Source organism: Cornus florida, unplaced genomic scaffold (assembly GCF_030987335.1).
Source record: "Cornus florida cultivar Cherokee Brave unplaced genomic scaffold, ASM3098733v1 CherokeeBrave_3.0.0_Hap2_Chr03, whole genome shotgun sequence".
Lineage (NCBI taxonomy): Eukaryota > Viridiplantae > Streptophyta > Magnoliopsida > Cornales > Cornaceae > Cornus > Cornus florida.
This window is the reverse complement of record NW_026775573.1, coordinates 85,572,474-85,644,562: the sequence shown is the minus strand read 5'-3', so window position 1 is coordinate 85,644,562 and position 72,089 is coordinate 85,572,474. Positions and strand designations below refer to the sequence as shown.

General features: G+C 38.2%; 1 long non-coding RNA gene across 1 annotated transcript; it reads left to right on the top strand.

Annotated features, from left to right (window-relative positions):
- The first annotated feature begins 19,268 nt into the window (after positions 1 to 19,268).
- Positions 19,269 to 26,460, top strand: LOC132298852 (uncharacterized). Its single transcript, XR_009479977.1, has 3 exons — positions 19,269 to 19,465; positions 20,236 to 20,327; positions 26,237 to 26,460. It is a non-coding gene; the product is annotated as an uncharacterized LOC132298852 (long non-coding RNA).
- The last annotated feature ends 45,629 nt before the right edge of the window (positions 26,461 to 72,089 follow it).

The window sequence follows — 72,089 nt, the reverse complement described above, 5'->3', positions numbered from 1 at the left end:
CATTTTCCGAATTCAAATGGGATTTTGAGGGCTTAAATGACATTTTTTAGCAAAAAGTTGTGAACAAACCCCCCCCCCCCCCACCCCAAAATCATATTTTCTACATGATCATGTCAAGAGAAGATTTTATTTTACAAGTGAAATACCAGAAATGCCCCTTAGATCAGCACTTTTTCGGGAAAAAAACTGGAACGACCAGATTTTCCAGATCTGCGAGTTGTTTTTGGCATCAAGATGATTTTTTTTTATAAAAACATGAAGAAGAAACCCCCCCTAAAATCACATTTTCTACCCGGATAACGGACGAAAACGAAAAAGAAACACTATGAAGTACCCAGAATGCCCCTAGATCAAGAAAAGGGCAAGAAGTTAAAAAAAAAGTTGCTATAGCATAGCAGAAAAACCGAACTTTGCATGGGATTTCCGGTACCAAGACGACATTTTCTGGAAAAACACGAAGAAGAAACCCCCCCTAAAATCACGTTTTCTAAGTGACAATGTCAAGAACCGAAAGGGCCCCCCCGGGTCCGAAAAGTGGATTTTGAGCAAACGCGCTCCAACGGCAAAACTCTGTGAACAAAAAAGATTTAAAATAAGAAAATATAAACAACAGAAGAAACGGCGTCTAAAACTGAGTCCCGAACAGAAAGTTATGTCCCAAACAAGTTCGGCGGCAACCGGGTCTAGAAACTCTGAAACTGGAGAAAAACGACCAGAACGGAATTCTATGAATTTACAAGTCAGTAAAAAGTGAAAATGAATCCCATACAAGGATCCAGGCTCCAGACGAGATATTTTTGTAATAACTTTCGTTAATTGCACAATGGCCCCTACAAAAAGGGTTAACTGCGAAATCGTCCTAGAATTAAAATATCTTCCAAAAGATATTTTCTTAGATGCCCCTGAAATAAAATATCTTCAAAAGATATTTACGAGAAACGCTCCAAGAAATGAAAAAGATTCTGAAGAATTGTGCATCTATGCCCCTGTGAACACCGGGAGCAACCAAAGTACTTTCTTACAAAAGTAAAAATACGTATTTCGAGGAAATGTAATGACCCGGTCATTTTTCTTCCTTTTCTTTTTCTCAGATTTTAACGGATATTTTTTTTCCGTTGTCTTTTCCTTTTTGGATTTGGTTTTTCATCACTTGATGTCGCCTTGAGTGCTCTGGAATGATTTCCGAAACTCTTTTTCTTAGATTGACAACTTCCTTTGGGGATTGTGTCATTTCCATAATTTATTTTTCCGAACACTATTTACATTTTGTCTTTTTCTCGTTTATCCTTTTTCCTTGCACAACCTCACTTTTTGTGCTCGGATTTGATTCCGGTTTTTGCATGCATTCATGATATTTGACTTCCATGATAGTGCTATTTTTACTTTTCTAGAAAAGCATGTTGATTGCTTACTTCTTTCATAAAGGGGAATTAATGCATACTTTAGTGTAATTATTCTTAACTTGTGGGGTTTTAGTGTAATTAAATAAAGTAATTATTTTTCATCTTGGAGACCATTTTGCAATTAAATTTGGAAGATATTTTCAAAAAGGACATTTTTGTAATTTTTAAAAAGTGTGACAAGTGTCACACTCTCATTGGTCCACTTGTTGACATTTGTGTGGAAACACTTTAATGCATTGGATGATGACATTTGGAGGGTGATGATTCACCCACTTGTTAGCCTAGGATTGGTGCACTTGTTGGCTTGGATGGTTGACAAGTGTAGGTGTAGGATTAAGCCTAAGAAGGAGTCATGGATTGGTGACAAGTGTAGGTTCACAATTTAGTCCTGCAAATATCTTTGGGCCACTTTGGGATTATGGTTTTAAAAGAGGGTTTTTGTGCAATTGACCATAGATGTGTGAGTTGATCATGGTGTAAGAGCACATAGTGAGTGGAGGATTTCTATTTCCTCCACTCACACTTAATCACATTATTTCATTCTCTTCCTTACAAGCTAGCCTCCATGGATGGAGCTTGAAGCCTTAGGTATTGACCTTGATCTTTGAGGCCCTTCCACTTACTTTAGACCATAAAGCTTCGAATACTTTTTGTTCCCCTCATCCTCCTCTTCAAAACCCTTAAAGGATCTAGCCTAACTCCTAGTTTTGCTTTGGTATCTAGAGATTCAATTCTCTAGTGAGGTATTGATCTATTATTTTGAAGTATTTTTATGTCATTATTGAGTGTTTTACATGCATGGAAGAGAAGGACTTGTATTTTGCCCTTAAATTGTTTTAACTTGAAATTAATCTTATCAAATTAAATATAGAATATGAAAATATACTCAATTAGCTTTCATTTAGTTTTGGTTTCATGTAATTTGGATTTAAAATGAATTAGTTATGAATTTTTGAAGTTGCAAGCTTGTTGCTGGAAATTTAAAGCTTTTCCTTTTTGGTCCGGAAATGAATTTTTATATGGAGCTGTGGTACTTCAATTATCTTGAAATTTTTACTGGAACTTCCCCCATGCGTTTTACACTACTCAAAATTTTTTCACGATTTTAGAACATTTCTAAATTTTTTAAAAATCCGAAACTATCTGCGGTCCATGTTTTTATTGCAGCTGGAAAACATATTTTTAGATGTTTTATTTCACTAATCTTATGACATTGGATCATGACTTAAATTTTCAGTTTTACACTCTCATATGTTTACTTCTAAAATAAATTAGGTTTGCCCAATTTGAATGTCAAATGAATTTTTCATGAATTTTCAAAGTTGTAAGCTACAGGTTGAAAATGTGTTTTCTGGGCAGAATTTTTTCAAAGTTGTGGGTCAAAACTGTTTCAATTGGGAAAATATTTTGTTAAACTAAATTGATATTATCAAATTACAGTGTTTAAGCTTTCATTGGGCTCTGGATTCATTCAATTTGGTTTAGAATTGAATTTTTTATGAATTTACAAGTTGAAGGTAGCAAGTTGAAAAATCTGTTTTGCGGACCGAAAATTTGGGGCGATTTCATTTCGGTGGTAATTGGGATATTCATTCCAATAGAGGTAGGAAATGTTTTAGGATTATTTGTGTGTTGTATTGTGTGTTTGCCATAATTATACAACATATATGTATGCTTTGTATCAAATCTAGAAAGTTAGTAATTTTTATTTCTTTGTATAAGATTTAAAATTTGTGATGATGTATAACTTTGATTTGAATTGTAACATGCTAGGAAATTATGGTTAGATATGTTGGACATATATTAAATTTGGATCATTTGATTAAGAATTACAATTTTTATTTAATATTTATCTTTAGTGAAAGTTTAATTCACATAGTTGTATCAAGCATTAAATCAAGTTGTAATGTAGTATTTAAATAGGCCTTGGCATGTCCTCTAACTTAGGTTAAATTGAGGGCATTTGGAATTGTTTAAAAATCTAGAGGAAATTAATTAATTAGCTTGATTAATTTTGTTTTAAGTGTTTTAATCACTTAACTTGTCATTTGATGTTATATATATGATGACCATGACATGTCTTTCAATATATATTAAATTGAGGTTATTTGGATTAACTTGGAATTTAGAGAATTTAACTATTTATGTTTAATTAAATTCTACTTTATTATTCCATGGATTTAATTGCATTTTGGAAATTGTTTCTATATTTAAATCATGGATTTGGATTTGATGTATGTTCACTTGATTACTTTTGAGCATTGGATAATATAGTTGTTACTTTTATATTTATGAGAATATGTTTTTCCTTATTGAATATATTGTTGTTATGTGTAAGGAATTGCACACTTTGTATTTGACATCTTACTTGCCATAGTAGTTGTGAATTTTGAGCATGTATTGTATAAGTTTCCAAAATTTGGATTGTGCTTGGTAAATAGTTGATATCTTGTATATACATGTTGATATATATACGTTGTTGCACAACTTGTTGATTTTGGAAACTTGGGGATGTCGTTGTTTGGTTACGGCTAGGACTTGGTTCTAGTACGAGGGATTGTCCCTCTATACAGTCTAGTGCGCACATAGGGAGGTTACCCTTGGGCTAGTAACCCTAAAGTAACTATGTTGTCGGTCTGATCCGGCGTGACGTCCGAGTATTCACTTTGTTTGATTTCGTATTTCATTTCAAGTTGATAACTAGATGATATCGTAACTTGTTGTTCCTTATTTGATTTCCTATTTTGAGCTTAAGATGTAGCTTTGTGAAAGCATGCTTCATGCGTTGTATTGGAAGTTCCATTGTTGGTTAAATTGCATCGATATCATAATTTGTGTTTTGATGTTCAAATGTAGTTTAGGAATGACCTTATAGATTCATTTTAAACATAGACGTTAGGTGGCATGACCCGCACTTGTTATTTTCGTATTTTGGATTTCAAGTCGAAGACTTTGAGAATCTATATCTTGTTGCCTTGTATAACATGTTTCCATATTGTTTGAATTGCATGAACAATGTGATTATGATAGAAATGATCTAGGTAGCTTAGGATGCTCCCTGAGTCTCATCTTGACATAGACGCTAGGTGGCATGAGCCCCTGTAACATGTTTCACCATAAGGTGATAAAATTGTAAAATGCTAGGTCGATGCATGCTCATCTCCTACGAGTAGCTTTATGTTACTCACCCCTACGATACTGGGGCATATTTCAGGTACAGGACTCAGGATTTGAAGATTCCATTGCTCAGTGGATGGCTTACAGTTTCTAAGTTTCTATTTTATGCAAGTGTTAGCATAAGATGCCTCTTTGTAGCCTTATTTGTTTAAACTTGTATTCGTTGATTCGTATATGTAAAGTGTACGTAAGTGCACTCTTTTCAATGTATTTAACATGTATGAGATGAGGCCAGAGGCCAATAACATGTATCTCATTTTCTATGCACTTTTGTTTTCAAAGTTTGTTATGAAAATATTAGAAAATGTTAAGTCATTGCTTCATAACTTTCGCATCGGATGTTGGAATTTCATATCTTTTCTGCCCAGACTCAGAATCAGACGATTCTTGAGTTTAATTTTGTTCATTTTTCGTTGTCCTTCCAATGGTGTGCACGGTGGCACCCTTTTTAGTGAGAAATGACCATTTTGCCCTTAGTTCATCTCTTTTCAGGTTAGGCATTCTTGTTTCATTTGCTTGGCTCATTTGAGTTCCATGGCTTCATGGAGAGTCATTTTGGGGCCTTAGGGATGACGTACATCTCTTGAGGTCATTTGGTTTCTTTCGCTTCCGTATTTCGGGTCCGTTATTGGATCAACTTCCGGTTTATCACTAAAGCACCGGGTTGAGAAATCTGGGTCGTTACAGGTGGTATCAGAGCTCTTAGGTTTGAATTCCTTAGACGACGGGTTTTGGGTGCATATCATGCTTATGTTTCCATACACTATGTGTTTATATGCTTCATGATAACATGTTTTGATTTGATAACATGTTTATGTGCTTACATGCTACATGTGGTATGCTGTTTGTTTAGCATGATTTAATTATGTAAAGAGCATGACATATGATGTATTCTAGTTCAGATTTGTATATGCATAACTGTGTTGCATATTTGGCATGGCACGAGATTAGTCATTGAGGCTCGAGTTGAGGTTGATGGTGATTGTAGTCACAGTTGTATTGTAGTTTAGGTTGTTGTTGACCTAGAGTTGGTTTTGAGGTAGGTGGAGAGACGCCTTTTGTTTAGGCTCTCGTGGGTTGAGCCATTAGGCACAATCGTAGTACTGGATTTGTTGATTTTAAGCCATGGTTAGGTTTTGGACCTTTTGTAATCCTTGGTTGTTTTGGAAGGTTCCTCTGAGATTGCAATTTTCGTGGGCTGGTACGTTGTGGGCGGGTGCATGGCACTGTCATGCTACCGTACTGGTAAGGTACGAGTGCAGTTTGGATGGAATCAGCGTTGGGTTTTGTTCCGACAGGTGTAGTCCTTTTAATCGATAATGATGATGGTTGTTTTAGGGATCAGTCGTAGTGATCGATTTGGTTGTCTGATTGTATGGCTAGAGTTGCCATTTTCTTTGAGTTCTCCTAGCGCGATGACGTTTTTGGGGTTAAGTCGATTGATAGATGTTTGGGGTAGAAAGAGCATTGCATTGTTAGTGTCACTTGTAGTGTCACCCTTAGATTCAGAGATGGATTGTAAGAGTCTTACCATTATGGTAAGGGCTCATGTTTGTTTTGAGATAAGTTGTTGTTGCATTGATTTTTGGAGTCAGTGTATGGCTAGGACTGGTCCTTCCTTTTTACCTAGGCACTATAGGACACGATGTCCATAGGGTTTATTGTTGCATCACTTTTGTTTTCTGCAGTTTCATTTACTACCATGTTAATAGTATGATTTATGATATTGTGATGCATGAGTAGGTGGAGGTCTATCCACGTTTACCTTCTTGTTGTGTGGCAATAGCATGCCTTTCTTATATGCTTCGAGATGCCATGTTGTTTCTGCGCTTTAATGACATGCTTTTGTGTTTATGTGGAGACGTGCTGTATGTGCTTTTGATTTTCATCTATGTAAGTAGATTTTCTTTCTAGTAGTTGCATTCCTTGTCATATGCATGACTTTTAAGTTTGGTTTTCCCATTCGTTTCCCTTGGTCGCACGTAGTCTGTATGCGGGTTTCCACAATGGTTTTGTGCTGGTTCATGTTAGGGACTTCACAAGGAGTGAGTCTCTTCCCTCCGTTGCGTTGTGCACTGTTTTGGGGTTGGTTGGTCCATGAGGATCATCGTTGTTGTCTTGAGTCCTTGGTGAGGATTTGATAGATTTTGGTCGACTTACTTCCATGTAGGGGGTGAAGTTGTTGACTTTGTTGTCTTTTATTTAAGAGATGGAGTCGTGGTGTTGTCCTTTTTAGGACTGGTGGTCCCCTTTCTTTCGTGTCTTACCTTGGGGAGTTCCTGCCGTGGTTATTGACGGTTGTGGTGCTCAAGTGAGTTGATTGGTGTGAGATCATTTTACGGAGACTTATGTCCATATCTTTGAGGATTATTTGATTCGTGAGGTGAGTTCGATACTCTTTTGAGAATATCTTTTGGAGACTTGTTCCAGTTTTGGAGGCCTGGATGTGGTTGACTCTTAGGAGGAGTTTTGGAGGATCGTTGTTGGATATGGCTTGCTTGTGGAGTTTTCTCGTCCTAGTTATGACTAGGCATGGCCTTGAGGAATTGTAGTTCCAGTGGTTGTTTATAGATAAATCGAAATTGAGGAATTTTGATTTAGCTTGGTGTTGTCAAGTATGATTTTGAGAGACTCGTTCTATGACCTTGGTTGTCAAGATTTTGATGTGTGTGCCACTTCGTGGACTTGTATTTCGAGGATCTAGTTATCCGTGATAGGGATTTTGATCCGATGGTTGATTACGATGAGTAGTTGTAATACCCCTAATTTTAAAAAGGATATTCCTGGTATTTAATGGTATTTAATTTATTATTTAAGTGCATTTTATTTGATTATGTGTCATTATTTTTTATTAGGTGCTTAATTGTTTTCTTTTGTGGTGATTTAATTTATTTAAATGATATTTATTTTTAGTTATTTGATTGGAATTACTTGTTAGTGTTTTAATTATTTAATTGGCATTAATGGTTTAAGTGTAATTGGTTTAGTTATTTGATTGGAATTACTTATTAGTGTTTTAATTATTTAATTGACATTAATGGTTTAAGTGTAATTGGTTTAATTATTCTATATGTGTCTTATTTTATGTGTGTCTTATTTGGTTTAATTGGGTTTACTAATTATTATTTTGTTCAATTAGATTATTTGTTAAGTATTTAATGGTGAATAGGGTAATTAGGTAAATACATCTAACTAGGGTTTTAATTACAGTATAAATTAGGGTTTTATATTATAGCCGTCGTAGGTTGCTACGTTAATTAGATGGGCCGGTTAGGATTGTGAGTTGGACTTAAATGAACCTAGGGTTTAGGAAAACTCTATAAGTATAAGGTAGACGTCTGTGTAGGGTTTTTTAAACAAAGCACACGTTTTGTGGAAGTGGAAAAGGAAAAACGCAGTTTTTCACATTCTGCCAAGGTTTGATCAAAGCTCCGATCCCATTTCGTCCGTGGTCCGATCGAGCTGAATTTTGGAGGAGAGGTTCACGACTCAGTGACGCACAATCTGAACGGTGGAGATCAGAGTTTGACCTCGGGAACAGTGATTCGTACTCGTGAATAGTAACTGGGTCACACAGGTTTTTTTTCCATTCTGCCCAGATTTCATCAAACATCCGATCCCGCTTCATCCGTCGTCCGATCGAGCTGAAATTTGGAGGATAGGTTCATGACTCAGTATTGCATAATCTGAACGGTTGAGATCAGATTTTGAGTTCGGGAATAGTGTTTCGTACCAGTGAACAGTAACCGGGTTTTGGAACTCGCCGGGATTTTTTAAGAAGATGACGTTGAAACTTTGAACAAAAGTTTCTGAGGCAAGATTCTATCCTTACTCTTTCCCTTATGCTTCATACTCTTTGTACTCTTAAATGATTCCAGGATTAATGAAGATTAAACCAAACAAAAATGATATCTGTTTTGCTATGAAACTGGTAGTTACAGTAGTGTTGTATGCTTGTTCAACCTAGACTAAGCATGTTTGTGGATGCATTGTGGTTCTGTGGTTCACGTTTTTCCTTACCACTGCTAGTATAAATTATTGGAAGGATGGGTCTAGATGATAGCTATCTTAACTTCTGTAATAGCAACTGTTGGAACTTAAATACTAGGAGGATTTGAGTTTAACACTAGATCGGTTTTGTGGAACACTATAATTTGAGCATGTCTACATACATACTGTGAATATTGTTTTGATGCTTACATTATCACAGTTAGTATCAACTGTGGAGGTTAGGATTTTGTGATACATACCCTACATATCTGTATGTCATTTGTAAGGTGTTAAATGGAAATTTTAATTAATTCTGTCTTTATATCAGACTAAAGGGAACAACTTAAATTGGGCATGTATATGTTGTTGTTGTGACCCTGTTTTTCAATGCTTATTTTATCACTGCTAACATTGAATGTTGGATGTTGGAATTTAGTTGATATATACTTGATTTATTGGTATTATTGACTACTGGAGGATTGGAAAGTAGGCACCGGTATGGGACGGTGGCATACTAAGGATGGGTTTGGTTTTTAAATCAATACCATTACCCACCTACTTGGAATAAGAATGGGATTAACTAAAAGTTAAGTCCCGTGGATTTGTATTGTCATGGCAACTACTTGTTGAGCGGCAATACCAGGGATTTTGGATGGATTTTATATATGTACTGTTATGGTGCCTCGGTATGAGCTTGTGCCTCAGGGCCGATAGCTAGGGAGCGTATATGTATCGGGATGTGTAGCTGGCTACGATGGTTAGAGGTGTACCATGTTTAGGTATAGGTACATATGCCCACTTCGTGTGCGTTTTAGCATGTTACCTCTATTCAGGTTGAGACCGGCCTGTAGTCCAGTGAGAGTCCTTTAGTGTGACTATATATATATTTACGGACTATTAGCTATTGTTGAATTGTTTATGATGTACATGCGTATCGGGCCTCTGTTTGGATTGTAGTAGTATAGAACTTGCGCGTGGGCCTGACCCACTTCTATTTTTCAGATACACGACAGTTTCAGGCTTAGACGTGTTCGTGCTGAGCAGAGGTCTCTATTCACTCTTCTGACGATGTAGGGCTCTCTCTATAGTTTTCTTTCTGGACGTTTATTACATTTGTTCTATCTTCCGTTTGGATGTTTAATAGGGTCCACTAGAGATGGATTCCCAAGTTGTAAACTAATGAAGTTTTGGAGTTTGGGTTTGATGGATTTTAATAATTATAATATTTTACGGATTCTATTTTTAGTTCCTTCCAGCTTTAATTTCATTTCTTAATTTATTTTGTATTCCGTATTCATTATAAAATATTAATTGTTTGATATTCCCTCGGGTTTGGGCCTGGGCCTGATCAACCCGTGTCTCGGATCCGAGGGGTATCACAGTTGGTATCAGAGCACTCCAGGTTCAAGTGTCTCTAGGATGTTTCGTATTAAGTCTTCCGCGTAGCATTTTCTCTTAAATAGAGCTTAAGTTAGGATTCATTGTATTCCTTATGGTTCGTATAGAAAGGGTACTGACGTTTGTCTTTTCGTGTTAACAGATGGTTAACGCTAGAAATGGACAGAACATGCAAGGAACTAGGAAGGAAAGGAGAACGGCACGTAGGCAACAATATCTCCTACGGCGTCAGCAAATGGAGGAAGAGCAGCAAAGGCTTGGGTTTCAAGATGACATGGATCAGTTTCAGGAGGAACAGGAGAATGTTCAACAGACTCTGGACCAGGTCAGAAATCCAGAGATTCTTCCTCACCTCAATGACCTCGTTGCTCGGGCTATAGAGGCTGGGGTTACAGCTGCGCTTCGGAATCAGCCTCAGGTACAGCCGGCACCTGTACCAGCACCAGTGGTTCAGACGGATTCTTGGGGAAAGGCTAGGAGCTCTTTCACAAAGGGGAGTCCACCTGTGTTCTCAGGCTCAACCGATGCGAGAGCAGCTCACCAGTGGAAATAGGACATTGAGCGTCATCTTTGTTTGGTTCAGTGCACGGAGGTTCAGAAGCAGATGCTTGCTACTTTCAAGCTAGTTGGGGATACACTACAGTGGTGGGAGTCAGTTACCACCTCAGAGGAGAGGATGACATTGTCTTATGATGAGTTCAGTGCTCGCTTTGATGAGAAATATTTTCCCTATGCAATCAGGGTAGCTATGAAGACCGAGTTTCTAAGTCTGCAGCAGGGAAACATGACAGTGGCGGAGTATGAGCAGCAGTTCACACGCTTGTCTCTCTTTGCACCGGAAGAGGTGGATACAGAGGAGAAGAAGCGCAACAGTATTGTCAAGGGACTGATGTGGTCTATCAAGAGAGCTATTACAGGTAGTCCAGCCTATACTACCTATGCTCAGGTGGTAGACGCCGCTCTACAACAGTATCAGTTGACTGTGGACATCAGACAGGCTCGTGGTGAGAAGCGGGGAGATAAAGACTCTACTAATCAGTCAGCTGAAAAGGGGAATGGCAATGGTCACCGGCAGAATGACAAAGGCAAGTTCCAAGGACAACAGCCTTGGAAGAAGCACAAAGGTGGTTCAGATGCTCACCGGAATGGGGCACCTATTCAGAGGCAATAGAATGGGGGACCACAGGCAGGACAGGGTCAGCCACAGGCTAACCGACAGAGGAGGCCATTGGTACTTTCCAGGGTAGTTGTTACACTTGTGGAGAGTATGGTCATACCACCAGGCAGTGTCCTAAAGCAGGACAAGGACAGGGACAGAGACAGTATGTGCAGCAGGGACAGAGGGCGCCAGTGCCTCTACCAGCTCCACAGGTTCCACGTATTCAGGGACAGACACATCTGGCTTTACCGGCACCGCCGCAGACTCAGGGACAGGCACCACAGCAGTTGCACTATGGCAGGGTATATAACCCCTTGCCACAGGCTGTTCAGGCACCTCAGACTATTGAGGGTAAGTTTCTTATTCATGGTTTGCATGGACGTGTTTTATTTGATACGGGTGCTACACACTCATTTGTAGCTAGGACTTTTGTTGCTTTGTCTGGGATGAGGACGAGGGTATGCACTAGACCTCAGGGTATTTCTACACCATTGGGTGATACAGCTATTATACATGAGAGTGATGGGCCTGTGACACTAGATATTGGCAGACTCAGATTTCTAGCTAATCTATTGGTCCTGGACATGCACACTTATGATGTGATACTTGGGATGGATTGGTTGTCTCACTACCATGCCCAAGTTGTTTGTTTTGATAGATCTATTATTTTTACCATCCCTGGTCAGGATATGTATGTAGTAGCTATGCCACATTCTAAAGGGGGCGGTAGCACCTATTTGTTCCATATGGAGGAAGAAAATGAGGAGGGAATTACTGTGTCATTGGATAACATACCGATTGTACAGGATTTCCCGGATGTATTTCAGGAGATTCCAGGGTTGCCACCTAGTCGCGAGATCAAATTTGTGATAGACTTAGCTCCAGGCACTGCGCCTATTGCTAGGGCACCCTATAGGATGGCACCGGTAGAGATGAAAGAGCTGAGGGATCAGATTCAGCAGTTACTCAGCCAGGGTTTTATTCGTAGGAGTACATCACCTTGGGGAGTACCGGTTCTGTTTGTAAAGAAGAAGGATGGTTCGCTTCGTCTGTGTATAGATTATAGGGAGTTGAACAAGGTTACGATTCGTAACAAGTATCCTTTGCCCATGATTGATGACTTGTTTGATCAGTTAAGGGGAGCCACATATTTCTCCAAGATTGATCTGTGTTCTGGGTATCATCAGCTGAGGGTCAGGGAGTAAGATGTTCCTAAGATAGCATTTCTCACGCGATATGGTTCTTATGAGTTTCGAGTTATGCCGTTTGGGACGGCTAATGCACCTGCAGTATTCATGGACTTAATGAATAGAGACTTCCAGGCTTATTTGGATCAGTTTGTTATTGTCTTTATTGATGACATCTTGATCTATTCTCGGTCGGAGGACGATCATGCTAGACATCTTCGCATAATCTTGCAGACGCTTCGTGAGCACCAGTTATATGCCAAGTTCGAGAAGTGTGAATTTTGGCAGCGGGAGGTGAAATTTCTGGGTCACGTGGTGTCAGAAAAGGGGATAGCAGTGGATTCGGCCAAGGTTTCAGCAGTGGTTGAGTAGGGACAGCCTACATCACCTACTGAGATTCGGAGTTTTCTCGGTCTGGCAGGATATTACAGGAGATTCATCCAGGGGTTCTCCAAGATAGCAGGACCATTCACTCATTTGACCAAGAAGGGTGTACAGTTCGTGTGGGATGAACACTGTCAGCGAGCTTTTGATGAGCTGAAAAGGAAGCTGACTTCTGCACCAGTTCTGGCTACTCCGCAGAGCAGGATATAGTATCTTATTTACACGGATGCTTCGTTGCAGGGTCTTGGATGTGTACTGATGCAGGAGGAGCGACCGATTTCTTATGGATCTCGGAAACTTAAGCCTCATGAGCTTAATTATCCAACACATGATTTGGAGTTGGCAGCAGTGGTCTTTGCCTTGCGTATTTGGAAGCATTATCTGTTAGGTGAGTCTTTCAGATTATTTAGTGATCACAAGAGTCTGCAGTACTTGTTCACTCAGCGGGAGCTAAATATGAGACAGCGCAGGTGGTTGGAGTTTGTAAAAGACTATCATTTTTCTATACAGTACCATCCAGGGAAAGCAAATGTAGTGGCGGATGCACTCAGTCGCCGACCTGTTGGTAGTCTTTCTGCTCTATTCACTATTGAGTGGAATGCTTTAAAGAGTGTGGATGAGTTATCGGATGCTTTTATGGCTTGCATGGTGGTTACACCTTCTATCATTCGCAAGGTTTTACAAGCACAACTCACCGATCAACAGTGTGTCGACAAGGTCGCAGAGATAGCTTCCGGAGAGGTTCCATTCTACTATGTTGGGGCTGATGGAGGTTTAAGGTACAAGGGACGGTTAGTGGTACCTTCTACTGATAATTTGAGGAAGGATGTGATGACTGAGACTCATCACTCTGAGTTCTCTATTCATCCAGGAGGCGATAAGATGTATCAAGATATGAAGCGGCAGTTTTGGTGGGCAGGTATGAAGAGGGATATTGCTCTTTTTGTTTCTCAATGTAATACTAGTCAGATGGTTAAGATTGATCATCAGAGGCCGCCAGGAGCTTTACAGCCACTACCAATTTCGGAGTGGAAATGAGAGAGCATATCTATGGATTTTGTGGAAGGGTTGCCAAATTCTTTCAAGGGGCATAATTCCATATGGGTCATTATGGATAGGTTGACCAAGTCAGCTCATTTCTTACCTATTTGCACTGACTACACTTCGGAGCAGTTGGCGAGGCTTTACATTTCAGAGATTGTGAAGCTACATGGCATTCCATTGTCTATTATATCGGACAGGGATTTGAGCTTTGTATCTGGATTTTGGAAGAGTTTTCAGCAGGCTTTAGGTACGGAGTTACACCTTAGTACTGCTTATCATCCTCAGACTGACGGACAGACTGAGAGGGTGAATCAGATTATGGAAGATATGCTTCGGTCGTGTGTTCTGGATTTCAAGGGCCACTGGGAGGAATATTTGCCACTTGTGGAGTTTGCTTATAACAATAGTTTCCAGAAGACTATTGGTATGGCACCATTTAAGGCATTATACGGTCGACCGTGTCGGTCACCTGTTTGTTGGATGGAGGTTGGAGAGAATCGATTCTTAGGTCCTGAGTTCATCAAGGATACCTCTGAAAAGATTGCTCTTATTCGAGATCGCATGCGTACTGCCCAAAGTAGGCAGAAGAGCTATGCTGATTGTCGTACTCGGGCTTTGGAGTTTCAGGTTAGGGATCAGGTTCCACTCAAAGTGTCTCCTATGAAGGGTGTTATGCGCTTTGGGAAGAAAGGGAAGTTGTCACCGCGATTTGTTGGTCCATTCATGATTACGGATCGCATTGGAGCTGTTGCTTATCGGTTGGCACTTCCGGATACTTTGGATCGCGTCCACAACGTGTTTCATGTTTCCATGTTGCGGAAATTTCTTCGAGATGAGGATCGGTATCAGCATATCGATGTTGGGGAGATTGCGTTGTAGCCGGATGCAACTTATTTAGAGCCACCGTGTCGTATTGTCGACCGACGAGATCAGATTCTTCGTAATAAGGTTATTCCTTTGGTTCGTGTTCAGTGGAGTCATCACAATGAGTCTGAGTCCACTTGGGAATGAGAGGATGTCATTCGCTCATGATTTCCTGAAATATTGGAAAAAGGTAAGAGTGAATTCCGAGGACGGAATTCCTTTTGTTAGGGGGGAAGAATGTAATACCCCTAATTTTAAAAAGGATATTCCTGGTATTTAATGGTATTTAATTTATTATTTAAGTGCATTTTATTTGATTATGTGTCATTATTTTTTATTAGGTGCTTAATTGTTTTCTTTTGTGGTGATTTAATTTATTTAAATGATATTTATTTTTAGTTATTTGATTGAAATTACTTGTTAGTGTTTTAATTATTTAATTGGCATTAATGGTTTAAGTGTAATTGGTTTAGTTATTTGATTGGAATTACTTGTTAGTGTTTTAATTATTTAATTGGCATTAATGGTTTAAGTGTAATTGGTTTAATTATTCTAAGTGTGTCTTATTTTATGTGTGTCTTATTTGGTTTAATTGGGTTTACTAATTATTATTTTGTTCAATTAGATTATTTGTTAAGTATTTAATGGTGAATAGGGTAATTAGGTAAATACATCTAACTAGGGTTTTAATTACAGTATAAATTAGGGTTTTATATTATAGCCGTCGTAGGTTTCTACGTTAATTGGATGGGCCGGTTAGGATTGTGAGTTGGACTTAAATGAACCTAGGGTTTAGGAAAACTCTATAAGTATAAGGTAGATGTCTGTGTAGGGTTTTTTAAACAAAGCACACGTTTTGTGGAAGTGGAGAAGGAAAAACGCAGTTTTTCACATTCTGCCAAGGTTTGATCAAAGTTCCGATCCCGTTTCGTCCGTGGTCCGATAGAGCTAAATTCTAGAGGAGAGGTTCACGACTCAGTAACGCCCAATCTGAGCGGTGGAGATCAGAGTTTGACCTCGGTAACAGTGATTCATACTCGTGAACAGTAACTGGGTCGCACATGTTTTTTTTCCATTTTGCCCAGATTTCATCAAACATCCGATCCCGCTTCGTCCGTGGTCCGATCGAGCTGAAATTTGGAGGATAGGTTCATGACTCAGTGTCGCATAATCTGAATGGTGAAGATCAGATTTTGAGCTCGGGAATAGTGTTTCGTACCCGTGAACAGTAACCGGGTTTTGGAACTCGCCGGGATTTTTTAAGAAGACGACGTTGAAACTTTGAACAAAAGTTTCTGAGGCAAGATTCTATCCTTACTTTTTCCCTTAGGCTTCATACTCTTTGCACTCTTAAATGATTCCAGGATTAATGAAGATTAAACCAAACTAAAATGATATCTGTTTTGCTATGAAACTGGTAGTTACAGTAGTGTTGTATGCTTGTTCAACCTAGACTAAGCATGTTTGTGGATGCATTGTGGTTCTGTGGTTCACGTTTTTCCTTACCACTGCTAGTATAAATTATTGGAAGGATGGGTCTAGATGATAGCTATCTTAACTTCTGTAATAGTAACTGTTGGAACTTAAATACTAGGAGGATTTGAGTTTAACACTAAATCGGTTTTGTGGAACACTATAATTTGAGCATGTTTACGTACATACTGTGAATATTGTTTTGATGCTTACATTATCACAGTTAGTATCAACTGTGGAGGTTAGGATTTTGTGATACATACCCTACATATCTGTATGTCATTTGTAAGGTGTTAAATGGAAGTTTTAATTAATTCTGTCTTTATATTAGACTAAAGGGAACAACTTAAATTGGGCATGTATATGTTGTTGTTGTGACCCTGTTTTTCAATGCTTATTTTATCACTGCTAACATTGAATATTGGATGTTGGAATTTAGTTGATTTATACTTGATTTATTGGTATTATTGACTGTTGGAGGATTGGAAAGTAGGCACCGGTATGGGACGGTGGCATACTAAGGATGGGTTTGGTTTTTAAATCAATACCATTACCCACCTACTTGGAATAAGAATGGGATTAACTAAAAGTTAAGTCCCGTGGATTTGTATTTTCATGGGAACTACTTGTTGAGCGGCAATACCAGGGATTTTGGATGGATTTTATATATGTACTGTTATGGTGCCTCGGTATGAGCTTGAGCCTCAGGACCGATGGCTAGGGAGCGTATATGCATCGGGATGAGTAGCTGGCTACGATGGTTAGAGGTGTACCCTGTTTAGGTATAGGTACATATGCCCACTTCGTGTGCGTTTTAGCATGTTACCTCTATTCAGGTTGAGACCGGCCTATAGTCCAGTGGAGTCCTTTAGTGTGACTATATATATATTTACGGACTATTAGCTATTGTTGAATTGTTTAGGATGTACATGCATATCGGGCCTCTGTTTGGATTGTAGTAGTATAGAACTTGCGCGTAGGCCTGACCCACTTCTATTTTTCAGGTACACGACAGTTCCAGGCTTAGACGTGTTTGTGCTGAGCAGAGGTCTCTATTCACTCTTCCGACGATGTAGGGCTCTCTCTATAGTTTTCTTTCTGGACGTTTATTACATTTGTTCTATCTTCCGTTTGGATGTTTAATAGGGGTCCACTAGAGATGGATTCCCAAGTTATAAATTAATGGAGTTTTAGAGTTTGGGTTTAATGGATTTTAATAATTATAATATTTTGCGGATTCTATTTTTAGTTCCTTCCAGCTTTAATTTCATTTCTTAATTTATTTTGTATTCCGTGTTCATTATAAAATATTAATTGTTTAATATTCCCTCGGGTTTGGGCCTAGGCCTGATCAACCCGTGTCTCGGATCTGAGGGGTATCACAGTAGTCTTATAGTATATTTATTTTAGGATGATATCTGGGATTTTGGAGATGTTGTTTTGCTTGTCAGACATTGGATTCGTAAATGATGTTGTTGATAATCGTGTTTTGAGATGTTAAAATTGTTGGTCTTTTTGTTTTGAGGATTTAAGGCCTGAAGCGTAGCGGTACCTATGGCATTGTTGTCAGAGTTTTGGGATTGGCCAGGATGGTCCGGCCGGACATCTTTGGACCATATCTCAACTCTCACAAAATGTTGGTTTCCGTAGTGCTTTTGGTAATGATCATTCTTGACATTAAGGTCATTTGTATCGAGAGGTTTCATGGGTGGACCTAGTGGGGGCAGGTTATGAATTGGTGCTTTATACTGTCATGCTACCGTACAAGTTGTGTGCTGTGGGCGGGTGCTAGTTGTTGTCGATGCTACCTTACTGACGAGTAAGTGTGGGCAGACACTAGGAATTGTCATTGCTACCACACATTTGAGTACGTCGTGGGTGGGTTCTGGTTGCTATTCGTACTGCCATGTCGTCTTTGTTTAGGACTTTGATTTGATTCATAGATATCTTGGACTTCTGTTGGTGGTTGTCTTTGCTTCCTTATGATGGTTCATCAGGAAGGGTGCTTTCGATTGTTGTCTTCCGTTCCCTCGTCTGGCCTTAAGTTCTATGTGTGAGTTTCGACTTATGGTGTGGCCATGTGATCACTTTTCTTTTGAGTGGTTGTCCTGTCATGAGCACATGGGTGCGAATGACATGGGGTTGTACGTTGTCTTCAGTTTTGGGATTGCTTTCGTAGCATGTTGTGAGGGATACGCGGAGATGTACTCCGTAGTTATCCTAGTTTTGCCTTTTTGTTTTGTTGGGGCAAGATTTCGAGGACGAAATCCCTTTAAGGTGGGAAGGTTGTAATGACGCGGTCATTTTTCTTCCTTTTCTTTTTCTCAGATTTTAACGGATATTTTTTTTCCGTTGTCTTTTCCTTTTTCGATTTGGTTTTTCATCACTTGATGTTGTCTCGAGTGCTTTGGAATGATTTCTGAGACTCTTTTCCTTAGATTGACAACTTCCTTTGGGGATTGTGTCATTTCCATATTTTATTTTTCCGAACACTATTTATATTTTGTCTTTTTCTCGTTTATCCTTTTTCCTTGCACAATCTCATTTTTTGTGCTCGGATTTGATTCTGGTTTTGCATACATTCATGATATTTGATTTCCATGATAGTGGTATTTTCACTTTTCTTGAAAAGCATGTTGATTGCTTATTTCTTTCATAAAGGGGCATTAATGCATACTTTAGTGTAATTATTCTTAACTTGTGGGGTTTTAGTGTAATTAAATAAAGTAATTATATTTCATCTTGGGGACCATTTTGTAATTAAATTTGGAAGATATTTTCAAAAAGGACCTTTTTGTAATTTTTGAAAAGTGTGACAACTGTCACACTCTCATTGGTCCACTTGTTGACATTTGTGTGGAAACACTTTAATGCATTGGATGATGACATTTGGAGGATGAGGATTCACCCACTTGTTGGCCTAGGATTAGTGCACTTGTTGGCTTGGATGGTTGACAAGTGTAGGTGGGATTAAGCCTAGGAAGGAGCCATGGATTGGTGACAAGTGTAGGTTCACAATTTAGTCTTACAAATATCTTTGGGCCACTTTGGGATTATGGTTTTAAAGGAGGGTTTTTGTGCAATTGACCATAGATGTGTGTGTTGACCATGGTGTAAGAGCACATAGTGAGTGGAGGATTTCTATTTCCTCCACTCACACTTAACCACATTATTTCATTCTCATCCTTACAAAAAAACCCTAGCCACCATGGATGGAGCTTGAAGCCTTAGGCATTGACCTTGATCTTTGAGGCCCTTCCACTTACTTTAGACCATAAAGCTTGGAATACTTTTTGTTCCCCTCATCCTCCTCTTCAAAACCCTTGAAGGATCGAGCCTAACTCCTAGTTTTGCTTTGGTATCTAGAGATTCAATTCTCTAGTGAGGTATTGATCTATTATTTTGAAGTATTTTTATGTCATTATTGAGTGTTTTACATGCATGGAAGAGAAGGACTTGTATTTTGTCATTAAACTGTTTTAAATTGAAATTAATCTTGTCAAATTAAATATAGAATATGAAAATATACTCAATTAGCTTCCATTTAGTTTTGGTTTCATGTAATTTGGATTTAAAATGAATTAGTTATGAATTTTTGAAGTTGCAAGCTAGTTGCTGGAAATTTGAAGCTTTTCCTTTTCGGTCCGGAAATGAATTTTTATATGGAGCTGTGGTACTTCAATTGCCTTGAAATTTTTACTGGAACTTTCCCCATGGGTTTTACACTACTTAGAATTTTTTCACAATTTTAGAGCATTTCTAATTTTTTTTTAAAAATCTGAAAATATCTGCTGTCCATTTTTTTATTGCAGCTGGAAAATATATTTTTAGATGATTTATTTCATTAATCTTTTGACATTGGATCATGGCTTAAATTCTCAGTTTTACACTCTCATATGTTTACTTCCAAAATAAATTAGGTTTGCCCAATTTGGATGTCAAATGAATTTTTCATGAATTTTCAAATTGGAAGCTACAAGCTGACAATGTGTTTTCTGGGCAGAATTTTTTCAAAGTTGTGGGTCAAAACTGTTTCAATTGGGAAAATATTTTGTTAAACTAAATTGATATTATCAAATTATAGTGTTTAAGCTTTCATTGGGCTTTGGATTCATTCAATTTGGTTTAGAATTGAATTTTTTATGAATTTTACAAGTTGAAGGTAGCAAGCTGAAAAATCTGTTTTGCGGACCGAAAATTTGGGGCAATTTCATTTCGGCGGTAATTGGGATTTTCATTCCAATAGAGGTAGGGAATGTTTTAGGATTATTTATGTGTTGTATTGTGTGTTTGCCATGATTATACAATATATATGTATGCCTTGTATCAAATCTAGAAAGTTAGTAATTTTTATTTCTTTGTATAAGATTTAAAATTTATGATGATGTATAACTTTGATTTGAATTGTAACATACTAGAAAATTATGTTTAGATATGTTGGTTAACATATATTAAATTTGGATCATTTAATTAAGAATTACAACTTTTATTTAATATTTATCTTTAGTGAAAGTTTAATTCACATGGTCAAGCATTAAATTAAGTTGTAATGTGGTATTTAAATAGGCATTGGCATGTTCTCTAACATAGATTAAATTGAGAGCATTTGGAATTGTTTAAAAATCTAGAGGAAATTAATTAATTAGCTTGATTAATTTTGTTTTAAGTGTTTTAATCACTTAACTTGTCATTTGATGTTATATATATGATGACCATGACATGTCTTTCAATATATATTAAATTGAGGTTATTTGGATTAACTTAGAATTTAGATAATTTAACTATTTATGTTTAATTAAATTCTACTTTATTACTCCATGGATTTAATTGCATTTTGGAAGTTGTTTCTATATTTAAATCATGGATTTGGATTTGATGTATGTTCACTTGATTACTTTTGAGTATTGGATAACATAGTTGTTACTTTTATATTCATGAAAATATGTTTTTCCTTATTGAATATATTGTTGCTATGTGTAAGGAATTGCACACTTTGTATTTGACATCTTACATGCCATAGTAGTTGTGAATTTTGAGCATGTATTGTATAAGTTACCAAAATTTGGATTGTGCTTGGTAAATAGTTGATATCTTGTATATACATGTTGATATATATACGTTGTTGCACAATTTGTTGATTTTGGAAACTTGGGGATGTCGTTGTTTGGCTACGGCTCGGACTTGGTTCTAGTATGGGGGATTGTCCCTCTATACAGTCTAGTTCGCACATATGGAGGTTACCCATGGGCTAGTAACCCTAAAGTAACTATATTATCGGTTTGATCCGGCGTGACGTCCGAGTATCCACTTTGTTTGATTTCGTATTTCATTTCAAGTTGATAACTAGATGATATCGTAACTTATTGTTCCTTATTTGATTTCCTATTTTGAGCTTAAGATGTAGCTTTGTGAAAGCATGCTTCATGCGTTGTATTGGAAGTTCCATTGTTGGTTAAATTGCATCGATATCATAATTTGTGTTTTGATGTTCAAATGTAGTTTAGGAATGACCTTATAGATTCATTTTGAACATAGACGTTAGGTGGCATGACCCACACTTGTTATTTTCGTATTTTGGATTTCAAGTTGAAGACTTTGAGAATCTATATCTTGTTGCCTTGTATAACATGTTTCCATGTTGTTTGAATTGCATGAACAATGTGATTATGATATAAATAATCTAGGTAGCTTAGAATGCTCCCTGGGTCTCATCTTGACATAGACGTTAGGTGGCATGAGCCCCTTTAACATGTTTCACCATAAGGTGATAAAATTGTAAAATGCTAGGTCAATGCATGCTCATCTCCTATGAGTAGCTTTATGTTACTCACCCCACGATACTAGGGCATATTTCAGGTACTGGACTCAGGATTTGACGATTCCATTGATGGCTTACAGTTTCTAAGTTTCTATTTTATGCAAGTGTTAGCATAAGATGTCTCTTTGTAGCCTTATTTGTTTAAACTTGTATTCGTTGATTCGTATATGTAAAGTGTACGTAAGTGCACTCTTTTCAATGTATTTAATATGTATGAGATGAGGCCGGAGGCCAATGACATGTATCTCATTTTCTATGCACTTTTGTTTTCAAAGTTTATTATGAAAATATTGGAAAATGTTAAGTCATTGCTTCATAACTTTCGCATCGGGTGTTGGAATATCATATCTTTTCTGCCCGGACTCAGAATCAGACGATTCTTGAGTTTGTTCATTTTTCGTTGTCCTTCCAATGGTGTGCACGGTGGTACCCTTTTCAGTGAGAAATAACCATTTTGCCCTTAGTTCATCTCTTTTCAGGTTAGGCATTCTTGCTTTATTTGCTTGGCTCATTTGAGTTCCGTGGCTTCATGGAGAGTCATTTTGGGGCCTTAGGGATGATGTACATCTCTTGAGGTCATTTGGCTTCTTTCGCTTCCACATTTTGGGTCCGTTATCGGGTCAACTTTCGGTTCATCACTAACGTACTGGGTTGAGAAATCCGGGTCGTTACAGGAAACCACTCAAGATGAAGGCACCTGAAGTCAAAAATCAACTCCGAGCATGAGAAGTGAGGTTGTACCAAAAACTGACAAACGGAGATAAGATGAAATAGGGAAAAGACGAAATAGCGTATACTGTCCGAAAAACGAAAAATGCGAAAATGACTCGGTCCTCAAAGGAAGTTGTCAATTCACATGAAAGAGTCTCAGAAACCAATTCCGAGCACTCGAGATGACACTAAGCGACACGAAACAGAGCTCTTTCATGTGAATTGACAACTTCCTTTGAGGACCGAGTCATTTTCGCATTTTTCGTTTTTCGGACACTATGCGCTATTTCGTCTTTTCCCTATTATGTCATTTTACCTATTTCGTCTTATCTCCGTTTGTCAGTTTTTGGCACAACCTCACTTCTCTTGCTCGGAGTTGGTTTTTGACTTCACGTGCCTTCCTCTTGAGTGGTTTCCTCGAAATACGTATCTTTACTTTTGCAAGAAAGTACTCTGGTTGCTCCCGGTGTCCATAGGGGCATAGATGTACAATTCTTTAGAATCTTTTTCATTTCTTGGAGTGTTATTCGTAAATATCTTTTGAAGATATTTTATTTCAGGGGTATCTAAGAAAATATCTTTTGGAAGATATTTTCATTCTGGGGCAGTTTCGCAGTTAACCCTTTTTGTAGGGGTCATTGTGCGATTAACGAAAGTTATTGCAAAATGTCTCGTCTGGAGCCTAGATCATCATACGGGATTCATTTTCACATTTCGTCGAGTCGTGGACTCTTAGAATTTCGTTCTGGTCATTTTTCTCCAATTTCAGAGTTTCTGGACCCGGTTGCTTCCGAACTTGTTCGAGGCATAATTTTCTGTTCGGGACTCAGTTTTCAACGCTGTTTCTTCCGTTGTTCATATTTTCTCATTTTAAATCTTTTTTATTCACAGAGTTTTGCCGTTTGAGCGCGTTTGCCCAAAATCCATTTTTCCGGACTTGGCTGGGCCCTTTCGGGGCACTTTTTGAGATTTCTATAAATAGGTTGCCCTAATCCTTAAAATCAGATTTTCAGCCTCCTTCTTCCTCTTTGGCCGGCAGCCATTGGAGCACCTTGAGCTGCCACTTTCTCTCTCCTCCTTTGGTCCACTTTTCCTTGGTAGAAATCCTTTGGCCTTACCATTTATTGCTTCCTTCGACATGCTCTACCTTTTGCCCTTATTAGAAATCATTTCCGACCATTTCTTGAGTTTGGTGTTGAGGTCAAGGTGTGATTTTCATGGGGCTTCTTGGAGATTTATGTAGATCGTGTTGTCCCCGACAAAACCTAGGAGTTTCGTCGGATTCGGAGCTGTTTCAATTCGGTGGGGATTTGAGATTTTCATCTCAAATTGAGGTAGGGGGTGTTTTAGGTTATATTCTTGCTATCTTGTATGCTATTGATGTTTATATAACCCATACGCTCACTTTTGGTTCAAGATCTAGAAATTGATTTAAATGTGATTTAAATTCTACTTAATTGTACCATGCTTGTTTTCCAATTTTGACTTGATATATGGCATGACTATGACTTAATCCTTGATATATATTAATTTGAGATCATTTGAATAACCTTTGAAATCTAGAGATTTAGTAAATTTTAAATTAATTAAATTATACATGACGATAGCTTGCTCACTTTGTGAAATTGATATGATATTTGCAATGACCATGAAATGGACATTCACATATATTATTTTGAGAATTTTTGGACATCTTTGATTTCTAGAGAAATTAATTAATTAGCTTAATTAATTTCTACTTAGTATTCTAAAGAATTAGACTTGTATTGTGTTCTTAAATCAAGCTATGACATGTTGTATAACATATATTAAATTGGGATTAATTGCATGAGAATTGTAACTTTTAGTTTATATTTAAGTTTAGTGAAAGTTTAATTCACATGGTCTTAAATTGAATGAAATAAATTTGTAATGTGATATTAAATTAGTTCTTGGCATGTTTTCCAACATAGGTTAATTTGAGAGCATTTGGTTAATTTTGAAAATCAAGAGATTTTAATTAAAAGAATTAATTAAAATCTATTTTGTGGTCCAATTAGCTTAATTAAGGTTTTAACTTGATATTTGTATTGGCCATGACTTGTTTACTAGTATATATTAATTTGGAATTATTTGAAATTGTTTTAGAATCTTGGGATTTAAATTAGCATGATTTGATTAAAGTTTTACCTTGTTGTTCTAACAACCTAATTGAGTTTTAGAATGGATATAGGTGATGACCTTGCCATGTCCTTTAACATGTGTTAAATTGAGGTTAATTGGAATTGAATCGGAATCTATAGAATTTAATTGTGTTTATCTATTTAAATTCTATCAATTTGCTCCATGATCTAGTTGTGTTTTAGAAGTGGTTTCTATATTCAAATCATGGACTTAGACTTGTTGTATATTCATTTGGTTATGCTTTGAACATTGGATAACATAGTTGTTATGTTTGTGCTCATGAGAATATGTTTTCCTTATTGAATATATTATTGCCTTCTGTAAGGATTTGCACATTTCGTATTTAACATCATTCATGCATAGCGTGTAACGAATCGCACACTGAAGATTCGACATTCATCATATCATATTAGTTGTGAATTTAGAGCATTTATTGTATAGGTTTCCAAATTTGGTTGTGCTTGGTAGATAGTTGATTATCTTGCATATTCCTATTGATATATGCATTGTTGCACAACTTGTTGATTTTGAAAACTTGGGGATGTCGTTGTTTGGCTATGGCTAGGACGTGGTTCTAGTATGGGGGATAGTCCCTCTATATAGTCTAGTGCGCACATAGGGAGGTTACCCGTGGGCTAGTAACCCTAAAGTAACTATGTTGTCGGTCTGATCTGACGTGACGTCCGAGTATCCACTTTATTTGATTTCGCATTTCATTTTTAAGTTGATAACTAGATGATGTTGTAACTTGTTGTTCCTTATTTTTGGTTCCATTTTAAGTTACATGATGTTAACTTTGCGAAATTGTGCTCTATGCATTGTATTGGAAGTTCCAATGTTAGTTAAATTGCATCGATATTGAAAATTGTGTTTTGACGTTCTAACAAAGCTTAGGATTGATCCTATTGATTCAATTATAACTTAGACGTTAGGTGACATGACCCACTACTGTTATTTTGTGCTTTAGATTCTAAGTTGATGGTTTTGAGAACTTATTCCTTGTTGTATTGTATAACATGCTCTTTTGTTGTCGAATTGCATGGTTAACGTAATTCTTGTTAACTTGTATTCAAATATGTTTTTGTCATGTTGTATGGATTCCTCTAGACCTTGTTCAATTACATTAATAATGTGATCCGTGGTAACTATAAACTCGTTGTACTAATCGGATAACTCCAACTTTGATTTGTTTCATTTATGTATTTATATCATGATTCTTGTTGCTTTGTATAACATGTTTCTATGTTGTTGAAATGCATGGATGAAGTGATTTATGCTAGAAACACTCTAAGGTAGCTTAGGATGCTCCCTGAGTCTCATTTCGATATAGACGTTAGGTGGCATGAACCCCTTTAACATGTTTTACCTTAAGGTGATAAATTTGTAAAATGCTAGGTCGATGCATGTTTATCTCCTACGAGTAGCTTTATGTTACTCACCCCTACGATACTGGGGCATATTTCAGGTACAAGAATCAAAGTTGGGGTCTTCATTATGCTTGGATGGTTTGTGGACTTGGGGACTTCCATTTTTTGTGAAGGTTGGCTTGGAATGCCAATTGTAGACTTATATGTAAAAATATGTATATTCGATTCCATGTATGTAATGTGTACTTAAGTACACTTCTTTCAATGTATTTGATATGTATGAGATGAGGCCGGAGGCCAATGACATGTATATTGTATTCTATGCAACTTTTTAACTTCATGAAATGTTATGAAAACCTTAAAAAATCGCAAGTCATTACTTCACCATGGTTGCATCGGGTGTGGGAATTCCATAGGGTCTTATTAATCTTGTATGAAGTGTGATCAAGGGCCAAATGGTCATTTGACTCCATTTTATATTTTTGGATTCCATTTTTTCCATTTCAAGTCCATTTTTGCCTTTTTGCCCGTTGGGGGTCGGATTTTGCATCGGCTATATTTTTAAGCCATGGACCATTGTAGCACGTCTAAATAGGTAAGTTACGTTTGCGTGCATAGTCGTTTCTGGGCAAAACCTCATCATTTGTGTTTTGAGCCTCCAACGGACTCATTTTGCATTTTTTTTGCATATTCTGATTTAGGGGCATTCTAGACTTTTCAATTCAGTTTTATTTTCTTATTTCAACACATTTGAATAGAAAACATGATTTTAGGGGGGGTTTCTTTTCCGTGTTTTTCCAGAAAATGTCGTCTTGACATCGGAAATCGCTTCCGAAGTTCAGCTCTCAGTTTTTAATTAAGCAGCTTTTTGGACCCTCTGGACCAATTTTCTTGGGAGGGAATTTTGGACAATTCACAGTGAGTATTTTTCAATTTTCCTCACGAGTCATGTAGAAAGCTCAATTTTGAGGCAGGGTTTGTTCTTTGTATTTTTCCAGAAAATATCATCTAGGCCCTCAAATTTCCATTTTTTCCGGAAAAACCCTTGTTGCCAGGTTTTTGGGTCGCACCCTTACTGCCCCTTCACATCTAAACGTTTAGATAGGGCTTTGTAACTGGTTAGATGAGTGTGGGCAGCATTTTTGTCACTATTTTTGGCCTTCTAACCGGTTAGATAGGCCATCTAACCAGTTAGATGTTCATGGGTTGCCTCTTTTGGACCGTTTTGCCCCTTCTTCTTCCGTTAGCCTTATCTTCTTCATCCGGACTCCGAATCAAGCGATTTTTGAGTCTAAGTTCATTGATTTTTCGTTTTCTTTCCAATGGTGTGCTCGGTGGCACCCACTTTTAAGCTAGAAATGATGATTTTTCCCCTAGGTTCAATCTTGTTCATTTTTTGAAACGTTGCTTCCCCATTTGATTCCTTTGGGTTCCGTGACCTCGTTGAGGGTCATAATGGTGTCTTAGAGCCATGTTGTATCTCTAGAGACCGTTGTTTTGTCTTTTGCTTCCGCACTTCAGATCCGTTATCGGGTCATCTTTCGGTTCATCACTGACGCACCGGGTTGAAAAACTTGGGCTGTCACAAGGACTGCAATTTTATGACAACCAAGGTCTTTAAAATCACTTTGTTTGATGATAGAGGTGTAAGGTTTGATTTTGTTTGTCACTTAGAACTAGGAATTAAAATTGCATAAAACACTAAATTGAAGGAATTTAAGAGGAAATAAACTTAGGGAAAGAAGACTAGGGAAATGAATCAAATACCGGCCCTATAAATATGCTAGCTTATGATTAACTTGGGAAACAAATTAGATATATGGCAATAATATGTAGCAATATAAGATTACAACATTATCTTTAAGATGTTCATAGAATCAAGAATTAAGCATAATCCCTCAAAGTTTCACATGTTTGAACTACCTAAATTAGGGTATAGCTTTGACTTGCTCACTAAGCTAGGGACTATCAAACCCTTCAATCACTATGGTAAGAGCATATGAAGTCAAGAACTAAAAAAAATCCATCAAAGGGAGGCCCTTAGCTATGGACTAACAAGTTTCTCATACAACATGCCAATAAATCCATTTCACAATCTCATTTTCATTCTCACTATGAAGATGCAAGCTATATGATCATGAGAGGAAACAATCTAAGACAAGATAATCAACTCAAAATGATCATTTATAGACATTAATATCCATTACAATATGTAAAGTGCTCTAGATTATGAAAATACCATGTACACACTTCATTCCCCAAATTAAAATCAAAACTAAAGCATGCTTACAAAGAAGGACTTCATCACTTCTTTAGAAAGGGAGTTAGTTAACCATAAAAGCAAGGGAGGAAGGAGTAGAGATGGCCAACCCCTCCACTTTCGCACCTAGAGGCAGCTCCAACCCAAAGACTCTCAAGCACAATATTTCTCTCTCTAGAAACCTTACAATGTGAGATGATGTTCTATCATGATACAAGCCACCAAATATAGGTCAAAAATCCAATCTAACTTCCTCAATTCGTGGCTCAGAAATCCTTAGAAGGAAGCATAGCTATTCATTCAGTCAAAGGGGACAACTTGAGCAAAATAATAGAGTTGGTGGCCTATTATCTGCAGCTTGGTGGGGGCCCGTAGGTGTTACGGGAGCTTAATGGCTGCACTTGGTAGGGGCCAGCAAGATTGTGGGCCCCCGTAAAAACTGAAACTTTCTAGACCAATCGGCGGGCACCCGCAGTGCATGGCGGGTGCCCGCAATGCTCCTGGGCATAACTTTACTTCTTGAAATAATTTTGGCTCGGCCCGATGACACAATCATCCTCCTTAGCACTTTTTGTAGAGAAAACCATGAGTTCAATGGATTATTGGCTTGGCCAAAATGAAGGTCCCCGGCAACGGCATGCTTTAATCTTAAAGAATTCGTCAAAGCCTCACTTTTAACTATTTTTGGAAAACCTGCCTAAAAGTAAACAAAACATGTAAATGAAGCTAATATATATAATGTGATTAACTAATGGACTTAATTAATGCAAATAAGGGCGCTTGAATATTCAATATTCGGCGTTTATCACACCCCTAAACTTACATTTTGCTAGTCCTATAGCAAAACCAAAATGAAGGACTTAACAAAAAGACAACATTTGAAACTATTATCCACAGACATCAACCATGGTGCAAGAAAATACACACAACTCATTTGCAACTTAGAACAGACAGAACATTGGAGACGGAATCATTTTGCAGACTACCTTGTGTATATGAAGCCATGATATAACACAATGGCTAAACATATTTCAATTCTCATGCATCAACATCATAGTCTATATAAATACTTTAATTGTCATCTCTTTAATAGAAATCAACTCTAACTTCTTTTTCCAATTTCACAACACAAGTCTAACTTCTTTTACCTTCTTTTTCCAATTTCACAACACAAGTCTTCAAATCATTGAATTTCCCTTTTAAATGAGGTCTTTGAGGCATGATTTATTCAAAATACACATATTTTTATTTATTTTTATTTTTTATTTTGGTCGTGTAATACTGAAGTCCCTTAAGTTTTCTAACTGACCCATGTAGCAAGTGTTAGGCCAGCAACTCCCAAATCGGATGGCTTTAGGGTGCTAAGTGTAAGGATACTCCAAGGGCTTAATAACTCGAGTTGGCAAGGCTACGAAGTCCAACGAACCATATTTATTTATTTTTATTTCGTGAATGACCGTGCAATGACTAAGTCCCTTAAGCTTTCTAACTAACCCATGTAGCAAGTGTTAGGCCAGCAACTCCCAAATCGGATGGCTTTAGGGTGCTAAGTGTAAGGATATTCTAAGGACTTAATAACTCGAGTTAGTAAGGTTACGAACTTAAACTAGTCATTTTCATTATTTATTTATTTTTTTAGATCAATGCCAAATATATCCATTCATTAGGGTCATCATTTCAATTCAACTGAGTCATGGTCAAGGGAAAATCTAATTGACACATTTATACAAACCGATTTGAATCAACATGTTCATTTCAGATTTTTCTTTATTTTCAAAACTATCATTTACTTCTATACACAAAGTATTAAACACATGCTTCAATCTCCAACAAGTTCTAAGATTACAAGATCATTGCTTTCCAAAAATTAAATTTATTAACTTACATGAATCAAGTTAGAACATGTAAGCAAAAATGCAATACCAAAATGTACCCCCAAACTTGAATGTCATATTGTCCTCAATGTGAGAAGACAAACAATGAAATTGGAAATGAAAAATAAAGAGGGTACAAAAAGTACTAATACCAAGGAGAGGAGGAAAATTGGTGGCATTGTAAAAATATGCCACCAAGTGACTCCAAGAGCACTCCCCCAAACTTGAATCTAAAAACCTGTCAAGAACACATCTATACATAATAAACATTATATAAATCCAGACAGAGATAAAACTAAACAACTGCAATTTTATTTAACCAAAAACCGAGTATCTATGCAAAATAACAAAAAGATGGTAGTTATAAGTTCAAAATAGGAACTGAAAGTAATGCCAAACGGGGCCCAAAGTAAAGCAAAAGAGTACTACTGAAAATGAAAATATGGACTGAAAATAGGAAATCACTCCATCATTGCGGTAAAGGATGAGCCACCGGCGCCAGCTGGGGGTCGATTAATCAAAGATTGCAGCATGGCCTGCAATACCTGCTGTCCTTCCCTAGTCTCCTTACGAAAGTTCGTAAGGGTGCCCTCCATGGTCTCGACTCACAGCTGAATGGTATCAAGACGGGTGCTGAGAGAGTCGTAATCAGTACGGGTGCTTGGTGACCAAATATGGGAAAAGAAGTGCCCATGTGAGGACATTATCCGACTACATCACAAAAAGATCATTGTAGACCTTGAGAAGCTGGTCCCAGATGAGCTGCAGGATACAAAACTAATGTCCTTTCTCAGCGGCATAAAGGGTGTGCAGAAAAACCCTTCTACGTTCATAGTGCTTAGCGATGGGAAGGACATTTTTGGCAAGGACAGAGTCCAAGAACCACAACCGGCACGGAAGGTATGATTTATTTGTGCTTGATTTTTGACTACCGGTATAATGGTTGTGGCAAATTTCCTCGACAATTTCCGGCAATTTCAGCTCAGCTGGAGGAGCACCGTACAGAGGCTGGTCCTCCTCATCCAAAGGAGATGCCAATGGACACTCCAAGGCCATAGCAAGGTCATGAAGAGTAAACGCAAAAGGCACGCCATCAATGCTTGTTTTTATCACTTTTGGCTCCACGCATGAATAAAACATGTTAGAGTAAAATTGCCGGACTATACGCGGATAGAAGGAGACCGTGTAGGGCTTGAATAGAGCTTTGAGACTGTGGTCCTTCAATTCTTTGACCGCCCATACCGTTTTTGGGTTCTCCTTGAAATCGTCCTTAACAACGAATTTAGCTTTGGTTTTAATGGGCCACTCAGCCCAATTTGGAGTGGGAGCATCCTTGGATGGTCCCTTGGAGGAATGAGCGTGCTTGGAGGAAGGTTTGGGTGCCATTGGGAAGAAGGATTTGGCTTAGGTAATTTATTGAACACCTTGTGTGCAAGAAAAAATTGCAAAAGGCAAGGAAGTGATTAAATTGAAGAAAACCCGAAAATTTTTCTAGCAATTGACAAAATACAAGCCCTAAACAAATACTACACCTCTAGACAATCAATCCCATCCTCACTTGATCAAAAATTGAAAGAAAAAAAGGGTTAGACACTTACCCACAATGGAGAAGCAAACTGCCCCTTTTTCTTGGTGGTGAGTGATGGCAATGTGGATGAGAGATTGAGGAAGGTGGAAGAAGGTTAGGGATGGAAGAAGAGGAGATAGAATAGAGAAAAAAGAGAAGGAGAGGAAGAAGAGTTTGGGAAGGAGAGAGAGAGGGTGATGGCTGTAATGAGAGGGAGAGGGATTAGAATTTGAAATGGGCCTTTGAATGGGCATTTTAATAAGGTTGCAAAGTTTAGCGGGCACCTGCAGGATGCCAAGGCTTGGCTTTGGCCAAGCCCAGGGTACAGCTAGGAGACCTTGTGGCACTCAGTGGGCCCCTGTAGTTATTGGCGGGCGCCTGCAATTTTTGACAAAATCTGCCTTGTCATTTTGGCCCAACGGAGGCCGGGCCGGGGTTGAAAAATTCTCCAATTAGAAACCTAAGCTCCTATAGACCCTAGACACCTTGTATAACCCTCAGAACGGGATTTGGAGCTCATTCACAAAAAAGCTAATTTTGGGGTTTGAATTTCCCATGATTTTTTTGGATTTTTGAGAAAATTACCGAAATGACCTTGAAAAATTCTGAAAATGGTATCGAGAACTTAAAATGACCAAGTAAGCCTAAAGTGACTTTTGGAATGCATTTTGAGACAGTTCCAGAAAAGTTCACATTTTGGCTACACTTAGCTAATTTTCAGAAAATCTTGGTTAAGGCAACTTGAAAGAGGGAAGCTTGGAAGTTGAAAGAATTGCTTCCCGAGAATGCTAAATTTAATGTCAATAGCTAGACGAACCAAGATCAGGATCTATTGAGGAGATGGTTCCTTAACGCTCCTTATGCAACTTTCCTCCTTTATGTGGTCTCAAACTTGGATCAATGAATGGTGAGGGATATTGATCCTTTCGAAGAGAAACAAGTTTAGCCTTAGGGGATTTGAGTATCTCTTGTAATCTCATTTTTTTCACTTTCAGATTTAAGCAATGGTGTTGCTTGTTCGAGATTATGGAGTCTCTTTCAATTTCATTGTCTTAAATAACAATGGGAGGATCATGAACTTTCATATTTGCAATCTCCAATGTTGAGGCAACTCTGGTTCGTTCACAGGTTGAGTATCTTTGACAATGATTATAAATTGAGCCAGAATGATAGGAAGAATTTCTAGTAAACTGTCAACATTTTCCTTACCCTTTTCCAGTGGTCCACCCTCAAAATGTTGAGGCAACTCTGGTGGAGAAATGGAAGGAGATGGAAAATCCCAAGACAGAGATGGATTCGATGCTTCCCATGAAGGAGAAGGAAAGTGTGATGGAATATCAAGCAAGGAGTTGACTTCCCGAATCGATTTCTCCACATCAAAATCCTCAAAATCAAAGTGGACTAAGCACGCTTGTAGGGGATCCTCCGTTGAAGAAGGTAGGATTGGATTTTTAATGAGTTCATCAGCAATAGTGACTGCATAACACTCACTATTATCCAGAGGAAGTTGCACAACCTTGAAGATATTAAGCTTAACATTCATATTCCCAAAAGAGATATCCATCAATCCGGTTCTACAGTTAATGGAAGCATTAGCTGTAGCTAGGAAGGGGCGCCGAGAATTATAGGAATGTGTGTTTTTGGGTCATGGACTGGTTCCGTATCAAGAACCACGAAGTCTACCGGGAAGCAGAACCTATCCACCTTAATGATAACATCTTCAATGATTCCCTGTGGTTGTTTAATAGATCTATCAGCAAGTTGCAACACTATCGAAGTTAGTTTAAGCTCTCCTAACCCAAGTTGTAAGTAGACTGAATAAGGAATCAAGTTCGCACTCGCTCCTAAGTTAAGGAGGGCCCTCTCTATCTTGTGGTCAATAATGACACACGAGATTGTCGGGGTGCCCGGATCCTTATACTTTGGAGGAGTGTTGTGCTGAGTTATCGCACTCACTTATTTTGTTAGTCTTACCTTCTTCGGTAAATGACTTTTGGAAGTGCGTTTTTGAGTACATAGATCCTTAAGAAATTTGGCATAGGGAGGAATTTGCTTAATAGCGTCCAAGAGAGGTAGGTTGATCTTCACTTGCATAAAGACCTCCCACATGTCTTAAATTTCATAGCTTCTGTTCCCAAAATGTGTCGACTCTTGAAGACATTGAGGAAACGGAGCTTTAGGCTCATAAAAGGTCTCCATATTTGGGGTAACGAGCTTCGAATTTTCAGTGTTGAACTTTGGATTTTTCGAAGTGAAGTTTGGATTAGAGGAGCTGAGATTTGGATTTTTGGGAGGAAGAACTGTTTCATCTTTTCCTCCATCAACCTTGTTATCCACAATTTAACCACTCCGAAGGGTGGTGATTGCTTGAACTTGTTCATGAGTAGGCCCACTCGGAGAAGGGGCTTCGTCAATCACATGAATCCCTCTAGGATTCTCAAATGGTTGAGTGGGAAGTTTTCCCTTATCTCTTTGAAGAAGTTGGTTCATTAAATTAGCTATTTGTCCCATTTGATTCTCAAGTTTAGCTATTGACTGAGTATATGAATGAACCATTTGGAAAGTGGGCTGCAATGATGTCAATAGTTGCTTGTTAGATTATAATATTTGCTTGCTAAGAGATTCCATCATTTGATTGTTTGCAGCGATAATTTCATCAGTTGGAAATACATGAGGTGGAGTAGAGACATTTGGATTCTAGGGTGGACGGTAACTTGAAGAGGCCTGAAATTGCCTATTTGGAAATTGAGAAGATGGCTGATTTTGATGCCCTTAATTTTGAAATGTCGAATTTTGTGGGGCGAGTTGCCTCCATGAAAAATTTGGATGATCTCTCCATCCCGGATTGTAAGTATTGGAGTAAGGATTATTTCCAAGCCTAGAAAACATAACATTTGCTTGCTCTTGATTGTTACTAGGAAATTACTCTGGGGTGGGGAATTCTTCCAAGAGATGGAATGGGCTAGTGCATGATGCACACACTACACTTGCTGAATTTTGAGACAAGGAAAGAGAGAGATGTGGTGCCATTAATTGATAGAATTTGTGAGTTATGGCATCCACTTGAGAAGATTCTTCCCTTATTGTCTTTGGTTGACATAGATTGGTGTTCTTTGCATTGGTTGAGGTTGGAGCCCTACGAGAATTATGTTGCAATGAGTTTTCACTCAAATTCTCGAGTAAGGTCCAAGCCTTATCCGCATTTTTAGACATGAACATCCCTCCATATGACGAGTCAACCATGAGTCTATGTGGTTTGGTTAAACCATTATAGAAAGCTTGCACCAATTGCCATTTTAGAATTAGGTGGTGCGGACATTTCCTAAGGAGGTCTTGAAGTCTTTCCCAAGTCTCATGGAGTTGTTCCCCATCGATTTGCAAAAAGCTAAGAATAGAATGCCTTATTTGATTGGTTTTACTCACCGGATAGTATTTTTTTAGAAATTCTTGTTACAATTGTGCCCATGTAGTGATGGAATTTGCAGCAAGGGAGTTCAACCAATTATTTTTCCTATATTTTAAGGCGAATGGGAAGAGACGCAAATTGAGTGCATTTTCAGAGAAGCCCCTAAACTTGATGGTAGAACAGATTTCAAGGAACTCATCAAGATGCTTATAGGGTTCTTCATTTTCAAAGCCATGAAAGGATGGAAGCATTTGAAATGTGCTAGATTTGATCTCATATTGGGCTGAATCGATGTTTGGCATCGCTATGCAAGAAGGAGAGGCATAAGTGGTAGGGATGAAATGGTCCCTAAGAGTCATAGGTACCATATTTGGAATTTCAGCCCTATCATTATTGATTCCCTCATTCCTGACATTTTCTTCATTTCTGGCCATTGTATTAAATTCAAGTTCAATTTCTCTTATATTTTCAGATTCCCTAAGGTTTCTTCTAAGAGTCCTTTCAAGTGAATTTATATCAATTGGGGATTCAAGAGTTGGCAAAGATAATAACCTACATCCCAACATTAACAAAATAAATCACAACATGCACAACACTTCTTCACCATAACATCCACATACAATGTTCCATTTCTTCTCAATTATCAACAAGATAGAAAATAAATGGTCATGACAAGGACCAATACTTTGTAAAACAGTAAAACAGGAATAGTCTCGACAAGGGCTTCACAAGTTAAACATCACTAAGTTAACCACATGCAAAATATTCACAATTTTTAAACTAGAAGTTTGAAAAACTTACTGGGAGTCCTCTAGACTTACAATTTTTTCCAATTTTCCCTCGGCAAGCCTATTGTTCCTAGAATCTCACAAGAATACTTAAAACACAATGTCACCAAAACCAAACAAGAAAATATACACAAAACACAATATTCATAATCAAACCAAAGTTAATCTTTGAACCTCGGTTACGAAACTGGTTGCAGTCCCTGGCAATGGTGCCAAAAATTGATCGGTTGATAAACGTCTACCAAAATTAATTAATCCTTGCAATAGCACAAATCATTGTAAAATAGGGCTATCATAGGGGTAAGTCAAACCACAAGGACTGCAAGTTTATGGCGACCAAGGTCTTGAAAATCACTTTGTTTGATGATAGAGGTGTAAGGTTTGATTTTATTTGTTACTTAGAACTAGGAATTAAAATTGCGTAAAATAATAAATTGAAGGAATTTATGAGGAAAGAAACTTAGGTAGAGAAGACTAGGGAAGTGAATTAAATACCAACCCTATAAACATGCTAGCTTATGATTAACTTGGGAAACAAATTAGATATATGCCAATGATATGTAGCAATACAAGATTACTACATTATCTTCAAGATGTTCATAGAATCAAGAATTAAGCATAATCCCTCAAATTCCACATGTTTAAACTACCTAAATTAGGGTGTAGCTTTGACATGCTCACTATGCTAGGGACTATCAAACCCCTCAATCACTCTGGTAAAAGCACATGAAGTCAAGAGCCAAGAAGAATCCATCAAAGGGAGGCCCTGGACTAACAAGTTTCTCATACAACATGCAAATAAACCCATTTCACAATCTCATTTTCATTCTCACTATGAAGATGCAAGCTATATGATCATGAGAGGAAACAATCTAAGACAAGATAATCAACTCAAAATGATCATTTATAGACATTATATCCATTATAACATGTAAAGTGCTCTAGATTATGAAAATACCATATACACACTTCAATCCCCAAATTAAAATCAAAACTAGAGCATGCTTACAAATAAGGGCTTCATCACTTTTCTAGAAAGGGAGTTAGTTACCCATAGAAGCAAGGATGGAAGGAGTAGAGATGGCCAACCCCACTATTTTCGCACCTAGAGGCAGCTCCAACCCAAAGACTCTCAAGTACAATATTTCTCTTTCTAGAAACCTTACAATGTGAGATGATGTTCTTTCATGATACAAGCCACCAAATATAGGGCAAAAATCCTATCTAACTTCCTCAATTCGTGGCTCAGAAATCCCTAGAAGGAAGTATAGCCATTCATTCAGTCAAAGGGGACAACTTGAGTAAAATAATGGAGTTGGTGGCCTGCTATCTGCAGCTTGGCGGGCACCCGCAGTGCAGGGCAGGCGCCCGTAAGGTGTCACGGGAGCTTGATGTCTTCACTTGGCAGGGCCCCGCAAAAACTAAAACTTTCTAGACGAATCGGTGGGCGCCAGCAATGCTCCTGGGCACAACTTTGCTTCTTGAAATGATTTTAGCTTAGCCCGATGACATAATCATCCTCCTTAGCACTTTTTTGCAGAGAAAACCATGAGTTCAATGGATCACTGGCTTGGCCAAAATGAAGGTCCCCGGCAACGGCATGCTTTGATCTTCAAGAATTAGTTAAAGCCTCACTTTTAACTATTTTTGGGGAACCAACTTGAAAGTAAACAAAAACATGCAAATGAAGCTAACATATACAATATGATCAACTAATGGACTTAACTAATGCAAATAGGGGCGCTTGAATATGCAATATTCGGCGCTTATCATTAATCCAAACTTCTTTCTAAGTCCTATGCATAAAATTTTTCATATTTTTAGAGGGACTAGGACATTCTAAACTCTATATAAACCTTGGTAGTCATCTAGGTTTATTCATGGTTTCAAAGAAAATCAATTCTATATTTTGAGAAAGCCTTTTAGAGAGAGAAAATTCAGAAAATCAAATTTGGTTATTCTGAATTTATTTATGAGAGCATCCACATATATTTATGAGTGATTTAGTGGTGTTGTTCTTTATCTCATTGAAATTGGAGCTATATTGAAGATTCAAAGATTCCGAATGAAAAACAGGATTTAATTCTTCTAAATTGAGTTCAGATCTTGAAGAACAGAAGTAAAAGCGATCACACTTTGAAAGGGTTGGAGCATTCAAGGAGTGTTGTTTGATCTACCTGCTACTCTTCTACAAATATCAAGCATAAACCTGTTGGACGGGGAGTCACAAAGCCAAAGGATTGTCAGCAATTGATGTTTGGTAAAACAATAGGGTGTGAGCCTAAGTCAAAGTTAGGTGTACTTTGTTTCAAACATAGTGGATCGGTTTACTTTGGACTGAATAGTCTACGAGGTTTTTCCATGTAAACAATTGACTTATTTTATCAATTGGGGTTTGCTCGCTAAATATCCTTGTGCAATCTCTCTAAACTTTTAATTGATTTACTTTACATATAATTGTGATTGTGGATGTTTAAATTAATCATATAATTTAATTAATCATAAATTGAGCAAGTTGACTTAATAATTAGATCTAAGTCGTTAAAGGAGTTAATCACAATTAAAATCAACTAACTATTTTTGCACCTCGCGTAACTCTATTTTCACAATTTAGTATCAGAGTGGGATACTCGATATACAGAGTAGATCATATTTGTTGATTTATTGTTGATTTTTGCATCATGTTTAAAAATTCAGCTTTTGTTGATGTGTTATCTTTACCTCCTGTTTTTTATTCTGTCACAAGCATGAAAATTGAGTGGTCCAAGTTTAAAAATGACTTTAAAAATTTGTTAGAGAAATTGAATCTTGCGGAACTTCATAGAGATATTTATAAGTTAGAATTTTCTGTCTCTAATAAGAATTTGGAAGAAATTGGCTATAAAAATTTGAATCTTCTTCATATGATTGATTTTCTGGAAAAGGAACTTAAGAAGGTAAATTTGTTTAATAAATCACTGGATCTTAAAATTGATAATTTGAGTAATGAATTTGTTAAATCAAAACAGTATTTTCAGAAAGTTGATTTTGACACTTGCAAAATTATTAAGTTGAAAGGAGTGGTTGAGAATGTTTGGAGTAACAAAAATTTGGTATCAACTTCAAAGGACTTGTATTTTCAGAAATCTAAAGATATTTTTGTGAAAGTTGAAACCAAATATTGTGTTATTTCTAGTTCTACCAAATTTATTTCAACATGTCATTTTTATGGTGAAAAAGAGCATATCAAGTATAAGTGTCAGAAAAGAAAAATTAAACTAGAAAAGAAATTGAAAAATCTAGAGAGTTCAAATTTGAAGAAGAAAAAAATTAGGACTGTTGAGCCTTGTGACACTTTATTTAGAACAATAGGGAAATCATTACATAATGAATCTAAAATTGTTTGGGTAAAGAAAGAGAATTTTAAATGCCTTGCCATGCTCACATCACTTAGAGCACTTGGTTCATGTTGTTGGTACTTTGATGGTGGTTGCTCTAGGCATATGACAGCGGATAGAACATTGTTTACCACTTTTAAGGAATGCTCAGTTGGTACTGTTACTTTTGGTGATGGTAATGCTTTTACTGTAAGTGGTAAAAGTAAGATCAAATTTTCAGGAATTGGGGAGTTAAAGAATGTTCTATATGTTAAAGGTTTTGCTGTTAATCTGTTGAGTATTAGTTAAATCTGTGATGAGGAGTTTCAGGACAATTTTACACAACAAGGGTGTTTTGTAACTAATGAAAAAGGTGAATGCATCTTGAAAGGAACTAGAACTTTTGATAATTGCTATGTTGTATTTTCAGATCCTTTACGAATGTGTTTTCTGATAATTGTGATGTTGTATTTTGCCTTTTGTGGCATTCGGCTCTTGTGGCCATTCGCCTTTTTATTTTTTGCGGTTCACCTTGTGAAAAATTGGCCCAAACCCAGTGAAAAAATAGGGGAGGGGATGTAGGGAGAGACCCTTAATAATGGGCCACCCTTATTAATGTGGGTCTCTCCCTTAGTAATGGGCTGCCATTTACTAATGGGCCTCCATTATTAAGGAGTTAGCCCCGCTGATTTTAGAATCAAGTGGTTGTACTTTAATAATAGACAAAGAGTTTCCTTTTTAGTCAGTTTGGGATACTTTATTTGAAAGGAAACAACTCCATTATTTGAAAAATACAAATCCAAAAAGGAAGGGTTGCGGGGTGAGTGTCTTGATTGTGGGCTTTTTGATAACGGGTTGTTATTACCAGTGGGTTTCCATAATCAAGGGCCCCACCCGCTAACTTTATACTTGTTAGGTTATATTTTAATAATAAAGATAATTTTCCCTTTTTGGTCAATGTGGGACCTTGGTTTAAAAAAGGAAACAATTTTATTAAAAAATTGTGGGGGGAGCGTAGTGGAGACCTCTGATAATGGAGCATTTGATAGTGGGTCTACTATCAATGGGTTCTGTTGACCTTAAGGATTTCATCCAAGGACAATCTAAAGGTTTTGATGATATCAAACCATTAATGGTGTTTAAGGACTAATGTTTACATTGGGTGTTATAGATTATTCACATTTAAACGATGACCTCAATGAAGATCATAAAGTCCATTCCAAGTATTTAATTACTCAAGATCACATTTATGGAAAGCAAAGGAGACAAAAGGAACATGAAGTTGCAAGGAACCAAATGCAAAGTCTATCCAAAGATAGCTTGGACTACAATGAACAAGAAAGCAACTCAAAGAAAGGAAGAAAGCAAGTCTACCTGAAAACCTACACGATCATGGATAAAGCATGAAGAAAGGGGTAGATAAGATGGTGAGTGTTTAGGATTCAATGTCAAAGTATTTATGAATCCATTTTAACCTTGATGAGCACTGAAAAGTGCGCATTTAAACCCCTTAAGCTTGAGTATTCTAGTACCTTATCCTATCTTATTTTTCCGATTTAGTCTAATTTCATGTTATCTCCCTTTTCAGGCACTTATCCCCAAAATAAGTTAATTTAGCCAAATTAGAGCATAAAAGAAGCAATCTCAAGCTGAATGGAAGAAAGGAGCGAAGTGAAAGCAAAGTGGTGGAAAACAGCATCTTCAATCGATCAGACCAAGCTTCGATCGATGTCACAGTGATCGATCCAGCTATGCCAAGATGGATCTCGCCTCTTGCCCTTATCCTTAGGAAATTTTCATCTTTGATCGATCCAACTTTTCTTCGATCGATCTAACTTCTTTGATCTTATCCCCACCTACTGTAATGACCCGGTCATTTTCCTTCTTTTCTTTTTTCTCAGATTTTTACGGATAAATTTTTTTCGTTGATTTTTCCCTTCTAAGTACGATTACTCATCACTTAATGTCGTTCTTTCCCTTGAATTGACAACTTCCTTAAAGGACCGCGTCATTTCCACATTTTTCGTTTTTTAACACTATGCACTTTTTGTCTTTTTCCTCGTTTGACACTTTGTTGGCATAACCTCACTTTTCGTGTTTAGAGTTGAGTTTTGACTTCATAAATGTTTATCCTAAGTGGTTTCCACGAAATACGTATCTTTACTTTTGTAGGAAAGTATTCTAGTTGCTCCTGGTGTCCATAGAGGCATGGATGCAAAGTTCTTCAGAAACATTTTTGTTTCTTGAGGTGTTTTTCATAAATATCTTTTGGAGATATTTTATTTCAGGGGTTTTTAAGAAAATATCTTTTGGAAGATATTTTCATTCTGGGCAGTTTTGCAGTTATCCCTTTTTATAGGGGCCATTGTGCAATTAACAAAAGTTATTATAAAATACATTAATTTGAGCCTGGATCCTCGTACGGGATTCATTTTCACATTTCGGCAAGTCGTGTACTCTTAGAATTGTCTTGCGGTCAAACCCTACAGTTTTCGGGTTTTCGGCCCCGGTTAGCGTGAAACTTGTTTGGGCATATCTCTCTGCTCGGGACTCGATTTTCGAAGCCATTTCTTCCGTTGTTCATTCTTTCTTACTTTGGTTCTTTTTTGTTCATGGAGTTTTGCCATTTGAGCGCATCTGCTCAAATTTCACTTTTCCGGACTCGGCGAGACCAGTTCGAGGTACTTTTTGAGATTTTCTATAAATAGGGGGTTTGAAAAATTAAAACATAATTTTCCTCTTCTTCTCCACACGTTCTGGACCAGATTCCATAGCCCTTCCATGGCTGCCTCCCCTCTTTTCCCAAATTAACCTTCTTCCCTTAGATTAAATGTCGTAGTGCCTTAGCGTTTATGGCGTTGTCCCCGACAAAACCCCGAAGTATCGTCAGATTCGGAGCATTTTCGTTTTGATGAGGATTTGTGATTTCATCTCAAATTGAGGTAGGGGATGTTTTAGGTTTAAATATATGTTGTATTGATGGTTTTATAAGCATATACAACTTGTAAGCATGCCTTTGTATTAATTCTAGAATTTAATTTAATTATTTTCGATGTTTAAGATTTAATTCTCATGATTGTATATAGCTTGGAATTAAATTGTAGCATGCTATTAAATTAAGCCCTGATATGCTTGTTAACATATATTAAATTGGGAGGATTTGAATAAGTAATGCAACTTTTAATTAATCTTTCACTTGAATGAAAATTTAATTCACATGGTTGTAACTAGCATGGAATCAACTTGTAATATGATATTAAATTAGGCCTTAGTATGTTCTTTAACATATGTGAATTTGAGGACATTTGGAATTGTTTTAAAATCTAGAGAAAATTAATTAAATAGATTAATTAATTTTACTCTAAGTGTTCTAATCACTTAATTTGATTTTTGACTTGATATTATTAATGACCTTGGCATGTTCTATCATATATATTAAATTAAGAATATTTGAATGAGTTTTGAGAAATTTATTTAATTATTTTCTTAGCATTGATCTTAATTTATCTTGTTGTAACTAAGGTAGAATTGGTTTGTAACTTGTAATTAAATTAGGCCTTGCTATGACCTTTGACATATATTATATTTAGGATTCTTGGAGTTGCTTTGTAATGGTCTGATTTAATATATATAGATACGTATGGAAATGTGGTGTAAGTTATAAAAAAAATAAAAAAAATAAAAAAGAGAGAAGAAAATTCAAAAAAATAAAAAAAAAGCACTCTGTAATCTCATTCCTTCTCTCCTGTCTCTGTGTCTTCCCCTTGGCTTTTTGATTTTTTTTTTTTTTTTTACAAATTTAAGGCTTGATTTCTCCCTCATTTCTTAGTGTTTTTAAGTGTCGTTTGTGGCAAAACGGAGAGCATGGCAAGCTCTACACGTGTGTACCAGCAATTTCAGTTTTGAGAAACCTAGGGAGTCCGAAAATTGAGACCCATTTAAGGGTTTTGCATCATATTTGAGGTAGGTGTTCTTAATCCATATAATCTTATTCTTTAGTGAGTTAACTCCTCTTGAATTGTAGTTTAGCATGATTAATTTGTGTAGAATCTAGTAAATTGTTTGGTTGTTGTGCATATATGTTAATTGTGTAATTATATGTATTAAATGATCTATGTGAAGAGCATGCCTAAGTGTGATTTTCATATGCCTCTCATGCTAGATTTTTATTGTGTGAAAGCATGTTGTAATTCCCTTAGAAATTCATGTGAATCATGCTTTGTTAATTAAAATTGAGCTAGTTATGGGATGATGAACATGGACATGGCATAGACGCATCCATGCACTAACATTGGGCATGAAAATGGGAAAAATTGTTTTGAAATGAAAAAAAGGGAATTTTGGAAAGAAGTTTTGTTTAAAGTGTTTTGTGAAAACCCGGTCGCCGAGGGGGTACCAAAGGGCCGAAGTGTTAATATAGCCTAGAGGGAACTAGGGAGATTGCCCTAGCGTGGTTGAGTTAGCTGGGCTCAAAATGACGCCGCGGGGGTACCAAGGGTCAGGGACACTAGCCAATCCTTCTCTCGTGTCACTGCGGGGTCACCAAAGTGCGGGTTAAGTTAATAGTTTGAAAGTGATGGATTTGAATGTTGAAAATGGAGAGCGACATCGGCATGCGTTGCATTTCATAACATCATATTGTGTATGCTGAGATTGGATTTAATGTTGTACTTTCCCGACATAGTATGACCCTGATTCCTATTGCCCTATTCCTTGTTTGGATTCACGGGGACGCAAGAGGTATGTCTTAGGCACCACCTACTGAGCAATTTTGCTCACCTCTTTTATTTAATATTTTTTTTTTCAGGAAACGGGAAAGAAGTGGCGGATGACGTTCTACCATAGACTTAGTATAGATTAGGAGCTTATTTTGTTGTTTTTATACTGGGGTCTCACTATTTTTGTAAGACTAAGCATAATGTATTTTATACGATGACTTATGGACTTTTAATATTATAATTAAACCTATGGGCTGTAACTTTTACATAAGCTGTCTAAATGTTGTAAAACATGGACATTTAATCTTAATCTTGTATTTTGGGATGGTAATTATGATATCTGGATGATATAGTATGTGGTTGTACCACCATGGAATGTATTATATGTTTATTGTGTTGGGGTAGGCTAAAAATGCATTTTAACAGGTTGTTGTGGGGCGATTTTTTGCAGAGGTTATGCCGATTTTTTTTTTTTTTTTTTAATTTTGGCATCATTTAGGGTCGTTACAAATTTGGTATCAGAGCAGAGGTTCGAAAACAATTAGGACGACGGGTAGAGGCCTATATAGGGGTTGCATAGGAAGTCGTTTGCATAATTTATGTGATTAATTGTTAAAGTGTTTTGCTATGTGTAAGAGCATGCTTAACTGTTTATTTGTTTACATGCTTACGTGCTTATGTGCTTATATGCTTATATTAATGTGTTCATTGCATAGTCTTGCATGCTAAGTGTTAGTATAACATCTTTTTATGTTGAGTTGTCCACGGTTGGACCTTAGTGTTATTGTTATTGAATCGTTTTCTTTGTTTTATAGAACGATGTTACGGCGTGAAGAACCAAGGGAAGTTGGCCCTAGGCCAACAAGGGGTTATGTTAGCGAGAGCTCGAGCTCCAGTTCGGCGGAGCCAGTTGATGAGGACACACTTCTTAGGGATTTGATTGCCCCAAGAGTTGTTCCTACAAGGAGGGATAATGTGGAAGCACCCGTTAAAGAAGGTGAAAGTTTGGCGGAACTAGTATTGAATCACTTGTTGCAGAAGGCATTGAAGGCCACCATTGTTGCTTAGCCGTAGCCGATACCGTAGCCGGTACCACAACCGGTAGTGAAAGTAGAGGAGACGCCAGCACAGAAGCGTCTCAAGATTATTAAAGGGTTTTCTCAGTTAATAACAATGATATTTGGAGGCTATGCAGATCCCATGGTAGCGGATGTCTACATAGAGCAAGTTGAAACTCAATTGACTTTTATGGATGTGACGGGGGATCACTTGAAAATCATCCTAGTGACTTACAAGTTTACAAAGGATGCCAAGTTTTGGTGGAAATCGATCACAAATTAGTATAAGATTGAAGAGATGAGTTGGGATAGGTTCAAGGAGCTGTTCTATGAGAAGTATTTTTCTGCTCCTAAGAGGTGGGAGTTAAAGGATCAGTTTATTGACCTTATCTAAGGCAATATGTCAGTGACGGAGTACAAGAACAAGTTCACCTCACTCTCTCGCTTTGCTCTAGAGATGGTGAGTAATGAAGTTGATAAGGTTTGGAAATTTATCTCTAGACTTGACTACAAGATGAGGTCGTTGTTAATAGTACAGGGCATCAAGGTTTATTATGAGGCAGTGGAAAGAGCATTGATAGTAGAGGCAGAGGCCAAAGATAAAGATGCAAGAAGGGAACAGTAGAAACAAAAGAGGAACGCATGGTCATTTCCAGAGGGACCTTTAGGGAAGAGGAACAGGGGTGGTGAATCTCAGTTTCAGGGGCAGCCATCTGCACGATCTACTCCTACTACTCCTATGCTAGCTGGGTCAGATAAAAGTGCAGTTGTTTGTTATCAGTGTTAGTAACCTGGACATTACAAGTCCAGATGTCCTATGAACTCGACCATAGTTTATGCACCATCAAGAGCTTGTTATGGGTGTGGCCAGCAGGGCCATTTGATTCAGGATTGTCCTACTCGGGGAGCAGGCACCAGTAGTGGCAGAGGGTCACAGTAGAGGCCATCACAGTCGGCTATGGTTTAGTCAGGTTTCAGACCACCGCAACCACCATAGCTTGCCATGTCTTCTCAGGGTTCACGACCAGCTAGGAGGGATACTTCTACTGTGTCAGCACAGCAGTCTAGTGTTCAGATTGGTAGTTCTCAAGCACCGCAGGGATGTTTTTTTGCACTTGCACTGACTGATGCACCTCCTGGATCTTTAGTTCTCCGAGGTATATTTCCAGTGTTTGGTTCTTGGGCCCGTGTTTTGTTTGACTCTGGTGCATCTCATTATGTCATTTCATCATCATTTGCACTTGCATCGGGGTTAGAGGTCAGTTTCATAGATCTGGCATTGTGTGTTGATACGTCAGTTGCAGTTTCAGTGTTTTTGAGCTGAGTTGTGCGGGATTGTTTCATTGTGATAGCTCGGCAGACCTATGTATTTGACCTTATCCTCCTGGAGATAACTAGCTTTGATGTCATTCTCGGGATGGCTTGGTTAGCTTCCTTTCATGCCACGATCGACTATTACAGAGGAAGGGTTACAGTTTGCACTCCCGAGGGAGACTGTTTCTTTTTCATGAAAGATCGGAGTGATTCCCACATTTCATCATTTTATGAAGTTCATGGATGGAGTCATGGTGATTACTTCTTGGCTAGCCTTCTAGCTGAAGAAGTTAATGTTGTGGAAGAAAATTATGCTACAGTTGTTCATGATTTTCGGGATGTGTTTCCAGAGCATTTGACAGAGTTGCCGACACACTGAGAAGTGGAGTTGACTATTGAGTTAATGCCAGGTACCGTGCCGATTTCTATGGCTCCGTATCATATGGCACCAGTTGAATTGGAAAAATTAAAGAGGCAGCTTGATGATTTGAAGATAAAATGTTTCATCCGACCGAGTATGTCACCGCGCCTCGGTCTTGTTTGCTAGAAGAAAGATGGTTCTTTGAGGGTGTGCATTGATTACCGGAAGTTGAATCATGCCACCATTAAGAATAAGTATCCTTTGCCAAGGATAGATGATTTGTTTGATCAGTTGAGAGGAGCTAGTTGTTTTTCGAAGATTGACTTAAGGTCAGGCTACTATCAGTTACGCGTTTGGGACGATATCCCAAAGACAGTGTTCCGAACACGATATGGACACTATGAGTTCCTTGTTATGCCTTTTGGCTTAACTAATGCGCCAGTGGCATTCATGGACTTGATGAACCGCGTCTTTCATGATTACTTGGACAAGTTTGTGGAAGTTTTTGTGGATGAAATTCTCGTGTATTCGCGATCTCGGGAGGAGCACGAGGTCCATTTGAGTATTATTTTACAGATTTTGCAGGAGCATTGATTGTATGCCAAATATAAGAAATGTGAGTTTTGGCTACAGGAGGTTAAATTTTTGGGGCATGTTGTTTCAGAAGGTGGAGTGTCAGTAGATCCATCAAAGGTTGAAGCAGTTTTGAATTGGGAGCAACCCAAGAATGTTTTTGAGATTCGGAGTTTCCTTGGCCTAGCGGGTTACTATCAGAGATTTGTAAAGGATTTCTTCCGTTTGGTAGTGCCTATGACCCGTTTGAACCGGAAAGGGATTAAGTTTGTGTGGAATGAGGCCTATGTGTTATCTTTTCAGGAGTTGAAGACAAGATTGACTATAGCTCCAGTGTTGGTGATACTTGAGCGTGGCTTAGGTTATGTGATCTATTTTGACACTTCACATGATGGTTTGGGATGTGTGTTGATGCAGGATGGTGGAGTAGTGGTTTATGGGTCTCGACAGTTGAAGACTCACGAGCTTAACTACCCTACTCATGATTTAGAGTTAGCGGCAATCGTATTTGCCTTGAAGAGTTGGAGACACTACTTGTATGGTGAAAAGTTTGAAGTGTTTTTAGACCACAAAAGTCTCAAGTACCTTTTCTGCCAAAAGGACTTGAACAACAGATAGAGAAGATGGGTTCAGTTCTTGGAGGACTACAATTTTGATTTGCAGTATCATCCAGGTAAAGCAAATGTGGTAACAGATGGCTTAAGCCAGAAATCTCGTAGAACTCTGGCCTGTTTGGCTTTTCAGAAATGGAAGATGCTTAAGGATTTGGCAGAGATGGGATTGTATTGTTTTGATGATGATGTTGACAATGAGCCAGCATTCTTGTTTAGTCTTGTGGCTCAGCCTAATCTTGTTGTACGAGTGATTGAGTCACAGAGACAGGACCTGGATTTAGAAGCCATTCACACTTTGATCTCCAGCGGTGAGACAATGAAAGATTGGACCTTGTATGTAGATGGGGGTCTACGGTTCAGGGGTTTATTGGTGGTTCCCACGGTTTGTTGTGAGGACGTCTTACGGGAGTTTCATACTTTCCGCTTTGCAGTTCATCCAAGTGGTACCAAGATGTATCACAATTTGAGATGTCAGTATCGGTGGAACGGGATGAAGAAAGATGTTGCTCAGTTTGTGGCAAAGTGCCTTACCTGTCAGCAGGTGAAGGCCGAGCATCAGAGACCAGCCATTTTGTTGCAACCATTACTTGTAGCGCAGTGGAAATGGGAACATATTGCTATGGATTTTGTGACAAGTCTTCCAAGGTCACGGAGGGGTAATGAAGCCGTATGGGTCATCGTTGACAGATTGACCAAGACGTCTCACTTTTTACCTATTAAGGCAACAGATGATGCAGAGAAGCTTGGTGTACTTTATGTAAAGGAGATTGTAAGGTTGCATGGAGTTCCAGTAACCATTGTCTCAGATAGGGATTCCAAGTTCACTTCGAAGTTCTAGGAAGGACTTCAAGCAGCGTTTGGTTCAACGTTGCATCTTAGTACGGCATTCCATCCACAAACAAATGGCCAGTCGGAGGATATGATTCGGGCATGTGTGATTGACTTGGGTGGTAGTTGGGAAGATCATCTACCACTTATTGAGTTTGCCTACAACAACAGTTATCAAGTGAGTATCCAGATGGCTCCATTTGAGGTGTTGTATAGTAGACCTTGTAGGTCTCCTATTTATTAGACTGAGGTGGGTGAGACCGTCGCCTTAGGACCCGATATAGTACTCGAGACTACTGAGAAGATTAAGCTGATCAGACAGAGGTTACTTACAACTCAGAGCTGACAGAAGAGTTATGCGGATAAACGGAGACGGCCGTTATCATTTGGGTTAGGAGACTATGTTTTTCTACGGGTTTCTCCACGGAAAGGATTGATCAGATTTGGAAAAAGTGGCAAGTTGTCGCCATGATTTATTGGACTGTTTGAGATCTTGGACAGGGTAGGAGAGGTTGCCTACAGACTTGCTTTGCCACCGCAGATGGACAGAGTCCACAATGTCTTTCATGTGTCGATGCTACGGAAGTACAAGCTGGATCTATCTCACATTTTGAGTTGGGTTGATGTGGACATTGATGAGGATGTTTCCTACGAGGAAGGACCAGTTCAGATCTTTGACACATAACAGAAGGTGTTGAGGAACAAGACAATACTAATGGTGAAAGTTCTTTGGAGACACCACCGAGTCGAGGAAGCTACTTGGGAGCTTGAACAGAAGGTTCACTCCAAGTACCCAGCGTTATTTTCTTCCTCAGGTATGTCTTGATTTCGGGGAAGATTTTAAATTGGGGAGATTGTAATGGCCTGATTTAATATATATAGACATGTATGGATATGTGGTGTAAGTAAAAAAAAAAAAAAAAAAAAAATGGGTGGGACCCACTAATGGTTTAATTGGTCATAAGACCACATTTGTTTTAGCTCGCTGTAATCTCATTCATTCTCTCCCATCTCTGTCTCTGTGTCTTCCTCTCGGCTCTTTGCTTTTTATTTTTTTTTACAAATTCAAGGCTTGATTTCTCTCTCATTTCTTAGTGTTTTTAAGTGTCGTTTGCGGCAAAACAGAGAACACGGCGAGCTCTACACGTGTGTACCAACAATTTCAGTTTTGAGCAACCTAGAGAGTCCGAAAATTGAGACCCATTTGAGGGTTTTGCATCACATTCGAGGTAGGGGTTCTTAATCCATACAATCTTGTGCTTTAGTGAGTTAACTCCTCTTGAATTGTTGTTTAGCATGATTAATTTGTATAGAATCTAGTAAATTGTTTGGTTGTTATGCATCTATGTTAATTGTGTAATTATGTGTATTAAATGATCTATGTGAAGAGCATGCCTAAGTGCCATTTTCATATGCCGATCGTGCTAGATTTTTATTGTGTGAAAGCATGTTGTAATTTCCTTAAAATTTTTTGTTTATCATGCTTTGTTAATTAAAATTGAGCTAGTTGTGGGATGATGAACATGGACATGGCATAGACGCATCCATGCACTAACATTAGGTATGAAAATGGGAAAAATTGTTTTGAAATGAAAAAAGGGGAATTTTGGGAAGAAGTTTTGTTTGAAGTGTTTTGTGAAAACCCGGTCGCCGAGGGGATACCAAAGGCCCAGAGTGTTAATATAACCTAGAGGGAATTAGGGAGACTGCCCTAGCATGGTTGAGTTAGCTGGGCCCAAAATGACGTCGCAGCGATACCAAGGGTTAGGGACACTAGCCAATCCTTCTCTCGTGTCGCTGCGGGGTCACCAAAGGGCGGGTTATGTTAACAGTTTGAAGTCATGGATTTGAATGTTGAAAATGGGGTACGACATCGGCATACATTGCATTTCATAACATCATATTATGTATGCTGAGATTGGATTTAATGTTGTACTTTCCCGACATAGTATGACCCCGATTCCTATTGTCCTATTCCTTGTTTAGATTCACGGGGACAGAAGAGGTGTGTCTTAGGCACCACCTACTAAGCAATTTTGCTCACCCCTTTTATTTAACATTTTTTTTCAGGAAACGGGAAAGAAGTGGCGGATGACGTTCTACCATAGACTTAGTATGGATTAGGAGCTTATTTTGTTGTTTTTGTATTGGGGTCTCACTATTTTTGTAAGACTAAGCATAATGTATTTTATACAATGACTTATGGACTTTTAATATTATAATTATACCTATGGGCTGTAACTTTTACATAAGTTGTCTAAATGTTGTAAAACATGGACATTTGATCTTAATTTTGTATTTTGAGACGGTAATTTTGATATCTGTATGATATAGTATGTGGTTATACCACCATGGAATGTGTTATATGTTTATTGTGTTGGAATAGGCTAAAAATGCATTTTAACAGGTTGTTGTGGGTCAATTTTTAGCAGAGGTCATGCCGAATTTTTTTATTATTATTATTATTATTTTTTTAATTTTGGCATCATTTAGGGTCGTTACAAATTTGGTATCAGAGCAGAGGTTCGAAAACAATTAGGACGACAGGTAGATGCCTACATTGGGGTTGCATGGGAAGTCGTTTGCATAGTTTATGTGATTAAATGTTAAAGTGTTTTGCTTTGTGCAAAAGCATGCTTAACTGTTTATTTGTTTACATGCTTACGTGCTTATGTGTTTATATGCTTATATTAATGTGTTCATTACATAGTCTTGCATGCTAAGTGTTAGTATAACATCCTTTTATGTTGAGTTGTCCACAATTAGACCTTAGTGTTATCGTTATTGAATCATTTTCTTTATTTTATAGAACGATGTCACGGCGTGAACAACCAAGGGAAGTTGGCCTTAGGCCAACAAGGGGTGATGTTGGCGAGAGCTCGAGCTACAATTCGGCGGAGCCAGTTGATGAGGACACACTTCTTAGGGATTTGATTGCCCAAGAGTTGTTCCTATAAGGAGGGATAATGTGGAAGCACCCGTTGAAGAGGGTGAAAGTTCGGCAAGACTAGTATTGAATCGCTTGCTGCAGAAGGCCTTGAAGGCCACCATTGCTGCTCAGCCACAGCCGATACCACAGCCGGTACCACAACCAGTAGTGCAAGTAGAGGTGACGCCAGCACAGAAGCGTCTCAAGATTATTAAAGGGTTTTCTCAGTTGATGCCAGTGACATTTGAAGGCTGTGCAGATCCCATGGTAGTGGATGACTACATGGAGGAAGTTAAAACGCAATTGACTTCTATGGATGTGATGGAGGTTCACTTGAAAATCGTCCTAGCGACTTACAAGTTTACAAAGGATGCCAAATTTTGGTGGAAATCGATCATAAATCGGTATAAGATTGAAGAGATGAGTTGGGATAGGTTCAAGGAGCTATTCTATGAGAAGTATTTTCCTGCTCCCAAGAGGTAGGAGTTAAAGGATCAGTTTATTGACCTTATCCAAGGTAATATGTCAGTGACGAAGTACGAGAACAAGTTCACCTCACTCTCTCGCTTTGCTCTAGAGATGGTGAGTAATGAAGTTGATAAGGTTTGGAAGTTTATCTCCGGACTTGACTACAAGATGAGGCCGTTGTTAACAACATAGGGCATTAAGGTTTATTATGAGGCAGTGGAAAGAGCATTGATGCTAGAGGTGGAGGCCAAAGATAAAGATGCAAGAAGGGAACAGTGAAAACAAAAGTGGAATGCAGGGTGATTTCCCGAGGGACCTTCAGGGAAAAGGAATAGGGGTGGTTTATCTCAGTTTCAGGGGCAGCCGTTTATACGATCTGCTCCTACCACTCCTATGCCAGTTGGGTCAGATAAGAGTGCAGTTGTTTGTTATTAGTGTTAGCAGCCTAGACATTATAAGTCCAGATGTCCTATGAACTCGACAACAGTTTATGCATCATCAAGAGCTTATTATGGGTGTAGCCAGCAGGGCCATCTGATTCGGGGATTGTCCTACTCGGGGAGCAGACACCGGTAGTGGCAGAGGGTTACAGCAGAGGCTGTCACAGTCGGTGATGGTTCAGTCAGGTTTCAGACCATCGCCACCACCACAGCCTTCCATGTCACGACCAGCTAGAAGGGATACTTCTACTGTGTCGGCACACTAGTCTAGTGTTTAGATTGGTAGTTATCAGGCATCGCAGGGATGTGTCTTTGCACTTGCACCGACTAATGCATCTCCTAGATCTTCAGTTCTCCGAGGTATATTTCTAGTGTTTGGTTCTTGGGCCCGTGTTTTGTTTTACTTTGGTGCATCTCATTCTTTCATTTCATCATTATTTGCACTTGTATCGGGGTTAAAGGTCAATTTCATGGATCGGGCGTTCTGTGTTGATATGCCAGTTGGGGTTTCAGTGTCTTTAAGCTGAGTTGTGTGGGATTGTTTCATTGTGATAGCCGGGCAGACGTTTGTGTTTGACCTTATCCTCTTGGAGATGACTAGCTTTGATGTCATTCTCGGGATGGATTGGTTAGCTTCCTTTTATACCACGATCGACTGTTATAGAGGAAGGGTTACAGTTTGCACTCATGTGGGAAACTGTTTCTTTTTTATGGGAGATCAAAGTGATTCCCACATTTTATCGTTTTACGTAGTTCATGGATAGAGTCGTGGTGATTACTTCTTAGCTAGCCTTATAGCTGAAGAAGATAATGTTGTGGAAGAAGATTATCCTGCAGTTGTTCATAATTTTCTGGATGTGTTTGTAGAGGATTTGACAGAGTTGCCTCCACACCAAAAAATGGAGTTGACTATTGAGTTAATACCAGGTACCGTGCCGATTTCTATGGCTTCGTATCATATAACACCAGTTGAATTGGAATAATTAAAAAGCCAGCTTGATGATTTGAGGATGAAAGGTTTCATCCGACCGAGTGTGTCACCGTGGGGCGCACCGGTCTTGTTTGCTAAGAAGAAAGATGGTTCTTTGAGGTTGTGCATTGATTACCGGAAGTTAAATTATACCACCATTAAGAATAAGTACCATTTCCCAAGGATAGATGATTTGTTTGATCAGTTGAGATGAGCTAGTTATTTTTTGAAGATTGACTTAAGGTCAGGCTACTATCAGTTACGAGTAGGGATGAGGATATCCCAAAGACAGTGTTCCGTACACGATATGGACACTATGAGTTCCTTGTTATGCCTTTTGGCTTGACTAATGCACCAGCGACATTCATGGACCTGATGAACCGTGTTTTTCACGATTACTTGGGCTAGTTTGTGGTAGTTTTCGTGGATGACATTCTCGTGTATTCGCGATCTCAAGAGGAGCATGAGGTCCATTTGAGTATTGTTTTACAGATTTTGTGGGAGCATTGATTGTATGCCAAATATGAGAAATGTGAGTTTTGGCTACAGGAGGTGAAATTTTTGGGGCATGTTGTTTCAGAAGGTGGAGTGTCAGTAGATCCATCAAAGGTTGAAGCAGTTTTGAATTGGGAGCAACCCAAGAATGTTTTTAAGATACGGAGTTTCCTTGGCCTAGCAGTTTACTATCAGAGATTTGTGAAGGATTTCTCCCATTTGGTAGCTCCTATGACTCGTTTGACCCAGAAAGGGATTAAGTTTGTGTGGAATGAAGCCTATGTGTCATCTTTTCAGGAGTTAAAGACAAGATTGACTACAGCTCCAGTGTTGGTGATACCTGAGCGTGGCTTAGGTTATGTGATCTATTGTAACGCTTCACGTGATGGTTTGGGATGTATGTTGATGCAGGATGGTAGAGTAGTGGCTTATGGGTCTCGACAGTTGAAGACACACGAGCTTAACTACCTTACTCATGATTTAAAGTTAGCGGCAATCGTATTTGCCTTGAAGTGTTGGAGACACTACTTGTATGCTGAAAAGTTTGAAGTGTTTGTAGACCACAAAAGTCTCAAGTACCTTTTCACTCAAAACAACTTGAACAACAGATAGAGAAGATGGGTTGTGTTCTTGGAGGACTACAATTTTGACTTGCAGTATCATCCGGGCAAAACAAATGTGGTAGCAGATGCCTTAAGCCAGAAGTCTCGTGGAACTCTGGCCTATTTGGCTATTCGGAAATGGATGATGCTTAAGGATTTTGCAGAGATGGGATTGTATTATTTTGATGATGATGTTGACAGTGAGCTAGCATTCTTGTTTAGTCTAGTGGCTTAGCTTACTCTTGTTGTACGAGTGATTGAGTCACAGAGACAGGACCCGGATTTAGATGCCATTCACACTTTGATCTCCAGTGCTGAGATAGTGAAAGATTGGACCTTGCATGCAGATGGGGGTCTACGGTTCAGGGGTTTGTTGGTGGTTCCCACAGTTTGTTGTGAGGACGTCTTACTAGAGTTTCACATTTCCCGCTTTGCAATTCATCCAGGTGGTACCAAGATGTATCATAATTTGAGACGTCAGTATTGGTAGAATAGAATGAAGAAAGATGTTGCTCAGTTTGTGGCTAAGTGCCTTACCTGTCAGCAGGTGAAGGCCAAGCATCAGAGACCAGCCGGTTTGTTACAACCATTACTTGTAACGCAGTGGAAATGGGAACATATTGCTATGGATTTTGTGATAGGTTTTCTAAGGTCATGGAGGGGCAATGAAGCCGTATAGGTCATCGTTGACAGATTGACCAAGACGGCTCACTTTTTGCCTATTAAGGCAACAGATGATGCAGAGAAGCTTGGTGTACTTTATGTGAAGGAGATTGTAAGGTTGCATAGAGTTCCAATAACCATTGTCTCAGACAGGATGTTGATGGACAGAGGTCGCACTACCACCAAGTTTGAGAGTGTGAAATTTAAGGCGAGGGCCAAGAGTTTTACATTAATAGAAGCCACTACTACCTTTCACTATAAATATAGCTAGGGCGAGTAGGAATCGTCCCAAGGTATTATGAGGGTCGGACAAGGTTGTGGAATCGCTATTGGGGTTAGTAGGTCGAATGATCAAACAATTGGTTGGTTGGTTGATTAGACTAGAGAGTAACTAAATTAAACTAAGTGATAACAAAAGAATGCAACTAAGAGTAAGTAAGAGAGAGAAGAGTCTTGGGGTTTAGAGATCACCACCAAGCAATGCATTTCTATACCGTTGACAAGTGACTAATGAGGGCAAATGGTGTGTTGCAATATTAGTGTGTGTGTGTTTGGTTGATTCAACAAGTAAGGATGACTAGTTAAGCATATATTATCCAAACATCCTGTAAAAGGCACAATATATCTAAGCAATGAAGCATATATTGTCTAAACAACATGTGAAATGCACAATAAATCAAAACAAGTCATTAATCCTTTCATTAAGCTCACAATCCAAATACAACACAAGGTCGAGACATATGCTACTTGCATTCAAAAGCTTGGATCATCAAACAACAAGAATGGATTGTCCTCCCATTTAACTCAATGGTACAACTACACTACATCTACACTACTAGCATGAAAATAAACTAAGGGAGAGACACAATCCATCAAGGAATAAGTATGAACCAACAAGAAAATCACAAGAGCATTCTTTTAAGCACTATGTTTTGACAATCTCTAAATCTATAGCATCAATACACATAGACATGCATCAATAAAACAAAATCTAGAGACAAGCACATGAACATCTATTCTAGCATACATAGACATATGGATAGAATGAAATGATCAATTGGAAGTATTAAACCACATAAATCATTGAATAAACAAGATCTATATATATCCAAGTGTCAAAACATTAATTACAACACTAATTCCTCAATAATACACAAGATTAAGATATAGAAAACATGCTTGGGGCTAACTCTAGCCCCAAGAGGATGTCTAGCCACTCATGGTGATGTTAGTCTAACCCTCAAGGGCTAACTCCATGATTGAAATCTACTCCTTGTTGATGAAGAACTCCAATGGTGTCTTTAGCCTCCTCCTTTTTTCTTCTACACTAAGAATAGCCTCTAAAATTGTATCTACCATATGCTAAATCTCCTCCCTTAAAAAGTGCATCATATTCCTTTTATAGGTAGGTCAAGTGACACACCAAATGAGCTAGGATCGTGTAAAGAATATTCTCTAATGATTGGATAGAGGACGGATTGAATAAGCTAGCTTTTTAACTTTTTCGCACTGGAGGAAGTTCGATTGATCGAACCTTGGACTTGGATCAATCGAACTGAGGCTGGATCGATCCAACTGGTTGAGCTTTTTGGGAAAAGACAAATTCGAGATATTTTGGGAGATATTTTTGGGAAAAGGACAAAAGTGGTTAGTAGGTGGTACAGCTGTGGATAAGATCAATCATTTGAATAAGGATAGAAGTGTTCGATCGATCGAAGGGTGGTGTCTGATCGATTGAACTTTGGACTTTTTACTTTGGGTTAAGGTTTGGATCTATCTTGAAGTACTGAGATCGATTAGTGTTCGATCGATCGAACCTTGAAGTTGGATCGATCGAACTTTGCTGCTTCCCACCTTGGCTTCATTTGTTTCCTTCTTTCTCCACTTTGCTCCTTTCTTTGTTTAATCCCAGAATTGCTTCAATTAAGCTCTTATTTGGCTGAGTTAGCTTATTTTCGGGATAAGTGCCTGAAAATAGAAATAATTTGAAATCAATCTAAAATGGTAGAGTAAGATAGATAAAGGTACTAGAATACTTAAGCTTAAGGGGTTTAAATACGCACTTTTCAGCGCTTATCACACCCCTAAACTTAAATATTGTTTGTCCCTAGCAATGAACTAGAAAGTAAAGGAATGAAATGGACAACTATACAAGTATGAATTTAGAAAACAATAAATGGATAACGCCACTTTCGTAGGGAATACGATTGCACTTAGCATATGCAACAAGCCTTTTAAACCCCTAGGTTACCCCTAGTGGATGAGTGAAGTCTCGTGAGGGTTTCCCGAATTGGTACCCACAAACATTAAGCTCATTCTTTCAAAAGAGGTACCAATATTGCAAACAAGCATTGGGAGAAAACTACCTCAAGTATGCAATGTTTCAAATATTTTCGAGCAATCTCCCAAAATCTTAACATCAAGCAGGCAAGTATGGTCTTCCACACATCAAGACAATGATCATGCAAATCAAAACAACTCTAGAATCCTTTTTGAGTGGAACGGCATCAAATGTGTTGCTATCTTAGCCAACTAAAGAAATGATCACATCCTTACCCTCGAACTAGCAAAAAAATCTAGTACCGATCATCAAGACAAAAAGTGAACCTTTTATTAAAGCTTTATTGTTCTAGGTACGCTTATTCTTTTCACTAGATTTTATTTTATTTTATTTTTTATTTATTTATTTATTTAGGATCAAAGATGGAAGCATGGTGCAATGTGTTGATCTATTAAGCTTTTTAGCGATTCATGAAGGTCGAGCGTTAGGTCAATGACTCCCAAACCAGACTACTTTAGGGAATTTGGCATTCAAATACCCCTACGAACTTACAAGCTCAAATCAACTAGGCTACAAATTAAGACAACAACCATCTAATCATTTCCCACTTCTCACCTTTTGGGAGAAGTCCTCACTTTTTTTATTACTTTTGCAATTTTTTTTTTTTTTTTTGGTATTCAATTATTAACCTAGAGTTTAGGCCCTCCACCTTTCGGCACGAGAAGTTCAATGCTTGATGAGGCTAGAATCCCGGCTACTTAGTGAAAAGGGGTTGTTATCTACCTTTACCAAGAATGAAAGCTTTCAATGCACTACTAGCTCAATTGGGATATAACCAATTCAATAATCAACAAAGCATGTACCCCACAAATGAATGCTAGTGTGTGCCTGTGCTAGTGTAGAATACTAGAGTGAATCTCAAAACAATCACAAAATCAGGATGATGTGGACCGCAAGTGCAATCAAGATATCAAATTTTCAAAAAATTTACTCCTAAATGGCATTCATAAGGCATACAAGGAGTATTGGACTCTCAAGTCAAGCAATTTTTAAATTTTAAGCAATATAGTCCTCAAAAAATCAAAATCATAGCTAGATATGGACCAATCATAGAAATATCCCTCAAATACACAAGTCATGCTCAAAATCTTGAAATTTAAAGCTAACACTGCAAAGCACCATTCCCCCCAAACTTAAATGGCATAATGTCCTCAATGTGCAAAAGAACAAAGGAAAGAGTATACCAGTGCAACTAAGCAAGAATGATCGGGACTGAAGTATCCAAAGTGGGTGGCATGGCCCCCCCAAACTTGGGATGAACTGTGGTCCTGAAAATTAGCACTTGGATAAACTCATCAGATAACAAAATGGGATAATTAGTGTACAGTAGACATGCAAGTGTAAATGGGATAATGAAATAAAATAAAGAGAGAGATATAAGGGTGGTCCTGAAAATTAGGTAGCACCCTCTCACTGAAGTCACTATGATGCACCTGATGGAGTCAAACATACAGATTTGAGAAAATAATATATGACATCCATAGCAAAAATAGATATATATAAAACAGATAAAGTGCAGGTACAACAGAAATATCAAAGCCGACAGACCGGCTGCAAAAATAATAGTACTGTACAGTGACAAAAATAAAGTGTCAATAGTAGAAAGGGATCTTGAGATAAAAGGAACTGGGAACTCAGGGGAGGAGGTAGGACGGGCAGGTCGGGCTCCGTGGATATCTCTAGATAGATCTTGAAACATATTTGCGACATCCATGCAGAAGGCAGCAAAATCAGCTCTGTGGGCTATAAGATCAGCTCGTATGGCAACAACAGCATCCTCAAGAGTCTGCAAGCGTACTCCAAAGCCGGGGAGGAGCCTCAGGTATATGTGACGGCCTAAGTTTTTTAACCCGGTGCGTTAGTGATGAACCAAAAGATGACCCGATAATGGATCCGAAAAGCGGAAGCAAAAGACAAAACAACGGTCTCTAGAGATATAACATGACTCTAAGACACCGATGTGACCCTCAACGAGGTCACGGAACCCAAAGGAAACAAATGCGGAAGCAACATTTCAAAAACGGACAAGAATGGATGTAGGGGGAAAAACATCATTTCCAGCTTAAAAGTGGGTACCACCGAGCACACCATTGGATAGACAATGAAAAATTAATGAACTTAGACTCAAAAATCACTTGATTTGGAGTCCGGATGAAGAAAATATGGCTAACGGAAGAAGAAGGGGCAAAACGGTCAAAAAGTGCAAACCCTAGATCATTTTACCGGTTAGGAGACCTTCCTAACCGGTTAGGAGGCAAAAAATCATGAGAAAAACACTGCCCGTGCACATGTAACCGGTTACGAAACCCCTCGTAACCGTTTACATGTGAAGGAGGCAGAATGGGCAGCTCAAAAACCTGGCAGCAGGGGTTTTTTCGGAAATAATGGAATTTTGAGGGCCAAGATGACATTTTCTAGAAAAACTCAAAGAAGAAACCCCACTCAAAATCAAGTTTTCTACATGAATTTTAAGGAAAATAAAAAAATACGCAAAGTGAAATGCCCAAAATGCCCTCCCAAGAAAACTGGTCCAGAGGGTCCAAAAAGCTGCTAAATTTAAAAACTGAGAGCAGAACTTCGGATGCGATTTCCGATGCCAAGATGGCATTTTCTGGAATAACACAAAAAAGAAACCCCCCCTAAAATCACATTGCCTAAGGGACCATATAAAGAACGGAATTTATTTCATGAAAGAAATTCCCAAAATACTCTTAAGTCAGAATATGCAACAAAAGTGTAAAATGAGTCCGTAGGAGGCTCATTTCACCAAAGAAGAAGCTTTGCCCGGAAACGACCATGCACACAAACGTAACTTGCCTAATAAGATGTGCTACAATGGTCCATGACTCAAAAATATGGCCGAAGCAAAATATGACCCCCCAACTGCCAAAATGCCAAAAAATGAAGTTTAGAATGAAAACTTAAAACTTAAAATCATGAAATGATTTCAAAATGCCGTTTGGCCCTTGGCCACACTTCATGCATGTTAAATGAATGCTAATGGAAGAAGTTCATACACAATGCATGCTCCGGTGCAAAATAGCATACTAAAACGCATGGTTTTCCATATGTTCTCATCGAAGGCAAAAATGAACATCCTTGACATAAATGTAATTTCAAAAGGAGTTTGGCCATTGGCCTCATGTCATATACATAAAATGAGAATCAAAAAGTGTGCTTAGGCACACATTACAAGTCTAGAAGCAAATATACACATTTGACATATAAGGTTACAAATGGTTTTTCAAGCCAACCTTCACAAGAATTGAACCCTTCAAGTTCCCAAATCATCCAAGCAGGGTGAGAATCTCTAACCTTGAATCCTGTAACTGAAATATTCCCCAGTACCATAAGGGTGAGTAACATAAAGCTACTCGTAGGAAATGAGCATGCATCAACCTACGTTTTACAAGTTTGCAAGATTAATTATTGTGGTTCATTCCACCTAACGTCTATGTCAAAGGTAAGACTCAAGGAGCATCCTAGCTACCTAAGATCATTTCTAGCATCAATCACCTCATTCATGCAATTTTAGCAACATAGGGTCATGCTTACACAAAGCAACAACATAGGAGCATGCTTACACAAAGCAACTAACATAGATTCTCAAAGTCATGAATTTGAAATCTAAAGAATGAAAACGACATAAGTGATCATGCCACCTAATGTCTATGTTCCAAACGAATCTATAGGATCATTCCTACTTTACATTTGAACAACACAACATGAATGTACTTGACAACATCAAAAGCTTATAATGATTCATTAAAATCATAAAACAAGAATATACTTAACAACATTAAAAGCTCATAATGATTTATTAAAAACCATGAACATGAATGTACTTAACAACATTAAAATGATTTATTAAAATCGTAAAACATGGATGTACTTGGCAACATCAAAATCTACAAAGATCATAAAGCATAGATGTACTTAACTACATCAAAATCGCCGATAACCAAAACCACAAGTCACAATATAAACATGATTGCTAACTTGGAATTGAATGCGAAAATAAATAATGGAAGAGTTGGACATCTAGACTCGGAATTCTACCTAGATCAATAGTTGTTCCGGGCATTAACCCGCAAGGAAAACCACCCTAAGTGCGCACTATCTCAATTGGGGAGAACTCATACCTCCCGCACTAAAGCCGAACTTTAGCCATATCATAGTTACCATATCCCAAGTGACTCCAAAATAAATAAGTTAACAACTTATATATATACGAAACCACATCCCATGCACAAGTAGTTTGTAACCACACATTACATGCTCTGAATCCACAACTACTATAGGATGACAAATGTCGAATCTTTAGAGCGCGATTCGTTACGCGCTATTTAACATCACATGTCGAATCTTCAGTGTGCGATTCGTTACACACTATGGCAATATAATCTAATATTGAAATCACAAATTCATGAATCCATTACAAGTCAAAAATCATGCTTTAAACATACAACCATTGTCAAATATATGATCAAATCATTAATGCAATAGAAACGAAAATTTATCAAATAACCAAATTAATTTCCCTAAGCTTCATACCTCAACCAAATGGTCCCTAATTAAAACATGTTATACAACATATCATGGTATCCACATATATTCACTAAAATCTCAAGTAGGACAATGGTACAACAAGGTAGAATTTAATTATATCATGATAATTAAACTTCTAAATTTCAAGCAACTTCAAATAGTCCCAATTTAATACATACTAGTAAACAAGTCCTAGTCCTCATGATTATCAAGTTAAAAGCTTAACTAGGACTAGGGAACCATTAAATAGATTTTAATTAATCATTTAAGTTAAAATCTCTAGATTTTCATACTTGCCCAAATGCTCTCAAATTAAAGTATGTTAACAGACATGCTTAAACTTAATTTTAAAGCATACTCCAAGTTGATTTCATGCAAGGTACGGCCATGAAAATTTATCTTTCACAAAAGAAAAATATTAAATAAAAAGCTCAACTCTTATTCAAATAATCCCTATTTAATATATGTTAACAAACATATTAAAGCTTAATTTATCATCATGCCACAATTCAAATCTAAGTTATACACATCCTTGAAATTTAAATCTTACACAAAGAAATAAATAATACTAACTTTCTAGATTTGATACAAGGCATACATATGAGTTGTATAACCATGGAAAACACTCAATACAACACACAAACAATCCTAAAACATTCCCTACCTCCATTTGAGATGAAATCTCAAATTCCCACTAAAATGAAACAGCTCCGAATCCAACGAAACTTCTAGGTTTTGTCGGGGACAACACGATCTACATGAACCCCCAAGAAGCCCCATGAAAATCCAAACTTGACCTCAATCTCGAACTCAAAATTTGGTCAGAAATGGTTTCTAATAAGGGGGAAAGGTGCACGACCTCAAGGCAAGCATTAAACGTTAAGGCCGAAGACTTTTCATCAAAGAAAAGTGGATCAAAGGAGGAGAGAGAAAGTGGCAGCCATGGGAGGGAGCTTGGCCGGCCATGGGAGAGGAAGAAGAATAAGAAATCTGATTTTTTTTTTTTCTTAAGTCCCATATTTATAGTAAGTCTCAAAAAGTGCCCCGAAAGGGCCCCGTCGAGTCCAGAAAAGTGGATTTTGAGCAAACGCGCTCAAATGGCCAAACTCTGTGAACAAAAAAGATTTAAAATGAGAAAATATGAACAACGAAAGAAACAGCATCAAAAACTGAGTCTCGAGCAGAGAGTTATGCCCTAAACAAGTTTGGCACAAACCGGAGCCAAAAACCCTAAAACTGGAAAACATCGACCAGGAGGAAAATCTAAGAGTCCACGACTCGACGAAATGTGAAAATGAATCTCGTACAAGGATCCAAACTCAAAACAAGGCATTGAGCAATAACTTTCATTAATTGCACAATGGCCCCTCCAAAAAGTGAAAACTGCGAAACTGCCCCAGAATGAAAATATCTTCCAAAAGATATTATCTTAGATACCCCTGAAATAAAATATCTTCAAAAGATATTTACGAAAAACACCCCAAGAAAGGGAAATGTTTCCAAATAACTTTGCACGTATGCCCCTATGGGCACCGGGAGTAACCAGAGTACTTTCTTGCAAAAGTAAAGATACGTATTTCAAGGAAACCACTCAAGATGAAGACACGTGAAGTCAAAAACTAACTCCGAGCACGAAAAGTGAAGTTTTGCCAAACAAGCGACAAACGGAGAAAAGACAGAATAGGGAAAAAGACGAAACAAGGAAAAGGACAAAAGACGCATAGTGTACGAAAAGTGAAAATGCAGAATTGACTCGGTCCTCAAAGGAAGTTGTCAATCCACAGAAAAGAGTCTCGGAAACCATTTTCGAGCACTTGAGATGACACTAAGCGACAAGAAACCAAACTCAGAAGGGAAAAGACAACGGAAAAAATTTATTTGAAAAATCCGGGTCATTACAACCTTCCCACCTTAAAGGGATTTCGTCCCCGAAATCAGGAACAGACGAAAGAGAACCGAACAAGATCAAAGCAAGATCAAACTAAGGGACACACCATAAGGTGCGAAAGGACAACTTTAAAAGCCTGAAGATCATCCGAAGGAACGCAAAACCCAAGAACTGAGTGACACTTCCCAAACGAATCGACATATTAACTCAACGTCAATCACCGAGAGAATCCCAAGACGACTACAAGTTAAATCAAGACAGATGGCTAAGAATGACACGGTAGTACGAACAATGGCCAGAACCCGCCCACACTTACTCGTCAGTAAGGTAGCATAACAGTTTAAAGCACCACATCATGTCGCAGGAAGAAACTTTTCAATACAAATGTCATCAATGCCGGAAATGATTATTACCAAAAGCACTACAGAAACCAGGCATCCACCAGATTTGGGGTAGCTAATCCCAAAACTTTAACAACAATGTTAGTGGCACCATTACGCTTAAAGCCTTAAATCCCTAACGCTGGAGTACTAACGAACCCCACATCTGAAAATGCAACAACAACAACACTAGTCCCGAATCCACAGCCTGACAAGTCTGTGCCCTTAAGCCAATGAATTGGACCCGCAAAATTAAAAACCTAAACATAGATCTGAAGTATACCTACCGTAAGGCTACATACAGAAGACGAAACGCTGGATCAAAATCCCTATAGTGGACAACTAAAATCCTCAAAACACAAGTCTACAACGTGGCTCACTCATCTCTATCCCAACAACCACGGTCACAAAACCCTAACATAAGTGCAGGAAAGATGAAGCAGTATTAAAACAAATATCACATAGTGCATGTTCGCAAAAATTAAATGATATAAATCAAAAAATATCTTAGTACTAAGCATAGTACACACAAGGTAAATGAAACAGGCCACCTATCACATAGGGGTTAAACAAACGATGACATGCCATACACCACTAATGGCACTAGCATGTTAAATGGATACAGTATATGAAAACGTATCATATACACCTTCACACAAACTACCATATAGCCACATATCCTAAACATGTTTCTAATGCATGCCCGAAAACAATAGGGCTTATAAACATGTAAGAGTGATCATACAAATGACAAATTTGTAAAATCAAAAGAAATGAATGGAATGCCTCTCAAAAGACAACCTCTCAGAAAACGTAACACAAAACTTGGATGAGTCCAATCTCTCACTACGAGGAAAGGAACCATCCCCCAAACGACCACTAAAGTCCTCAAGACATAGGGTCAGCAAGTCTTTCCCAAGACCAGCTCATACCCCGATAGAATCACAGCACCACACGAAACAAGACAAAATCAAAATGGATAGCCCCAATGCTAACCGTTACGAGACAATCAACAAGAAAACCCCCGATCCAAGATGCCAACGAGTCCGATAGGAACTCTACAGGATTCTACCAGAACCCTAACACAACGTCCTAAGTCTCCAAAGACAAGGGAGAGTAATTAATTGCACCAACACAATTAATTACACAAAGCCGCTCACATCCCAACTGTAGCTCGTAAGAGCTAACCAAAGCAACACAAGAAGGATTCTAGGTTAACGCACCTATCCAAATCCTGAAACCATCACCCTAAGGAGGCAAAACACAAGAACCTCACCTTGAGGCTCACAAGAAACTTCCCAACTCCTAAAGGAAAGATTCGAGTCAATCCTGACTTATCATCCCATGATGCTAGAAACAAAGACCTTAATGACATCACGATGTCAAGACCACTATGTAGTCCTAAGGGATAACACCGACACCTCCAACACCACCATGACTACGTCATAAAAAGATAAAAGAAAATAAGGCGAAACGGTGCCTCTGTGGCTTACGCCTCATCTCGCCAAAAAGGAGACTACAACACCATGCTCATCCTAGCCCTAACGAGAAAACTCTCCGTGAGTTAAGACTGTGATGCTATGTGCGTGAAAAAGAAACGAGATCAATAATAACATGAGTTATTATGATCGAATGCAACTCGCTCAATGAATGCATCAAATAATTACCACGTCAATGTATGCAACATACAGTCATGCATAAGCAGATAAGCATATACAACATGCTAAACAGATAATGAAAACTCCTAGGCACTTAAACACATAAGCACATATCAAATGATGATGCTTTTAAACACATAAGCATATACGTGCAGAAAACATGTCATCACACCGAGCATGTTATCAAATGGAACGTAAACATGTTATCAAAAAGCATGTGAACATATCAAAGTACATCAACAAAACATGATATGCACCCAAAACCCGTCATCCAAGGTATTCGAACTCGGACGCTCTGATACCACTTGTGACGGGCCAACTTTTTCAACTCGGTGCGTCAGTGATGAACCGAAAGATGACCCGATAACGGATCCGAAATGTGAAAGCAAAAGATAAGACAACGGTCTCTAGAGGTATAACATGACTCTAAGACGCCAATATGACCCTCAATGAGGTCACGGAACCCAAAGGAAACAAATGCGGAAGCAACATTTCAAAAATGGACAAGAATGGACGTAGGGTTAAAAATGTCATTTCCACCTTAAAATTGGGTGCCACCGAGCACACCATTGGAAAGACAACGAAAAATTAATGAACTTAGACTCAAAAATCACTTGATTTGGAGTCCGGATGAAGAAGATATGGCTAACGGAAGAAAAAGGGGCAAAACGGTCAAAAAGTGCAAACCCTAGATCATCTAACCGGTTAGGAGACCTTCCTAACCAGTTAGGAGGCCACAAATCACGAGAAAGACACTGCCCCTGCACATGTAACCGGTTATGAAACCCCTCGTAACCGTTTACATGTGAAGGAGGCAGAATGGGCAGCTCAAAAACCTGGCAACAGGGGTTTTTTCGGAAATAATGAAAATTTGAGGGCCAAGATGACATTTTCTGGAAAAACTCAAAGAAGAAAACCCCTCAAAATCAAGTTTTCTACATGAATTTCAAGGAAAATAAAAAAATAAACAAAGTGAAATGCCCAAAATGCCCTCCTAAGAAAACTGGTCCAGAGGGTCCAAAAAGCTGCTAAATTTAAAAACTGAGAGCTGAACTTCGGATGCGATTTCTGATGCCAAGATGGCATTTTCTGGAAAAACACGGAAAAGAAACCCCCCCTAAAATCACATTTTCTAAGTGACCATTTGAAGAATGGAATTTATTTCTGAAAAGAAATTCCCAAAATACCCTTTGGTCAGAATATGCAACAAAAGTGTAAAATGAGTCCGTAGGAGGCTCATTTCACCAAAGAAGAAGCTTTGCACGGAAAAGACCATGCACACAAACGTAACTTACCTAATAAGATGTGCTACAGTGGTCCGTGACTCAAAAATATGGCCGAAGCAAAATATGACCCCCCAACTGCCAAGATGCCAAAAAATGAAGTTTGGAATGAAAACTTGAAACCTAAAATCATGAAATAATTTTGAAATGTCGTTTGGCCCTTGGCCACACTTCATGTATGTTAAATGAATGCTAATGGAAGAATTTCATACACAATGCACGCTCCGGTGCAAAATAGCATACTAAAACGCATGGTTTTCCATATGTTCTCATTGAAGGCAAAAATGAACATCCTTGACATAAATGTAATTTCAAAAGGAGTTTGGCCATTGGCCTCATGTCATATACATAAAATGAGAATCAAAAAGTGTGCTTAGGCACACATTACAAGTCTAGAAGCAAATATACACATTTGACATAAAAGGTTACAAATGGCTTTTCAAGCCAACCTCCACAAGAATTGAACCCTTCAAGTTCCCAAATCATCCAAGCATGGTGAGAATCTCTTACCTTGAATCCTGTACCTGAAATATGCCCCAGTATCGTAGGGGTGAGTAACATAAAGCTACTCGTAGGAAATGAGCATGCATCGACCTACGCTTTACAAGTTTGCATGATTAATTATTGTAGTTCATTCCACCTAACGTCTATGTCAAAGGTGAGACTCAAGGAGCATCCTAGCTACTTAAGATCATTTCTAGCATCAATCACCTCATTCATGCAATTTTAGCAACATAGGGTCATGCTTACACAAAACAACTAACATAGATTCTCAAAGTCATCAATTTGAAATCTAAAGAACGAAAACGACATAAGTGATCATGCCACCTAACGTCTATGTTCCAAATGAATCTATAGGATCATTCTTACTTTACATTTAAACAACATAACATGAATGTACTTGACAACATCAAAAGCTTATAATGATTCATTAAAATCATAAAACAAGAATGTACTTAACAACATTAAAAGCTCACAATGATTTATTAAAAACCATGAACATGAATGTACTTAAAACACTAAAATGATTTATTAAAATCATAAAACATGGATGTACTTGGCAACATCAAAATCTACAAAGATTATAAAGAATGGATGTACTTGGCAACATCAAAATCTACAAAGATCATAAAGCATGGATGTACTTAATGCAAAAACCACAAGTCACAATATAAACATGATTGCTAACTTGGAATTGAATGCGAAAATAAATAATGGAAGACTTGGACATCTAGACTCGGAATTATACCGAGATCAATAGTTGTTCCGGGCACTAACCCGCAGGGAAAACCACCCTAAGTGCGCACTATCTCAATTGGGGAGAACTCATACCTCTCGCACTAAAGCCGAACTTTAGCCATATCATAGTAACCATGTCCCAAGTGACTCCAAAATAAATAAGTTAACAACTTATATATATACGAAACCACATCCCATATACAAGTAGTTTGTAACCACACATTACATGCTCTAAATCCACAACTACCATAGGATAACAAATGTCGAATCTTCAGAGCGCGATTCATTACGCGTTATATAACATCACATGTCGAATCTTCAGTGTGCGATTCGTTACACGCTATGGCAATATAATCTAATATTGAAATCACAAATTCAGGAATCCATTACAAGTCAAAAATCATGCTTTAAACATACAACCATTGTCAAATACATGATCAAATCATTAATGCAATAGAAACGAAAATTTATCAAATAACCAAATTAATTTCCCTAAGCTTCATACCTCAACCAAATGGTCCCTAATTAAAACATGTTATACAACATATCATAGTATCCACATATATTCACTAAAATCTCAAGTAGGACAATGGTACAACAAGGTAGAATTTAATTATATCATGATAATTAAACTTCTAAATTTCAAGCAACTTCAAATGGTCCCAATTTAATACATACTAGTACACAGGTCCTAGTCCTCATGATTATCAAGTTAAAAGCTTAACTAGGCCTAGGGAACCATTAAATAGATTTTAATTAATCATTTAAGTTAAAATCTCTAGATTTTCATACTTGCCCAAATGCTCTCAAATTAAAGTATGTTAACAAACATGCTTAGACTTAATTTAAAAGTATACTACAAGTTCATTTCATGCAAGGTACGGCCATGGAAATTTATCTTTCACAAAAGAAAAATATTAAATAAAAAGCTCAACTCTTATTCAAATAATCCCTATTTAATATATGTTAACAAGCATATTAAAGCTTAATTTATCATCATGCCACAATTCAAATCTAAGCTATACACATCCTTGAAATTTAAATCTTACACAAAGAAATAAATAATACTAACTTTCTAGATTTGATACAAGGCGTACATTTGAGTTGTATAATCATGGAAAACACTCAATACAACACACAAACAATCCTAAAACATTCCCTACCTCCATTTGAGATGAAATCTCAAATCCCTACCAAAATGAAACGGCTCCGAATCCGACGAAACTTCTAGGTTTTGTCGGGGACAACACGATCTACATGAACCCCCAAGAAGCCCCATGAAAATCCAAACTTGACCTCAATCCCGAACTCAAAATTTGGTCAGAAATGGTTTCTAATAAAGGGGAAAGGTGCATGGCGTCAAGGCAAGCATTAAACGTTAAGGCCGAAGACTTTTCATCAAAGAAAAGTGGATCAAAGAAGGAGAGAGAAAGTGGCAGCCATGGGAGGGAGCTTGGCCGGCCATGGGAGAGGAAGAAGAAGAAGAAATCTGATTTTTTTGTTCTTAAGTCCCATATTTATAGTAAGTCTCAAAAAGTGCCCCGAAAGGGCCACGACGGGGCCGAAAAAGTGGATTTTGAGCAAACGCGCTCAAACGGAAAAACTCTATGAACAAAAAAGATTCAAAATGAGAAAATATAAACAACAGAAGAAATGACGTCAAAAACTGAGTCCCGAGCAGAGAGTTATACCCCAAACAAGTTTAGCACAAACCGGGGCCAGAAACCCTAAAACTGGAAACATCGACCAGGAGGAAAATCTCAGAGTCCACGACTCGATGAAATGTGAAAATGAATCCCGTATGAGGATCCAGGCTCAAAACAAGGCATTGAGCAATAACTTTCATTAATTGCACAATGGCCCCTCCAAAAAGTGAAAACTGCGAAACTGCCCTAGAATGAAAATATCTTCCTAAATATTTTCTGAGATACCCTTGAAGTAAAATATCTTCAAAAGATATTTACGAAAAACACCCTAAGAAAGGGAAATGTTTCCAAATAACTTTGCACTTATGCCCCTATGGGCACCGGGAGAAACCAGAGTACTTTCTTGCGAAAGTAAAGATATGTATTTCGAGGAAACCACTCAAGATGAAGACATGTGAAGTCAAAAACTAACTCCAAGCACGAAAAGTGAAGTTTTGCCAAACAAGCGACAAACGGAGAAAAGACAGAATAGGGAAAAAGACTAAATAAGGAAAAGGACGAAAGGCGCATAGTGTCCGAAAAGTGAAAATGCAGAAGTGACTCGGTCCTCAAAGGAAGTTGTTAATCGACGGAAAAGAGTCTCGGAAACCATTTTTGAGCACTCGAGATGACACTAAGCGACAAGAAACCAAATTCAAAAGGGAAAAGACAACGGAAAAAATTTATTCAAAAAATTCGGGTCATTATATATGGATGAATCAGAAAGAAAGCTCCTGAGTTTTCTCCTGCTCGTGAATGGGCAACCTAGCTGGAGAGTACTGCTCTGTGTCATCTGCAGGGTGCTCTAAGTCAATATCTATATGCTCGGCAGCTGGATCGACTGGTGCGTCATCCGTTGCGGGATCTACTGCTGCTGCCTCAGCTACTGCCTGAGCTGCTGCCTCTGCCTCTAGCTCCTCTGCAGCCACTACTGTGTGGTCCTGCAGTCTAGTAATGGCGTTTTAGCTTTTGGTCTAGTCCTTCTTTAGAAAGTGACAGGAACCTCTCTCGGGGTGCTCCCGAGGATGAATAGGGTAGCGCTGGTCGATAAGAATCTGGGTGATGAGATGGCTGAATGGGAGAGACTTAGCCCGTTCGGGCGTCTCCTTGCTAATATACTCATTATATAGCTTCCTTATCATGCTCCAGATAAGCGCGAGAATAGATACCCAGTGCCCAGTGTAGAAAGCATAGAGAGCTGTCAAATAATCTCCCCTCTTCTGAATCTTGTGCCCTGCTATGTAGATATTCTGGAAGAGCATGGAATCGATAAACCACAGGTTATCTGGAAGGAATGTCCGGGTGGCGAAGGTCTCGCCAGTGGCATGGTGACCTGTAAGAAATACTGCCATGTCGGCATATGAAGGCATATATAGCCTCGGATGTGTCTCCTGAAGCTCTAGAAGACAGCGGTGTGGGCAGTGGTAAGAACGGGCTAGTGAGTCCACTGTGATAATGATCTGATGGCCATCTACAGAAGTGACCAGCTCTGTTGTGGTACGCAGGGATGGTCGGAGGTTCTAGTAGAACAACCGTACCAGCCACGGGTAAACTAGCTCTATGACTAGGGCAAGAATAGCTGCCAGGCCCCTCTAAATCATATCGTGGTAAGCTGATCGGGTTAGCACCAATCTGGGTCGACCGC